The following is a 72,089-nucleotide window of genomic DNA, read 5'->3' on the forward strand; positions in this document are numbered from 1 at the left end:
CGCTCAAAAATGTCAAACATTTGGATCAGTCGGGGTCTAGTGATCAGACCCCCACCGATTGTGAGATTTCTGTGTGTTTTCTTTGTTACTAATGTTCTTGTTTCTCTGGTGGTCTGCTTCCACCAGCATACTGCTCATGCCAGCTGGCACAGTCATCGGGTTACCTTTGCTCCTTGCCGTGTGGTCTACATGGCCCTTCAAAGTCATGTGCACTTGCTCCAGCTGCTGGGTCTGCTCATAGGATATATGCATGCAATCCCATCAGTCATCTTAAAGGGCCAGTAGTCTGCTGTATACCACTGTCTTTGGGCAGGGGCGTAGCTAATGTCTCCTGGGCCCTGGTGCGAGAGGTCAACTTTGGCCCCCCCTCCTTTCACGACCAAGTGATGCTACTGGTAGGTGTATGTGTGTGTATATATATATATATATATATATATATATATATATATATACTCAAAGACAGATATTACCAATAACACCAGCATATAGGAAGAGAAAATATTATCACCATATATATTACCGCCATATTGTTACTGTATACTGAGACCAATATTGCCAATAATACAAGTATACAAGGGGCAAATATTAACGCCACACCACAACCACTACCATCACCACCATATGGTTACTGACCAAATCCTGTATACTAAAACCAATAAAACACAGTACCGGATAACAAGTAACAAATATTACCACCACATACCGACTAACACCGCCACATACCGTCTAACACCGCCACATACTGACTAACACCGCCACATACTGACTAACACCGCCACATACTGACTAACACCACCACTGCTACTGAATCCACTGTACACAGATCACTATCACCTCATACAGTCATATAGAGGTGGACGCAGCTCCACACAGGTTCTATACACCATATAAATTACAGTGCAGATATATCAGGTGACTCACAGGGGACGTCTTCTCTGATCAGAGTTCTTCCCTTTTCATTTTCTTCTCCATCTGTCCTGGACCATCATGAGAACTTCTCCAAGCCACAAATGCACAGAATCTGCCAGAGAAACATATAAGTCTCCTCACACTGACACCATCCTCATCTCTTTACACACTGCACATCTGTATTGGCTCCTTTACACCCTCATTTAGTGTGTAGCCCTGACACTATGTGACCCCCCCTTATAGTATATATAGATGGCCCCCACTGCATGTTGCACCCCCCTTTTAGATGGCCCCCTCTCCCCCCCTCCCCTTATAGATGACCCCCTCTCCCCCCTCCCCTTATAGATGACCCCCTCTCCCATGTCTTATAGATGCCCCCCTCTCCCCCCATTATAGATGCCCCCTCTTCTCCCCCCCCTATAGATGCCCCCCTCTCCCCCATTATAGATGCCGCCCTCTCCCCCCATTATAGATGTCCCCCTCTTCCCCCCCCTTATAGATGCCCCCCTCTCCCCCTCCTTATAGATGCCCCCCTCTCCCCCCATTATAGATGCCCCCCTCCTCTCCCCCCCCTTATAGATGCCCCCCTCTCCCCCCATTAAAGATGCCCCCCTCTTCTCCCCCCTTATAGATGCCCCCCTCTTCTCCCCCCCTTATAAATGCCCCCCTCTTCTCCCCCCCTTATAGATGCCCCCCTCTCCCATCCCTTATAGATGCCCCCCTCTCCCATCCCTTATAGATGCCCCCCTCTCCCATCACTTATAGATGCCCCCCTCTCCCATCCCTTATAGATGCCCCCCCCCCCATTCCTCTATGCTAAGCAGAATAAAAAAAACAAAAAACACACAAACTCACCTGACAACCCGCTCCCCTGGCGATCCTCTCCTTCTTCACGCTCTGTCTGATGCGCGGCTGCCAGGGGGGTCCTGTCCTATCCCCGGAAGCGCTGCGCATCAGTGAGCTCCCTGTACGCCAGGGCTGGGACTTCCGGCACAGGAAGTGTTTCTGACGTGCGCTTCCTGTGCCAGAAGTCAGGGCCCCAGGCGGCACAGGGAGCTCACTGATGCACGGCGCTGCCGGGGATAGGATAGTACACCCCCGGCAGCCGCGCATCAGCCGGGGGCCTGGACGAGCCCGCTCTTGTGACCGCAAGCATTGCTTGCGGTCACAAGAGTAATTTAAGGGGGGAGCAGTGCAGTGGCAACCGCTGCGACCCTGGTAGCTAAGCCACGGTCTTTGGGTATGTGCACACTACGGAATTTGGGCGGAAATTTCAAGCGGAGTCCGCGTGGCAGTCTCCGATTGAAGTTCCACCTGCATAGACTCAATGATACTCTGAAGCTCATTCCGCCATCAAAGAATAGACTGCCGCACTGTGAATTCTTTGGGTGGATGGCAGAATGGGCTTCAGAATATCAATGAGTCTATGGGACAGTCGGAGGTCCACTACCCAAATTTCGTAGTGTGCACATACCCTTACTCTTGCTTGGCCCTGGTCAGTGAACCTGTGATACCTGCCTGGACCACTGACTTTGCAAAATCTCTGCCAGCCCTGGCTTTGGCCTTGTACTCATCTCACACCAGTGTTTCTTGGCCCACAAGGCCAGCTGTCGTGAAACCAGGACCACTCTTATAGATAATAAGTCCATATCCAGGGATAGGGGTTAAAGGGAACCAATCACTCAAAAAATGGCAATAACGCTATGGAAACGTGCTGCTACATCACCCAGCACACTTACGAAACATATTCATGTAGCCTCTGTCCATGCCCAGTATAAGCAGCAAATGTACTTTTTCAAAGTCCAGTGCTCTATGTAAATGAGGCCTAGCTAGTCATCTGGGTGTCTTCCTTTAGCCAAGGAGTCAGGGTCACCAAGACTCTCTGGCCGTGATTCAAATCACTGTATCTTCATGACCTCACCGAGAGGCTGGCCTTCTCGCTCCAATGTCTACCTCAGGGGTCCTCAACTGGCGGACCGTGATCCGCGTTTGGTCCGAGGAGAGCTGTCCAGACCCCTGCTGCAGTTCAGTATACCTGTATACTGGGCTGCACTGCTCCGCTCTGCACAGTAACTCGGAACGAGCGCTCATAATTACCGTGCAGCAGCAGAACTGACAGAGATGGAACCATTGGCTCCCTCCCTGTCAGTCACTCCTGTGGCCGCAGCGGTCACAAGAGGCCGCTCTCTGTCAAGAGGGGACAAGAGGGGAAGAGAAGAGGAGACCCCTGGACCCAGGTGAGTATAAGTGTTTGTTTTTTTGTATATGCTATATGGGAGGGGAAGCACAGGGGGCAATATACTACTGGGGAGTGCACAGGGGGCTATATACTACTGGGGGAGAACACAGGGGGGGGCTATATACTACTGGGGGAGCGCACAGGGGGGCTATATACGACCTGGGGGAGCGCACAGGGGGGCTATATACTACTGGGGGAGCACACAGGGGGACTATATATTACTGGGGGAGCGCACAGGGGAGCTATATACTACTGGAGGAGCACACAGGGGGACTATATACTACTGGGGAGCGCACAAAGAGGGCTATATACTACTGGGGGAGCGCACAGGGGGGCTATATACTACTGATGTTCAGCTCGGACCTTTACCTGACAATAGACCCTGGTAAGTGGACCTTCACTAAAAGTTGTTAAGTACCCCTGGTCTACCTTTTGCCGGACATGTGTAGCACAGTGGGGATAGGACGCCGCTGTACTGCACTTGTCAGTTGTAAGGAAGGCACCAGAGCGTCGCCCACGTCTCAGTGACGCAAAAGCCCACCTCTTCGTGACGTCATGGAGATACAGTGCTTTGAATCACGCCCAAAGGGCTTGCTGACACCTCTGGTAACCATGACTACTTGGCTAAAAGAAGACGCCCAGATGGCTATTTGGGCCTCATTTACATAGAGCATTGGACTTTATAAAAGTATGTTTGCTGGTTATACCGGGCAGGGACGAGGACTACATGAATATATTTCTGAAGCGTGCTTTTCTTTAGCAATATAGGTATTTTTTGAGTGATTGGTTCCCTTTAAAGGTTGAAATCAGGAGGCCAATTAAACAATGGCTTCACACATGGTCAAAGTCAAACTGGTTAGGTGACACAGTAGGTCCACCCAATGGTTGTAAAATGCAAGTAACAGAGCAAGTAAAGCAATGCACAGAGCACAACTAGAATTTTTGCAGCAACAATTTTCCTGGTGAGCTGCAATAATGTTGCACACACACCGATATCACAGTACGAATAGTTATCCATGTTGCAGCAATGAATCATTTGATAACAAACAAGGACTGTCTCAAGGCTCTGTTCACATCAATAGCAACCAATGGACCCTAGTGAAGGTGGTTTCCATCCTTTTCAACGGAAGAATAATGCAACGTCAAATCTAATAGAACTAAAGGGAGGCTCTGAACGATGGTGTCGCCATAGTTTGAAGCGTGCACATAGTACAGAGTATTTTATCAAATTTTAAAACCACCCTAAAAATATGGCCACCTCCTGTTCACCAGTGGAAGGTATACAATGACACAAATCCCCATGACCTACAAGGGCATCTTCCATCAGTAGATAGATTTCTTGTCTATCAGCAATAAATAGAACCATCAAGTTTATAGTAGTCAATGTCCCTACATGAAGAAGGAGAATCCCCAACAGGAGGAGGAGATGAGTATAACAGAGCAGGACGGCAGGGAGGCTATCATACTCCATGTCAGCAGAATCAGCTCATAACTACCGTATATTTTTAAGATTTCATTGTGGACTGTGTTCTCCTTTAAAGCTACTGAGCAAAGACCCAAGCAAGTGACTGGTCATAAATGTCTGAAAAACTTTTTCTTTAAGAAATAAATGGTGGGGATCTAAAGGCACTAAAGGTAACAACCCCATTCATTCTAAGCAAGGTAAGTACATGGAAAATCGTAGCCAAGACTCCTCGGTATGCTCTTAGTATTTTGTGCTGGGATTTAAAAAATTGCAAAGGGGCAAAAGAATTGAAAAAACTTTACTCACCCCAAAAATTGCTGTTGCCCCTGTGTCCCACACTACAAGTGTTTGCAATGATGTTAAAGGGGTTGTCCAGCGAAAATCTTTTTCTTTCAAATCCACTGATTACAGAAAGTTATATAGGTTTGTAATTTACTTCTATTTAATAATCTCCAGTCTTCCCATACTGATGCGACTGGAACTGTCCAGAACAGTAGATGTTTTCTATGGGGATTTGCTACTGCTCTGGACAGTTCCTGACATGAACAGAGGTGGCAGCAGAGAGCCCTGTGTGACACTGGAAAGAAATCCACCACTTTCTGCAGGACATACAGCAGCTGATAAGTACCAGAAGACTTAAGATTTTTAAATAGAAGTAAATTACAAATGTATATAAATTTCTGAAACCAACCTAAGAACCCCTTTAAAATAAAGTGTATGGGTACCTTTAGACATATCCATCCGCTCACCCTGTCTCTCCCGTATCCTGCTATACTGATGTACAATCTACTAACACCTGAAAGAAGATCTACAATTGGTCGGAAACTTGACAAGCAGCATTCTTGGTGTAAGGAACCCTTCTGACACGCTGTATTCTGAGGAGAGCTGAACTTTCCCATTGTCCAGCGTGGCAGATGTCTGAGGAATATGCTCATCTCTATAGTCATTTGTTGGATCTTGTTTGAGGACACCACAATGACAGCGACAAGGTGACACTCTCCAGACTCTTATCACAACATCAGTAAGTACCATGATTTTTAAGGTCCCAGGATGTTAGATACATTAGATACACAGGCGTAGATACTGGCAGATTACACTTGATCTAAGTACATAACAGCAGGGAACATGTCTGGCCCAGCCCATAGCACCTTTATGACTGTGTGTGAATGTTCTTACTAGCTGGCTGTGACAGTGCTGAAGGATTGCCACATAGGTTGTTGTATTACTAGTGTTATTTAACTCAATGACGGACTATAAAAAAATCTCCTGGTACGACGTGTTTCACTGACCTTTACTGGGACATGCTATTCATTTCCAATAGCTTTAGGAATAGGGTTAATAGACTGTGATGTAGTCAAACAGAGCGAACATATTACACTCCATCTAGTGGAAGGAGGATATACAAGGTCACCAACTAAGAGCTGCGACCTGTCACGTAAAACATATCTGTTGTCATTACCAGGGGCGTAACTAGAAATGGCTGGGCCCCATAGCAAACTTTTGATTGCCCCCCCCCCCCCCGACCGACCACTAAACGGTCAAGTGAAGTCATAACTACATAACTGCTAGCTCTGGTCAGGAGTGCTTGCAGTTAAAGGGACATTTGCAAAACCCAGGAGACCAGCAGGGCCACCCGGTGCTGCAAATGATGACGGCTCAGGGGGCCCAGTGTATTGCAGGAGCAGGCCATGGGGCCCCCTGATGCGGCGGGCCCCATAGCAGCCGCTATGGCTGCTATAGTGGTAGTTACGCCCCTGGTCATTACCGAATGGGGCGCCACAGGACCTGAAGGCCTGAAAAATTGGGGCCTGTACCTCGGATGCCAGGATTGTAATCTAAAATTATAGTGAACAAAATGTAGCATCGTTCCCTTGTTCACTGTTTAAGAAATTAATATTTTTAAAGCGGAAACTCTAACAAAACGTATTATCTTTCAAATCAACTGGCATCGGAAAGTTATACAGATTTGTACTTCTACTTCACTTACTTCTATTTAAAAATCTTAAGACTTCCAGTAGTTATCAGGAACTGTCCAGAGCAGGAGAGGTTTTCTATAGGGATTTATTTACTACTGCTCTGGACAGTTCAAGTCATGGACAGAGGTGGCAGCAGAGAGCACTATGTCAGACTGGAAAGAATACACGACTTCCTACAGGACATACAGCAGCTGATAAATACTGGAAGGCTTGATATTTTGAAAAAGTAGTAAGTTAAAAATCTGTATAACTTTCTGAGACAAGTTGATTTGAAAGGAAAAAAAAAATTGTTGGAGTACCCCTTTAAGCAGATACTTGGCATTGCTTTTAGGGCACTATGAATGTATTAATATTTTGGATATATATATATATATATATATATATATATATATATATATATATATATATATATGGCACTATAAAAATATTTTACTATTCAGGCATTATATGAATTAAATATTATTTGGTTTCTGTATAAATAAATTATATTTAAGGCATTATATACATATACTATCATGTAGACACTCTACGGCTTTGTTCACACACCGTCCTTTTTGGCTATTTAAAGCCCTTTTTTGGGGGCTAAATAACAGCCATTATTTGGCCTAAAAAAAACAGCTGTTCTAAAAGACGGCCATCAAATGGCCAAAAAAGACAGTCTCCTCCCTGCCTTGCATTTATGAAGGTCCCGCCCAAGGCGTATGTGAGGGACAAGGTGTAAATTTACTCCGTTTGCCCCACTCGCCCGATGAGTGGGCAGGGGGAACTCAGGGGGTGCTGCAAGGTTGGGAGGAGTTGTGGCCTCGCAGGCGTAAATCATGATCCAAATCTACAGATTTGGCCGTCCGGATTCACTATGAGACATGCGTAAATCCCCTCATAAATCCCCTTATATGAATCCATTGTTATTTAGGCACTATATAATTAATTACACCACTATATAATTGTATTATTATTTAGACACAATGGGGGAGATTTATCAAACTGGTGTAAAGTGAAACCTGCTCAGCTGCCCCTAGCAACCAATCAGATTCCATCTTTCATTCCTCACAGACTCTTTGAAAAATGAAAGGTGGAATCTGATTGGTTGCTAGGGGCAACTGAGCCAGTTTCACTTTACACCATGTTTGATAAATCTCTACATGAATGTATTATTATTTAAGCAATATATTAATGTATTATTATTTAGGCACTGTATGAATGTATTATTATTTAGACACTATATGAGTGTATTATCATTATTTGGTACAGCATTAGGTTCGAAACTGGGCAACATCCAACCTTTGGATAGGCTGTGAATAAAATATATTAAAATATTGCAAAAGCACTGTAAGTCAAGAAAATAGCAAGTACCAGCAGCACAGTCTTAAGAGTTAAAGGGAACAGATCATCAGAAAACGACCTACTGTGATTTTATGTTAAACATATTTTTGGGTAATTTTTTATTTTTCATTTTTCTATTTCTATTTTAAAATAATCCTGACATCTTTCAGTGTTCATTCTCACCACTGGGGCTAAAACTAAGCTGAGACTTCCTGGTCTGTCTACTGTAATAAGTGGAGTCTGCTGTAAAGTGATCTGTACAGCATTGCAGCAACATGTGACACCAGTAGACAGAGGAGACAATAGCAGCTCTCTGTGGAATGACCTCTTTATAGTTCAGAGTGCCTCTTCATTGGTCACAGAGTGCGCTCAGTAATGTTTCACATTCATCTTAATGGGACAGAGTCTGTCTATTGTCATCCCTATGTCCATGAGTCTTGCTGTAAAGCATGTCACTAAATGCTGTTAAAAAAAGGTCAGGAAAACAATGCAGAAAAAAATGAAATTATAGTCAGAAAATAGAAACATATTAGAATAAAAGAACAACTTTAGTATCTAACTTTAATCAGTCAAAAAATGTAGGTGACACCTTCCCTTTAAAGTGAAAGTGGATGCATGCCTCACTGAACCAAACCCAGGTTGGTCAATAATCCAGAAAAAGTATGCAGAGACAGCACGTCCCGATGAATGCGAGTTTAATACACACCAGTGAGACATTTTGACTAAAAGTGAAGCTTTTTTACTGCTTAAAAAATTACAACTTCAGAGTTGTCGTTTCCCAGCAGCCATGGTGGGAGACCAACAATCTTAAATATATAACCCCCATCTATAGTTTATTGTCATTTTTTTTTTAGGTGCAAATGCTCTTTACTGGGTAATAAATTTATTCGACCATAGCCCCACTTACTAATAACATTGATCTTGCAGGCGGATTGTCTGGCACTTGGCTCGGTGCATAATATTATAACTGGCGTTTGTAAGATTAAAACCAGTGACTGGTTCCTCCCAAGACAAACAAGACGTATGAAGGAATCGAAGTTCACGTGTTTGCTCATGTACTAACTCCCTGTTTATCTTAAAGCCTGTGCGGCCAGCTCCATAAAGTAAGAACGATGCAGGATCTTAGTGAAGCGAAACTCCCGGCCCAGAAGACCCAACCAAGGTACTACGACACCTCCTCAGTCTTTATATTACACTTTTATTCATCCAGCACCAGACTATAGGGAATCGCAATATGAGTGGACCCAGGTATACCAGAGAAACTGGCTTTTGGGGTCGGGACATTGCCTATAACCAATGGGTTACACCGCATAGCCTCCTATGGGACTTGCCCTCATACAATATGTTAAAAACATTTTTTTTTAAGTAGAATATAATAGAGATCTGCTTGCTGACAGATTCTGAACAGCCAGTGAGCATGAATAAGGAAATAGCCTAAGGGAAATTCATCAGAAAGATTAACATTTTAAAGCAGCGTCTGATAGAGATAGTCATTCGATAGGCCCTGAAAGCCACTTACACGGTGGATTAATTTGTTTTCAATTATTTGACTATTATTGGATGAAAGAGCCCCTAAGCCATACTAATGTTTGATCTGTTCTAATGGAGTGACAACAAGTCAGCTGTATAGTATCGGTCTATGTAACACATATCAGTTCAAGGTCAATGTGGATATAACATTAATGGTACCTGTAAATATAACTAAAGGTAGACATTAAAGATGAATCCAAACCAGTATAGTGTGCAGTATATGATTACCTGTGGCTGAAGAAGTTGAATGCAGCCCTAAGGCTGTCTGGAAGACATGGATATAGGCCATAGGCAATATCCATGTTTTCCAGGGCTCCCTAGGGCTACATAATCAAATGCTGCACTTTCAGGTTCGGACGGACTCAAGCATGCAGTACACTCATCTCTAGAAACTATATACCTCTGTATATCTCTGGCCAAATGCAGTGATATTGGACATCACGGGTAGCCGCCACCAATCACAAGAAAAGAGGTCAATTGACCCCTAAGTGAATGCAACTCTAGTGCGCTTGTTCCCTATCCTATGAAAAGGGGACAAGTAACTTTAAATCAGAACGTCCCTTGAAGGAAATTCTACATATTTATCTGCTTATGAGCATCACAGAAGATCCAACAAGAGTTTTTTGTCTGGTTTTTTTTTGCCAAGGGTGCATTTATTTCGTATGTTCTACCAAAAGACATGGGGGTAGGAAATATCTATATCCTGACCCATTGTTATAAATATCTTCATATTCACAGTTATCGATCATTTTGTTTTAATCTATAGACAATAACTGATTAGGATAATGTCTATAACTAACATCCACCTCCTTATTTGTCAAAGCACTTTGACAGTCTACATTGTCCACTATTGCTCATTGTTTAGTGATATCAATGGTGGATCTAGTTATGCATGGTCTAATGATTTAGTCCAATATTATGGCCACAGGCATTAGGTTTCTTCTAATACACAGGTATTAGCTGACCTTTGCAATGTAATAATCTTCTTTTACCATTGTTGAAGATCTGACCCCTGCTGTACTGGTAACACCAGTAGCACATAGATGTTTATTGACCATAGCTGTCAAGAGGACATGTTACCATGTATAGAGAGTAGGAAGAGGACACTCCACTGGTCGGTGGAGCACGAGGTGGAGAGATCCAGTAGTATGTATAGTATTACAAGCTGATGAAGGCCGTGTCTGGCCGAAACACGTACTTTATGTAATGTGATGCACATTGCTTGTATTCAACTGGTGAGTGCCGAGTTCCTTCTATATATACTATTTTATCATGTATAGTCACCCCACCTAGCTGATTCTTTATCCACCAGTTATCATCAGGTGTTCTCTGCTTTGGACCATCCATACTTGTTAGAAAACCACTGCCCCTACTGAAATAGTGAGGGATTATCCATCATTTCTGGTGAAACTTTTTAGTAAGTGTTTGATTTCCCTGCAGCGCCACTTCAGGATTTGAAGTATTGCACAACGTACGTTGTAGTGTAACGTAACACTGGAAAGGAGTGAAAGCTACTCTGTAGTCCCTCTCCTAAATAGGGTGTATGAGAATGAGTTTTCTAGACAACCCCAATTAACTACGGTACCTTTGATTGATACTCTGAATATTTTGAATTTCAGCTTTGAAGAGTTTGTCATCATGTCAACGGAGAATGGTTTCCCATCATCGGATCAAAAAGAGACAATGAAGCAGCTCAACGAGAGACTTGCTGACTTCATGAAGCATTGTCATCGCCTGGAACAATCTAATGTGGCGTTACACAAGAAAATCGAAGAGCGGTTAATGAAAAATCAACTGCAAATCCCCATCTGGGATGAGAAGGAAAAAGAGAGCCAAGATCTCCTCCAATCTGTGAGTGTCACAGGAATCCATTCAAAGTCAGTGTCCACAGTGTGATGGGTTGTCCTCCTCGCTTCGGGCAATTTGTTAACATGAGTGAACTCCTTCAACCTTTCTATTAAAGGGGAACTATCAGCAGGTTAGACTAATCTTACCTGTTGATAGCCCTCTAATGCGAACGGGGTGCCAAGGAGGAAGTTATGTCTCTTACCTTCCTCCTCAGCACTGTTCCTGTGCAGTTAGCAGTGTAATCCTTGGTCCAGAGCACCGTTAGGAGCACTACCCCATACCCATTGCACAAAGCTGGCCCGCTCCTTCTAATGGTAATCAATGTGTCATGACGCCCAAAGAAGCATGGAAATATGTACTCCGCACTGAGTTGCAATTAAAGTAGTTTTTATTTGCATAGGTGGTAAAGAAGATATAAAATAATGTTTCGGTCTATACGACCTTCATCAGACTCATCATGAATTGGATATAAACGGTGAGCAGTCCTGGGAAAACAGCTTGTGGAACAGCTTCAGTGCTGGGAGTGGAAGTCTTGGTAAAGGCATAGACTGATAGATCCTGGTATCAGTAAGAGAGCAGTGTCGGCTGTCAGCGTGATGGTGGCAGGAGCAGTGCCTGGACTGGAAGACGCTGTGACACTTTACCAAGACTTTACCAAGACACTGCCAGCACTGAAGCGGTTCCACGAGCTGTTCTACCAGGACTCCTCACCATTTATATCCAATTCATGATGAGTCTGATGAAGGTCGTATAGACAGAAAAATTATTTTATATCTGCTTTACCACCTATGCAAATAAAAACTACTTTAATTGCAACTTAGTGCGGAGTACCTATTTCTAATGATAATCAATGGAGCGGTCGGGCTGGGTCGGTATGATGGGGCGGGGCAGTACTCCTAATGGTGCTCCAGCCGGTGGATTAAACCTATTAACTGCACAGGAATGGCGCAGAGGAGAAAAGTAAGAGATGTACCTTCCTCCTCAGCACCCGTGCATATTAGGAGGATATCAGCAAGTTAGATTAGTCTAACCTGGGTGAACACAGAAGCCACGCATCATCCGTGGAGGAGATATCGGTGCACTAGGGTGCTAGGCCCACTGCCAGGGCACCAGCAGACCTCATTTGCATATTTAGAAAACAAATCATGAGACCCCGGGCAGCAGATTAAAAAATGGACCACACCATTAGAATCTGTGCAGCCATGTGCATTAAGTCATATGAAAAATCTAATATATGGGTTAAAATGGTACATTCGCTCATTAGGGACAGTTCTGCTGTCCCTAATGGGGTTCCAAATCTAAGCTTCAGATTAAATGTCTAACATTTGTCACTGTTAAACTGTATTAAGCCCATTGAGCTCAATGGCCTGGGCAAGCCATGGTTTACCATTCTGCCAGTTAGGGTAATTTTTACAGGAGACATAAATGTCGTTTAACACACCAGTATGTTTCTGGCTTGTGAGAGGTGATCTACCTAAATGGAGGGAGAACAAGCTCCCTTCCAGTGTTGCTCTTGGCCCCATTGAGGTGAACACTGAGCTCATAGGTTGCTCAGTTTGGATTCTCTACAACCAATATGTCACCCATTACCTGAATGCTGCACGTTATCTATAGATCAGAGAACCCATAATAGTGTAAAAAGCCAACAATATTTGACTAATTTCAAGAAGGTACAATGTTCTTCAGCTGGACTTTGATGGTCCCTGATGACACATGTTCTTGAAGCCTGGAAACCCGTCATTGATTCTACACACGTCACACCTTTAAGACAATTTCCCTGCCCTGGCGCCTGTCACTTGACATAATAATTAGTAAGAGATTCACTAATGATTTTTTAGCGATCATTATCTCTGTGCTAAAATAATAAACACCAAAGCTGTCCTGAAGGAACTTGGGGACTATTGCAAAAAGCTGGCACTAGTCGTACATAAATTACCATAGAGTCACCTTAATCCGCAATTACTACGCCGAGGATCTGTGACACAATAGTACCGGAAGGCTGAAGTGTAATTATCTTATAGAAACATGTATAGATTGTAAGACGTTGATGTTATCTATAGCTGCCTACTGTCAGGATAGCTGGGAGCAGGAGTATCCTCCTTCAGTGGAGTTCCCCTTTCCGGGGTCTACAATTGGGGCTCCAAAATTAAAGGAAAAATCCCACAAAATCTACATCACTGTGGTTGACGTCTGCAGCAGTTGTCTTTCCCGTCCTCATCATAATACTGTCTGCAGTGTTGAACCGGCCCACTGCAGAATCGGAGGATCCTCTGGTGGGCCCCCAGCTCAGAACCTGCAGTAACACTGACTGACAGGTTGTTTCTCACTGATTCTTGGTGGGCCCCTGGATCATTTCCTCTGGTGGGCCCCAGGTACCCTGGTCCGGCAGTGACTACCTGCTACTCTCTTCTACTTTCTTCAGCAGCTCAGTGCTTAGTGTAACCCTTTCTTTGCTGTGATGTCTTCCCCATCTGCTCACACAACACCTTGCAAACCTAGTGGATCAGTAACCTCTTCTCCCTCCACATGGCATCTATAGTAATGTACTATGCAAATCACCTCCCAGCAAAGTGCTCGGATAGTGCCAGCCTGTTCAGTTAAGTAAAGGGGTTATCCAGTATTAGAAAAACATAGCTGCTTCTTTTCAGATACAGCACCACCCTCTTCCTCAGTTTATGTGTGGTATTGCCGTTGTTTCACTGAAGCGAATGGAGCAAACTGAGGGCAAAAGTGGTGGCATTTCTTGGGAGGGGGGGGAGCAGCCATGTTTGTCCAATCCTGGATAACCCCTTTAAATCAAGTAAATAAATCAAATGTAAAAAAAGAAAAATCAAACTATCTACTACATTTTATTAACAGATTCATACACTAATCATGGAAAATGCCAACATATCCATGGCAATTGATAACTACAACATGGATCTCACCCATATTAAACAAAGGTATGTCCCCAAATTTTCTTAGAAATTTTAAATTTTTGCAACAGCTAGTAAGTGATGATGAACACTATAATAAAGAGCAGCAGCTATCCTGAGCGTTGTGTAATACAGTGGAACATATGTATGTCATTGCTCTAGATCAGGGATGGAGAAGCTGCAGTCCTCCAAAGCTTTGGTTGTCCAGGCATGATGGGAATTGTAGTTTAAAAAAAAAGATGGAGGGCCACGAGTTCCCCATCCCTGCTCTAAACCTTTCTGTTGCTCAAGGCACCGTATTAAAGAGCCTCTTTTTCACAGACTTCCAGCGATCAGACAACGCAGTGAGTACAAGGGCAGAAAAGGAGAGGGTGGAATGGGATCTATATATTTATAGGCTGCTAGGGTGACCCTGAAACTATAACTACTTAAAAGGAGAACTCCAGTTAAAAAGATTTTGATCAATTCAACGTGTCAGAAAGTTATACGAATTTGTAAATGACTTCTATTCAAAAATCTGAAGCCTTCCAGTACTTAACAGCTGCTGTATGTCCTGCAGGAAGTGGTGGATTCTTTCCAGTTTGAAAAAGTGCTCTCTGCTGCCACCTCTGTCCATGTCAGGAACTGTCCAGAGCAGCAGCAAATCCCCATAGAAAACCTCTCCTGCTCTGGACAGTTCCTAACATAGACAGAGGTGGCAGCAGAGAGCACTGTGTCAGACTGGAAAGAATACACCACTTCCTTCAGGACAAACGGTAGCTGATAATTACTGGAAGACTTTTGATTAGAGATGAGCGAACCTCGAGCATGCTTGAGTCCATCCGAACCCGAGCATTCGGCATAGCGGGGGCTGCTGAAGTTGGATAAAGCTCTAAGGTTGTCTGGAAAACATTAATCCAGAAATATGTTTTCCACATAGCCTTAGGGCTTTATCCAAGTTCAGCAGCCCCCGCTATGCCGAATGATCGGGTTCGGATGGACTCAAGCATGCTCGAGGTTCGCTCATCTCTACTTTTGATTTTTAAATCTAAGTAATTTACAAATTGGTATAACTTTCTAAAACCATTTGATCTGATTTTTTTCCTCCGGAGTACCCCTTTAATTTACTACCTCCAATAGATGGCAACAGAGAGCAAGTGTCCTTCCTTCTGGAGCAGAGCTACTTTGTATATTTTTTCCTCCAGTGGAGCATTGCATGGCCCACATGTAATTTTGCACTCTCCAGAGTAAAACTGGCAGAATTCCGCCAGCCTCCATGTCATACTGGCAGCCTATGGGAGGCTTGCGTGCCTCCTCTCTCCGCGCGGAAGAATTGACATGTCGATTCTTCCGAGCGGAGAGGCGCTGAGAGAAGAGGTGTGCAAACCTACCATGGACTGCCAGTATGACATGGAGGCTGGCGGAATTCCATCAGTTTTACTCCGTGTGAAGAATCACTACCACCTCAGCCCAAAGATGTCTTACAGATGATTATGTCTTTTTTTACAGGATTTCAAGAGAAACTTCTGAGAAGAAAAGGATTTTTGAGAAAAACCAAGTCTTGAGAACAATGACGAATGAATTTGAACAGAGCATCTGTGATCTGAAAATAATTATCATGGATAAAGAACAAGAAATACGGGACTTAAATTCAAATCATCAAGAGGTATGAGAAGGGGCTCCCTCTTGTGTTCAGGCAGAGTTACTGCGACATAAATGAATTGTGAACTCTAGGTCTATGGCAGGGGTAGGGAACCTTGGTTCTCCAGCTGTTGCAAAAGTACAACTCCCATCATGCCTGGACAGCTAAAGATTTAGCTTTTGCTGTTCAGCCATGATGGGAGTTGTACTTTTGCATCAGCTGGAGGGCCAATGTTACCTACCCCTGGTCTATGTGCTAGATTTACTGTATGTGTATTAACGTAAAATGTCAGTTCCTGAACCCTGACATGGGGCTGCTTGAATGGTGGTCAAATATTACTGTATAATACTGCTTAGACTGTGTTCACAGATTTCTATCGGGATTTAGGCCCAAATTCCCTGCCTACATCCTAACAGAATCTAACAGTAATAGGACTATTTTATACCGTAATGACATGTTCCAGAGAAAATGCATGGTGCTACAGGTTTAATAATTTATACCATGTTCCATACAGCTGTGGATTACCCCTTGGGGAGCTGTAACTAAATGAGGTTTAAAGGGGTACTTCAAATTTTTTTTTCTTTCAAATCAACTAGTATCAGAAAGTTTTACAGATTTGTAAATTACTTCTATTTAAAAATCTCAAGTCTTCCAGCTTATCAGCTGCTGTATGTCCTGCAGGAAGTGGTGTATTCTTTTCAATCTGACACAGTGCTCTCTGCTGCCATCTCTGTCTGTGACAGGAACATAGAAAACCTCACCAGCTCTGGACAGTCCCTGACAAGGACAGAGGTGGCAGCAGATAGCACTGTGTGAAACTGGAAAGAAAACACCATCTACTGCAGGGCATATACTGTAGCAGATGATAAGTACTGGAAGACTTGAGATTTTTACATGAAAGTAAAGTACAAATCTGTATAACTTTTTGACACCAGTTGATTTGAAAGAAAAAAAAAATATTTGAAGTACCCCTTTAAAACCCATTTAGTTACAGCTCCCCAACCCCTGCAGGTAAAGTCAACAAAATAGCATTCAGATACTACATTAGCAAATTAGTATACCAGTGACTGAAGAAGTTGGATGCAGCCCTAGGGAATCCTGGAAAACACGGATACAACCGTTGGCCTATGGCTATATCCATGTTTTCCAGGACTCCCTAGGGCTGCATCCAACTTCTTCAGCCACTGGTATTCAAATGCCCATATCTAGTCCCGTGTTACATGGACGGCCATTCATCTAAATGTGTGGCTGATCACAGCTTCTCCAGGGTCCCAGGAGCTGCACCCATGTCGAGAAGACAACTCCTTTAATGATAGGGAACGTAGTAATCTGTAATTGTCCAAGACACATGATAGACTTTGATTCACCTATTATGCTAATAGAGAGTCAGTTATATAAGGAGAAGAAAATTAATATATGTAATAATACCTCTACATTCAGGGAGGTCTCTCAAAACTTGTACAAGTGGCACCCTGGTCAGATTTAAAGGAACACTCCACACTGGGTTTAACATAAGCCTTCCAGTGATCAGACACTTGAACAGCCAATAAGTGTCCATTCGGGGGCATTAGAATCAATTAAGCCTAGATAGTTACATTAGGATACCATGTGAACAGCTCCACCCTGGTAATATACCTCTCTGTACTACCAGTGTCAACACACAATATTCAATGTCCACAAATTCCAGTATTTTCTATGCAGATTTAGGAAGGCTTCTTGCTTAATTGCTTTCCACGTTCCCACAGACAGAAAAGAGATTAAGGAAAAAACTGTTTGCATCCATAATTATACGTTCAGGGAGTATCGAGCGGCATTTCCTTTAGGCAAGGACTCACGTAGAGGCAGGTTGCAGCAGGTGCTCAGCTATCTGCCAGCGGCTTTCTGCTACAAAGGTGTTATCATTACTACAAAACATTACATGGCTGTAATCTCACAGACAAAGCTGTAAAACGTGGAGCTGTGTACACTGTGTAACATCCAGGGAGGTGTCACAGAGTATTGTGAAAAAGTCCCACCATTGTACACACGTTTGTAATATTTATCTACTGTGCATGGTTGGGAGTAGAAGGGGTAAACAGACATCAATTTATCTAGGAACCTTCCAGAGGGTAGGTTCTACTGTGGCTCTACTGTGCCCCATACTCATCCTGTGGCTGCTTGTGCCTTCCGGCGTCTTCTTGCCCCTTCTGCTGCAATGACACCTCTGGCCACTAGGGTGCGCAGGTGGCCAACTGCTCTGGATTTACAGAGGCAGTTTGTCTCCACCTGCTACTCACATCTGCCAATCCTGAGCCACCTGCACCTATTTAAACCAGCTCCATCTCCTCCTTCTTGCCTGAGTGTTGTTGGATTCTTGCATTCCAAGCAAAGGTCTCTGTCTGCTATTCTGCTGAAGCTCTGTGGATTGTGACCTGTGCCTCTTCTTTGGATTACACTTATTGCCTTACCCCTTTCTGTACTGTGTAACTTTCCTGCTGCCTCTGAAGCCGTCTGCCCTGATCATTCTCCTGTCTGACCACAATAGGCTTCTCATCCCTGACTCTCATGCTCTGACTCTCCTGCTGACCTGGTTTGACGACTGTGGCCCAAAGCCAAACACCGAAGGAAGAGGTTGCTCAAAGGCAGCCTCTCTAGTGAGAGGAACAGGAAGTTAGAAACTAGTTTAGTGGACAGTGTGAATGAGAAAGGACTACACTAGCCTCTGTTCCTGTGAGAGTTTCTCAAAAATTTAGGATACGGTAAGTACAGGGCACTTCCAGTTCCGTCTTAAAACAGGGTCTGGTCTTTGACACCACTGGTCCCTCGCCTAACAGCAGATAGAAAGGAAAAGACCAGCCTTTGGGGATAAGCTCCACAAGAGCCCCATAGCATAATAGTAAGGCCTGAGAGGACTTCTGGCCAGGCCTAGTACCACGTGGCTGCTAAGACACAGTAAGTATGAGCTCACGTATGTTAAAGGTCCATTGCATATGCTGGATCCTGGTGTGGAGCGCAGAAACCAATTGTACTCGGACCTACTCAAAAAGAAAAAAGGAAAAATCCAAAGGCTCCAGCTCTGTTGCCATAAAACTTCAAACTTTTGTTGTTCCAAAAGGACATTCACATCGATATTCAAAAGCAAAACCAACGCGTTTCAAAGTATAAAACTCCTTCCATGTCTTGATTAAAGGGGTACTCCAGCAGGGGGGGCACTTTTCTCCTATACCAGCGGCGGGTCCCGCATCGCGGCGCTCCGGTGCTCAGTTCCCGGCCGCTTCCTGGTGTCGGACGTGACGTCTCAGGTCCGCTCAGCCAGTCAGTGAAGGAGGCGGGATCCGTTTCAAGTCCGTTTCAAGGAGTTCCACACTTTGAAACGCGCTGGTGTTGCTTTTATACATCAGTGTGGATGTCCTTTTATCTGTCACTTGTTATAGTAGTGAGGGTCCTAGTGAAGGTCTCTATGGCTGGCTTTAATAGAAAATTGCAGTATAGTATATTGCAATACAATAGTACTACAGTATAAGCAATTAGAATTGCATTGTATTGAACTGTGTTCATACATGGTTATGTTAACGCCCATTCTTTAGATCGGGCATTAAAATAATGTACATGCCTATTATTTCAGTACGCTGTTCAGTGAACAACGTCCGGAAATAATATTGTCCGCGTCCGTACTTTGCATTGAAGTGAATGGTTTGCGCCCACCGTCGGGGGTGCCTGAAAATCAATAGTGAAAGAAAGAATGTTCCTGTAGCCAATACAGAGGTGTCAGCTGCAGTAACGTCCTGAATGCAGTAACGGCCGTTGTTATGAAAGACAGCCGTCATTTTTACATAGAGTAAATAAACCTAGCCTATATATGTTTTTATTTGTAATAAAAACCATATCCATTTGGTCTCACTGTCATCAGGCTAACCAACAAAATAAAACCAGCCATGTTGGCGTCTGAATTCCCAGCCTGACCGATCTATCACGCTGTCAGTTTGGGTCATTGGGTCAGGCCTATATTTGGCTACATAATACAGACGCAGACATATACATGTGTGATATTGGTTGCCAAACTATTAAAATGTTCCACTATTTCTCCTTATATCTGATTCCGGAAAAGTTGGGTATGAACCAGTATGGCCATCACTATAGCTCCTACCCAGCTTTCCTTGCATCCTGATCAGCAAATGTGACTAAATTATACATGGCCGGGTGCCATCCCTTCAGGGGCAGCCGTAGCGGTTGTCACCCAGCTTTCCCAGGAGTAGAAAACAACCCAATGATCTCTATTTGCGGGCGATTTTCCTATTCTAAGTGCATTGTGCAATGTAAGATTTCCATGTGCATCCATTGCAGCTGATAGCGTTCCATTCATTCATCCTTCCCTCCCTCTCTCCCGCTCCTTCTTCCCCCTCTCCCACTGCAGAAAGTCCAGGCTTTGCAGCAGTTAAAACATCCCATCGATGATATTCAGTTTGCTACGGTGGAGGATGGGAGCAGGATGGAACTGTCCCAGCTCCTCAATGAGATCAGAACACACTATGAGGCTCTCATCAGCCGAAGTCACATCGACGACGACCTTCCAGCCAGGAGACAGGTAACTGCATTACACCAGGCAGGCAGCAGGCAGGCAGGCAGGCAGGCAGCCTCCAGGAGAGGGATGCAGAGTCATTGTCAGCCTGACTCAGCCTGGTCCTTCACTGCAGGGGATGCTGGGGAGGGAGTGCCAGGAGCACTGCAGAGAAATCCCAACTATTCCATATATATGTATATATATATATATATATATATATATATATATATATATATACACGCAGTACCCACAATGCTTTGTATTATTTCATGATCACCAGAATTACTCATCAGATTTATGTAAGGCCTTCATATTCGGATGCTGACGTGGAGGGGGGGGGGGGGGGGGGGGGGGCATTTTAAGAATATGATATTGAACTATAGGAGAAGCCATAGACTTACTCAGCTTTATCACGGATATCATATTGGACGTGCTTTGGCTCCTTTTCTATTGGCCCTTTGAGAATTCGGCGTCTATGAATTCTCCACGAATCCTGCTATGCAGATATAGGCTTTCTTAACCCTTTGTGTGACTTTGGGCTGTTTCATAAGTTGTTCCCACAAAAAACTTGCCTTAAAAGTTGACATAAAGGGGTTATCCGTAGATTGAAAGATGTCCCCATTCTCTGGGAACCCAATGGATTATGATGGGAATGGAGGGTACGTGTCCGTGCTATATTGAGGGCAACTTAGCTTGGTAATGATCAGAAGACCCACAGGGAATGCATGCATGCTTCAGCTCTATTCACAGAATTGGGACCCCCTAAGATCAGCTTTGATCTGGGAAGGAACTCAGCAGCAGGTGAGCTATTGCACTGCAGCGCCACCACAGGGGAAATGATGTATTACACATTGTCCATTAAAGCATATAATAAAGGGCATGCTGAGTTGTTGTGGATCTGTCTAATGCATAAGCACAGGTCCTGACAGCCAGGGGGAAAGATCTTTTGTCCTTCAAATTACCATTGCCAATTGAGCTATTCAATTGGTATCAAAAGTTAGAGGTGAGAATACAGTGTCCTCCATTATGTTCCCCCAGGGCTGTTGTGTTCAGGACTATCTGCTTGTGTTGTAGTAGAAACGATGATTGATGCGGCCTCTTTATTAACATCCACTCTCCATAGAATAGACTGTATACAGTCTAGAAGGTTGCACACAGCTCAATGTATTCCTATAGACTGCAGGTGCAGCTTAATCACCATAAAGCCTCAGTGTAGCCCAGGGCTTAAATGTATAGGATTTCTGTACATTACATTGTGTCATCAGTTCTGGAGGATTTGATCCCAGCATGATAAGCTTTAATATCATTCGTGTGAAAATGTTTTCTTTTTATAGAGATTTCCACCATTGTCTTATTGCTATGCAATTAGTCACATGACTTCCACGTCCTTTTTCTTTTGCCTTTACCAAAGTGACATTGTATGATGTCCAACAGAAGTGCTGAAAGCTGGACACGTCACCTGCTAACGTCTATGAGCAAAAGCCCTTGTGTTTTCCAGAATTCAAGCATTGCCATTGTTGGCCTTTACAACAGTGCCCCCCCCCCTCTCAATGTGGTTGACATACTTAAAGGGGTAGTGCGGCGCTCAGAAATTATTCACAGAATAACACACATTACAAAGTTATACAACTTTGTGATGTATGTTATGTCTGTGAATCGCCCCGTTCCTTGTGTCCCACCACCCCCACCCGTGTACCCGGAAGTGTGTGGTGCATTATACATTACCTGATCCGTGTCGAGGGCTGTCCGCCATCTTGTGCCAAACGTCATCTTCGGATGGAAGGCCGAGTCGCTGCCGCCTGTCCCCCCTCCGCCGCGTCACAACTGTGCTCAGCCGTGATTGTCTAAGCACAGTTATGCTCAGCCAATCGCGGCTGAGCATCGGATGACGCTGCAGAGGGCGGCCGGCATTCGGGACAGTCGGGGCTGTTTGCCGTCCGCCCGAAGAAGACGTCACACGCTGAAGATCGGAGACGGGTGCCGGCACTTGACAGGTATGTATAACCGCCGCACTACGCCTTTAAAGGGGGCTGGTTATGTGGCTCAGTTCACTAGCTAAGCCAGTCCTCTGCTTCAGTTCTGATTTAGAGGCAAAGTTTTATAATAAGGCAAGTTTCAGACAAGTTTTCAGAAAATGTTAAAAAGTGAGTCCAGTTGCTTTAAGAATACAAAAAAGAAAAAAAAACATACTCTCTTACCTGATCCCCATTGCTGCCATTCCTGATCCCTGCTTCTTCCTTTGATGTGTCAATTTGAGGGGTGATCTGTCTCATTGTCAGTGACTGAGCAGGCATTTCTTGCCTGGTCACCACATCAAAGGAAGTAGGCAGTAATGACCAGGGCAAGTAAGTTTTTTTTTTATTATTCCTAAAGCACTAGGACTCACTTTTTAAATTGTTTTAGGAATGTGAATTCCCCGGCGGGGAAAAAAAACTACCTCTTCATGTCTATGGATAACCCCATTAAAGGGGTTATCCAGCGCTACAAAAACATGGCCACTTTTACCCCTACTGTCTCCAGGTCAGGTGCGATTTGCAATTAAGCTCCATTTACTTTAATGGAACTGAGTTTCAAAACCCCACCCAAACTGGAGACAACAGTAGGGGGAAAGTGGCCATGTTTTTGTAGCACTAGATAACCCCTTTAAGTATTCCGTAGGGGAAAAAGAAATGAGACACAACAAATATGGCGTCCAGTACAGCTTCTGTATATGTTCTCACTTCGTATTTCCAGACTCCTGAACAGTAAAACTGCCCAGTTATGTAATGGTACAATGATATACCACCTGCTCCTGTTAGGCCCTGTACTGGCACTGGCACATACTGGTAAATGTTACGCTAACATATACTGTGGTGTACCCACAGAATACTCATTGACTTTAATGGACTGAACATAGTTTGTTAGTAACTATATTCGCCATTTGCCATTTAGGCCTCTGCTCATCCTTATGGCTGTTGTATGGCAGCCATATAGGTTGTGATCCAGCTTTTCCAGAAAGTCAATTGGATAACCTAGTATAGAGCTGCAATATAATGAAGATACAGAGCGTTCATGCTGTCTTTCTGCTATAACTCCTGGGCTTGTTAGAGCTGATGTACGTGGACAGATGAAGCATTATAACGCAGTTGTGTCCTTCAGATTATAAGCGTCATCTGTCATTGTCCAATTTTCCCTGTCAGTCTCCAGCGCTTATCATCTGACCTATCGCGCTCACAGATCAGATACATTATGTTCCTGTCACTTCATTTCCATCCAGCTGGAAGAAGAAAAGGCTCGGCAGAAGATGCAGAAAGATGAAGAGGAACTGAGGGCAGCCCGGGCCACTCTTCACGAAGCCAGGAAGCAATGGAAAAACCTACAGGCTGAAATAGAGTCTCTCCAAGCAATGGTAAGAATTCCCATAGAAGAGTCACAAGTGGGGTTAGAGCTCTCCTAGCCCTCACCTTTTTGGTAAGCCAAAGCAAGTGGTATACAGACTTGCCAGAAGTTTCATAGAGGGTGTAAATCCATATACCACCCACTTTAACCAATGGCCTAATCCAGGGATGCTGAACCCGTCAGCCCTCCAACTGTTGAAAAACTACAATTTCCATCATGCCATGATGGGAATTGTAGTTTTTCAACAGCTGGAGGGCCGAAGGTTCCCCATCCCTAGCCTCATCGGACGGAAATATGGGTTGTGGTTTTAAAGGCATCAAAAAGATTTTAAAGACAAGCTCAAATTGGTATTAAAAAAAGTTAGTAAAGTCTAGTGTCAAATGGCATTGTTAAAAGGTAGTAGACTGTGTAGTTAAGGTTTTCACTGTCTAAATGGGCATTCACACATTCCATACATGGAAGATGTTCTACGGACTGGAATCACAGACCTCCTGGCATCATGTATCATTATGATGCCAGGAGCTCCGAAACAGTTTAAATGTTTGCGCTACTGTACTGACACAGCCACTTGGCATCAGAACAGTAGCGCAAACACTTAAACTGCCCTTATGGAAAGAGACATGCCCAATTGTATTGGCGCTAATTTAAATGATATATTATATGGCTCGATCATTATGTGGGAAGGGCTGTGTGAACAATCACTGGATCATTAGTGCAGCCCTATACAACTATCATATGAGGAGATGTGCAGCCGGTAATGATTTTTTTAAACTGCCTAAAGGGGTTATCCAGTGCTACAAAAAACATGGCCACTTTCTTTCAGAGACAACACGACTCTTGTCTCCAGTTCAGGTGCGGTTTGCAATTAAGCTCCATTCACTTCAATGGAACTAAGCAGCAAAAACCTGCCCAAGCTGGAGACAAGAGTGGGGCTGTCTCTGAAAGAAAGTGGCCATGTTTTTGTAGTGCTGGATAACCCCTTTAAGGCTGGTTTCACACAATGTTAAATATTCTGAAAACGCCACAAAAAATGCCATGGTGTTCATCTGAACAAAAACGCCCACGGCCAGTACGTTCATACGTATTTGACTTTTTTTTTTGTGGTGTTTTTCTCTCTTCCCTGTTGTTTTTTTTTCCGGCACTGTGGCAGTTCACCCAAAACGCAGCATGTGACTTTTTTTTTTTCTTCAATCTGGCTTTTCTCTCCCATAGAGTTCAATAGAATTCCTTCTGCTCGTCTAAAACGCCACTACAGAAATTCCAAAAAGAAAAAAAACACCAAAATAATCTGTCAGTTTTTCTGGCCTTTTTTTGGGGAGACCAGAAAAACGCCATAGGGTGAAGCCACCCTAAAAAAACTTTGTGCTTGTCTGTCGAATGATTGCTGGGCAATATTGCCCTGTTCAACTAATAATCCCCCCATCTAGTACTAGACAGCATCTGAGCCATTGTGCGTGAACAAGTCATATTATGTGGCTCCATGTACTGTACCACAATGCACCGTCCGTCCACCAGCCACAATTATAGTGCCAAACAAAAAGAACCTAATAAATAATCACAGCAGGAAATTCTATGTTTCTAGCGAGTTCCTCTATAAATGAATTCTTTATTATCATCTCAAAGGAAAGAAGTCTAAAGTTCACTCTCCGTGAAACGGAGCAGCAGCACCAGAAGCAGCTGGAGGCCCTGTCCGCTGTGATCGCCGACTTACAGCAAGAGCTGCAGGAGGTAAGAGAAGGAGTCCGGACGCAGCTACAGAAGCACAAGATGCTACTCAACACCAACATGAAGCTGGAGCGGGAAATCTCAGCGTATCGCAGCTTGCTGGAAGGCGAAGAGACCAGGTGCACCTACCTACATTAAGTGATACCGATCCCTGAGGCTGTGTTCGCACATTAAGGTTTTTAAGGCTATTAGCCATGATCTGTTTTCCTGGGTTTATATGCAATAATTGCAATTTAAAACCTGACCCTAAATACAGAGATATAACTAGATAATATCGTGTGCTATAGCATCCCCTAAACTCAAGATTAAGGCTATGTTCACACTGCGTAAAATCAAGTTTAATTCGGCAGATATAAGTTTTACGTTCGCCGCCGCATTGAAATCCACGGCCGTTGTTGCAGTATTACCGGACGGAAATAATTGACATGTTAATTTTTCACTGGGCCGTATAAACAACAGCCGTTATCTGAAACGTAGTGTGAATTCAACGGCCGTAGTTATATTGCATTGCAGTCATTATAGGGAACCTCAAAACAACGGCCGTAGTTTTGCAGCGCAGACCACGGCCGTTATTTTACGTAGTGTGAACATAGCCTAAAGGAGTATTCCAGACCTAGGGTAAAAATTTAATTGGGATATAAAAAAAAAAAACATACTTACCTTGCCCTGGTTCCCCATCGTTCCCATTTAACTCATCCAACTGCTCAGTCTTCTCTCTTCTTTGTGCATTGAATACGAGCACTAGGGAGGAGGACCTGACATCTTGTCCAATCACCGGCCACAGTGGTGTCCCCTCCAACCAGATAGCAGGTCCTGCTCCCGAGCGCTGGTCTCCAGAGCGAGAAGAAGAGCAAAGATCGGAGGCAAATGGAAGCTGTGGGGGAGCAGCAGAAAAAGGTTTTTTTTCTGGAATACCCCTTATCGGTCAGTATCCTAATCTCTTGAGCAGAGTGGAGAAAAGCTACAAGGAGTGTCTCTCCTGTATGTCTCTCCTGAGATCCTGTCCTCTGTGATACAGACAACCCACTGTTTTGAATGGTGAATGTGCAATCCTCAATTCTCCCTGTGGTGGCGCTGTAGGGAAACTGAACACTTACCGCCAGGCTTCCACTTAGATTAGCTGATCACTTGGGATAAATTGTGAGTAGTTTATTGTGAATGGATCCTTCCAATAAGTAATGTTTGCCCTATGCAGACAATCCATGTAACCCCATTAATTTTGTACCAATAATATCTGAATGACTTTTAATAAAAAAAGGTAAGTTACTATACAAACTTAATTCTGTTTGTAGGTTATATGGTACTACACCGGAATTCAAGTCGTCTAAAAGCAAGATAGGCTTTACCCTACCTTCAGGTAAGTGTCATTGAAGTGGTCAGCAGCTGCTTCCATATATACCATAGAGTTGTATTGGGGGGGGGGGGGAGCACATGCTGGACTGAAGTCTGATCCTCTGTTCTAATAATCTATTTTAATTATTTTAGATGCTGTACAAAAGAGCTTGAAGCCCTACAGGGAATCCTCGGAACAGAGAGACAAAAACCCAGCAATATTTAATGGTAATATTGCAGAGGAGGGGGCAGAGGCCACAGGCACAGTGCAGTAAGTATTATATTATATAAAGCAGCAAAAACTTTCCAAACTGAGGCAGTACACTGACATAAAAATGTATTTATAAAAAAGTTGAGTTGTAGCCTTGGGTGCCCTTATTTTTATTTTCTTGCCACGTCCCCCTGTTCTGAGTAGGCCTGGATTGGCAATCTGGCATACCGGGCAAATGCCAGGTGGGCTGGCCAGTTTGCCAGTCAGTGGACCACTAGTCCAGGTATAGGCACTTCAGAGGTATAGTGTTTAGTAGAAATTTGGGCAATAGCAGGGAACAGCAGAGCCGTGCTTTCATTAGGCTGTTCCAGGTGCTGTATATATTAACATAGCTTTACTGGATGCCATACTTGATTCTCCCTATCTGTGGCATAGATAGAGCATCTGGTATTGACTGCCATTAAGTGATAGACAGCAGCGGGATAGACAGTGGACAGTGCAGCTATGCTACTGCCCGTAAACAGTTATGGATACAGCATAGCAATGGCTGTTTAGGTTCGCGAGGGAACTGGGCCATGGTTTAAATAAAAGGACCGCTGCATCGGCATCCCCGCGCCAGAGCCAGTCTATTCATGTAAAAGGTAAGGCTATGTACCTGATGGTGCTGTCAGACTCGGTAGGCAGAAATAGTACGAGACAGTGAGCCCTGAAGCTAGACCCACCTTCTGACCCTACCTGCTTGCCGCAACGATCCTAAACGGTCGCGGACAACCACGGTGCCAGTCCCTATACTGATATAAGTGTAAACACGAAACAAAGACAGACATACGAACACAATAGAGAGGAGTCAACAAGCCAAGTCAGTAACACATGGGCAGCGAGGTACAAAATCGAAAGACAAGCGGGAAGTCAGTAACAAGCAGAAGGTCAGAAAACGCAGCAACAACAGAGGAAGGATAGGGCAGGGAAGGCAGAACCAGGATCAGGGGAGCTGGGACTAGAACAATCTAATAGCCAGCACATGAGTCTGATACTGGCTATACTTTATACTGGATCAGGAGTCCAGACCAGCCCCTCATTGGTCCGGCCTCCTGAATCCAAAGTCTGTGCAGCTGAGAGACTGCAGGCTGAATGGCAGAGCGATCTGCCCCTCAGCCTGAGTGTGACCGCACTCAGCTGTGAGAGCTGGGCGGAAGCCGGCCGTTACACGGAGCCGCGGCGTCCCAGGTTGTCAGGGACGCCGTCGGGTCTCCGTGACGTCACGCGGCTCCGGCGGCTGATGCGGCGCTGGGTCCTAGCGCCGTCAGACGGGGCTGAGGCCGAGGAGGACGCCGCTGGATCCACGGCAGGTGAGTTGCTTACAGGTGCGTTTGTTTTAAATTGACAAAATCTTTAAATTGTAAAGAATACATTTGTAAAAAAAAAAATAAAGCAATTTTTTACCAGCAATTTATTGTTATTATTATTTTTTATTTATTTATTTCATTTTAAATCTTCATTCTAGTCTTAGACAGAGTATCACTTTTTTAATGTTTATCTATTGCTGGACAACCCTTTGATATCATTGCCATTGTTACTATTCCTGAAAGTACGGCAGAGATCTTTGGCATCTTTTTTTCGGTATCGTATAACTTACTTGTATTTGTTATCTGCTTGGCAGGAAAGAGAAAGTGGACGAGATAATCAGACAGTGGGAAGGCTCCTTCTTCAAAGACAATCCGAAACTAAGGAAGAAATCGGTGTCTTTACGATTTGACCTCCATCTGGCAGCTGCAGATGAGGCGCGTTCCCTCCCCAAACAGGACAATCCCCCTGACATAGAGGTGCGGTTAATCATGAGACGCTCGTGTAGCATTCCCACCATGAGCCCCTGACCTCACATCCTCACCTACCAATCCAAAGAAGACGGACAGCTAAGATGATACAATGGGGTAATATTTCTAACAATACCAAGACAATGGGTCGTATTGGATCTAGGAGAAATTTTTCATGCAAGTATTGCAGTTTACTATGATTTTTGTGTGTATTTATTTTTGCTGTTCCATCATTATGTGAGCCATCTAGATTTTTCCTTGCATGCTCCAAGCCAGATGAAGGTATAAAAGGTGGTGGTCTACAATAGAGATGTACTAATTATTTGTTGCCAGCCGCTACGATCCACTGCAAACTCTTCCCGATCAGATCTTAGTTTTACACTTTTTCGTCCCAGATATAGGCCCCATGGACTTATCAGATTCGAAACATGCATTTCAAGGATTTGTCCCCTATTTACCTCATTTCAGTCATCTATTGAGGATGTTATGACTTATGTTCGATGTGTAGGAGAGGTCCAAGGCTAAACACTGAACTGCTGACCACTATAGTAGGGATGCTAAATCTATTGATCTACTATAGATTGTCTTTTAGGGTGGGCCATCCATGATAGTATGCAAAGTTTAAGAAAAGTGACCAGTAGAGATGAGTAAACCTCTAGCATGTTTGGGTTTGTCTGATTTTGATTACAGGTGGCTGAAGAAGTCGGATGCCACACTAAGGCTGCCTGGAAAACATGGGTACAGCTAAAGGCCATAGGCCTCCATGTTTTCTCAGGACTCCCTAGGGCTGCAGCAATCTTCACCCATCGCTCAAGGTTCACTCATCTCTAGAGACCAGAGTGGTTGAGGTTTTAAATGGTGACACTGGGATCACCACTAACTATGAAAAAGGATGTCCATTACCCCAGTATTGAATGGAAGAGAAGTAAAAGGGTTTGGGGGATATAAATGCACTTCCTGCATTTCCAGGAAGAAAGGAGGCAGCGTATATCCCGAAAGAGTGTTAGAATTAAAATGCCTTCTGCTCCCAGCACAACCCCTTTAAAGCGACTCTGTACCCACAATCTGACCCCCCCCCCCCCCAAACCACTTGTGCCTTCAGATAGCTGCTTTTAATCCAAGATCTGTCCTGCGGTACGTTCGGCAGGGGATGCAGTTATTGTCATAAAAACAACTTTTAATCATGCAGCCCTGTGCCAAACGCCCGGGGCTTACATTTGTATATGCATTAGGCTGGCACACCCTCTCTGTCCTTCCTCCCCACCCTCCTCATCATTAGGAATGCTCCAGGTAGATTGTTCCTATTCCCCACCTGTGTGTATAATGAACATGGGCTGGATCGTTAATACACCTGTGCAAAGCTCAAACAGCAGTAAATGTTCCTGAATCATTACTAAAGATGAGGAGGGTGGGGAGGAAGGACGAAGAGGTGATGCCAGCCTAATGCATATACAAATGTAAGCCCCGGCCGTTAGACACAGCGCTGCAAGATTAAAAGCTGTTTTTAGGACAATAACTGCATTCCCTGCCGAAAGGACCCCAGGACAGATCTTGGATTAAAAGCAGCTATCCAAAGGTGCAAGTGGTTTGGGGGGGACAGATTGTGGGTACAGAGTCACTTTAAGCATGCAAAGTGCCATTCCCATCACTCTATGGGTCCACAACATTTACAACATTAACTTACACTATGTATGGTGTATTAAAGGAAATGGGTGCGCCCCTGTTAACCGGACATAGACCTCCATCAATGCCCTAAAATATTACGTGAATGTAAATGGGTTTTTTTTGTTGTTGTTTTTTTTACAAAAACTGCTTTGATTCCCAAAAAACTTGAATATGTCATAGCTATGCAAAATAAGCTGAAGAAAATACATTGCAACCTTTAGGCCAGGAGAATGTAGATCTATGTATCATATCTCTCAATAGGGAAACAAGATACATATATCTCCACTATACATTTTTTTTTTAGGGAACTACAGGGCAAAAACAAGGAAATAGTAGAATTAAATTCTAGAGCTATACACATAAAACACACTACAGACAAGTCTTTGGCAATGGCAGTGGAAGTGTTGGCAGTGGTACATATCAATATGGGCCACAGGTGTAGGACTTAAAGTGGTTTGGACTAGCACCTAGCACATCACACAGTTAAAGATTACAGTGAAAGGTTGGCTGCTTGCATTGCAGCTAATTAAAAAGAATGTGGTCGTCTAACAAGGTTAAAGTTGCCATAGAGTACATTGGGTCTGATGTTGTCCAAAATTGCAGACAGTTTGCAAGTCATATTTTACAGTCATGTGCAGGAGGCTTAAAGGGAACCGTGTCGGGGTGACGCCTTCACCAAAAAAAGGATGGATGTGGTCCACGTGGCCAGAGAAGAAACCTATAAAACTTATATAGGATATTCCTGTGGGGCTGTGGACTGATTTGACTGTGATGAGGTTCCGCAGGCTTCTAGCTTGATGTCCACTGTCCTTTAACCTAAGAGTGTGTAAGGAACAGTATAGCAGTGAATTATTAGACCGGATATCCATGTTCCTGTAGAGACCAAAGTAGTCAGTGCACTAGTGGGGTATAGAGTAGTGACATGCCACCAGCATTTCTACCACAAGGTAGAAGATCCAGTTTTGTAGAGAAAGACCACTAGTCTAGAAAAGTTCCTTGTCCTGCTCTTATCATCCTATCCCAGCTATATAGCCCACAGTGTGGCCATGCCATCCATGTAGACACCAGCACATTGGACCTATAACCACTGAATGTATACACTGCAATAAATAAGGCAGCTATATGAAAAAGGCTTATGTATTTTCTATTGTGTTCAGGTATTTATGGCGGACCTAACAGGCCTCTCCACCAGCTCTCCATGCACTGACTTGTTGTGGGGTTGCACATAGCAGAAAGAAAGGCTGCAGTGTAAAGCATAGGGGAGTCACTGATCACAGTCATACCAACAATGGAGAAATGAGTGACTTACTCATAAGTCCACAATATATGACCATAAAATAATAAGGTTATTATCTTGTTTATTGCAGATAAATAATTTGTTCTTAATGAAGCAATTAGCCCAGGCTTTCATTAGAATTATAAGGACTGTATTTAGAGGATATTTACAGCTACTTTTGCTGCCACCTCATCGGATGACGCGCTCGCATTTATTTTATTATTAGCCGTACAGATTAAGTCGGTCTAATTCGGATGCATTCTGTTGCCGCCCTTAAAACCCTTAATATTCATTGAGAATTTATTGCTATAATTTTATGGATTTTTTTTCTGCATCATCTGCAAAATAGCATTCCCTGCGTATAAGGGACGTTATATATACTTATATATACATCATAGTGTATTCCACCTTGTTGCATTGAAATGTGACAACATACAAATGTAAGATTTTTCTATAGGGGATTTAGATGGTTTTAGAGGTCATTAAAGGGATTAATGGGTTAATTAGACAAACAGATCTGCAACTGATCGACAAACTACCAATGTAATGCTACGTTTACACGGAGCGATAATTCGCCCAATCGATCGTTTAACGATTTTGAAGCAACGATTTGGTTTTTATAACGATCAGCGTTTAGACGGAACGATATATCGTTTGAAAAAATCGTTATTGCGATTGTTTTAAGATCGCTTAAGCCTATCTCACATAGGGTGAATCGTTGAAAGACTGTTTACACGAAGGGATCTGCGAATTTTCAGTGAACGACCAGTGATGATTTGAGAACCTGTTGAAAGATCGCGATGAACGATTTATCGTTCGCCGCTTGATCGTTTGCTGTGTTTACCTGAGCCGATTATCGCTCAAATGTGATCGTTATCATGAAACTTCGAACAATAATCGTTCCGTGTAAATGCACCATTAATTTTAGAACTCGTTGAAAGACAATGATTAATACTGCTGTATTACATAGCAGTGTAGTGTAAGCGAGCACCAATCCGCTAGATCGGCGATCGCTTACTGAGCCTATTACACAATGTCCATGCAGCCCTTGTTTTCACATAGAAAATAATAAAGTTTATACTTACCCAGGCTCCCACAGTGTTCTAGTTCCTTTTACAAGTATTAAAGTCAATGGCTACCATCCAGGTGTGGTTAGTCACATGCAAGGGGTTCTTTTCAGCCCCTGGCATACAAGGGCCCTTATGATCCCTTTCTGCACGGTTGCTTTTTCCACCGCTAGAAACAAGATATACTGCACTTGATCTGAGCCTAAAGGCAATAAGTGATAGTAGTGGTGAGTATTATTCACACCAGCAGCAATTCACCCCTGCGAAGAGAATAGCAAACTGCGGTCTACTGCTGTCTTCTAAACTGTCTAGGCACATGCCTATTTTACCCATATAGTTAATAAATTACAGAACTTAAAGTCAGACTCTTTTGGGGAGATTTATCAAACATGGTGTAAAGTGACACTGGCTGAGTTGCCCCTAGCAACCAATCAGATTCCACCTTTCATTTTCCAAAGAGTCTGTGAGGAAAGAAAGGTGGAATCTGATTGGTTGCTAGGGGCAACTGAGCCAGTTTCACTTTACACCATGTTTGATAAATCTACTAGTGGTCTCTTATTTCCAAAATGGTGGCTTGGGGATTCCATGAGGGCAGGTATTCCATGAGTATCAATGTAAGTTGGTGGAACCATTATATTTGGCGCCATAGTCACATCTCCTAAGTCTTCCTATGCATAATAAAGTTCTCATTCAGGTCAGGAGATGAATTAGGCTTTAGGTACGTCACTCCACTTGGCTTTGTTCACCAGCAAAGGGAAGCTATGATAGGCTAGAGTCACATCCTAGACCTCCATCACATCCATAGACTCCCACCTGATGGAGGCCAAAAAAGTGGTTTTCACTGAGGCTGTGTTATTTTTTATGGACATATGTTTCACAGGATCCTTTAAAATAAAAAATGGCAATCCATCATAGTCATACAAAGAGTCCCTCCATACTGAAGGAACACAGTGTGAAAAGAGCCTTAAAGCGCTAAAGGTCTCGGGAGGAGGAAACCTCTGATGGAGAATTCTGGGAAGAGGGAAATCGGGACAATTCAGGGAAAGGTGGAGAGAAGATTAGGCCGAGTCTCCAACCAAAGGTTTTCATACATTGGTCGACACTCTATGCCAACCTCTAGATTGGCATAGAAGGACAGAGACCTGAAAAGATACAATACAACTATTCTTGGTTGAGCGGGATGTTTCTAATATGGTTTCATCCTACGGGAAGACATCAGAGGTCGGAGATCCACCCTGCATGTATTGGTTGTATTATAAGTAAGAAGATTCATTTGTGACATTGGAAATGTCCATTCTGTCATTGGAAATCATAACGCAATAGCTAACCAGTACTGTACTGCTCTATGTATGCAGGCTATATAATGTGCAGCGGGAGACGCTTCTCATCTACTCAAGGGCTGCTTCTTAGCTTCGCCTTTCAGCAATATCCGGCTTCTTGAATGTAAACGCCTTGACGATTGTGTTCTCATGTTAATGTATGGCTTTCCAGGTAGTCGTACTAATAAAATCTAGTTTTTGTGTGTGTATAAGTAATACATGGTGACAATGAGAGGAATAATAGATACATCATTGGATTTATGAAACGCATTGTTTTGGACAATTACCGGTCGGAGGTGATGACACGTGGATGGCTACGACCAATTTTAAATAAACTTGCTGTTTTTTCATCAATTAGCGTCTGAGTTTTTTTGCTTTTTTTCAGGCGCATGCAAGAGATATATGTAGACGTGTGTGGTGGCTAGAGGAAAAAAATGAGGAAAATAAATAGATTTGTAAATTATTGCGATTTAAAAAATCTCAAGCCTTCAAGTACTTATCAGCTGCTGTATGCTGTGCAAAAGTGGTGCATTTTTTTTCCAGTCTGACACTCTTTCTCTGCTCTCTGCTGCCACCTCTGTCCATGACAGGAACTGTCCAAAACAGGAGATTTGCTGCCACTCTGGACAGTTCCTGTCACAGACAGAGGTGGCAGCAGAGAGCACTGTGTCAGACTGGAAAGAATACACCACTTCCTGCAGGACATACAGCAGCTAATAAGTACAGAATCATGTCAACGGAAAGCAAACTACAGTATCTCATGATGTCAACAAAGGCTGACCCTGGCAAAGCTGGTTGTAAAGCCATCATGGTTCTAGAGAAGAGCATCATGAATGGTGAGATGTGTATGGGAATTCATCAGTGTGATGTATGGCCTATATAACCTGACAATAACCTGGTTTTCCACATAGAAGCATACCCAATGAACCTAATGCACCTGGGCCCAGCAGCTTGAGGGGCCCTATACAGTCTCTCTTTCCAGTACCATAAATAAGGCATTATAGTTCCATTATGGCCCACCGGCTTCACGTTATGCTTTTGAGAAGAGATATTTATGAAAGCCGGAATCAGATGCAGTTTTTTGAGCTTAAACTAGAAATGGATCCAAAAGGAAGTCAGAGTATAAAGAACAGACCGGGGCTCAGTGTACATTATTGTTCTAATTTTCCTTAATATAGTCCATCTAAATCAATGAGAGTCAGACCCCCAGCACCCCTGCTGATCAGAGCTGCGCTACCCACATACACATGGAACAGAAGCATAAAAAATTTGCTCCATACATTGTATAGCGGCTCTTCAGTGCTACTGCAGCTCATCTCTTATTCACTTAAAGTGTCACTGTCGTAATAATTTTCATAATCTAAATCAGAAGTAGATGTGACATAAAGCAAGTTTGATATTTCTATTCATTATTTATTTTTTAGTTAGCATAGAAAACACAGCACTTCCTGTTTTCTGACAGTTTTTTTTCTCAAAAAACAGGAAACAGAAAACAGGAAGTCCTGTGTATCCCAGGCCATCTGAGCACTCACAGAGAGAAGGCAGTCATGTGACTGATGGACACATTGAGCCGTGACTCTGTACTGGCCAGAATTCCTGCGTTTAGTCTGTTTTTTTTTTAACCAGCACAAATCAGAAAATCTGCCTTTAAGAGACTGGACCTGGATTTCTGGTAAGTTCAACTTTGTTTTACAGCATGATAACAACAAACATAACAATAAGGGGGGGTGATTTTTTTTCATAACAAAGGCAAATCGCTTGCCGAGCCTATAATACTCGCTTACCCTGTGGGTCAGGCTGTGTAATACTGCCATATTATTACACGGCCATTAAAGGGGTGCTCCTGCGAACACGTGTTTATTTCAAATCAATTGATATCAGAAAGTGCCAGAAATTGTAATTTACTTCTGTTTAAAAATCTCAAGACTTCCAGGATTTATAAGCTGCCGTATACCCTGCAGTAAGTGATGTATTCTTTTAAGTCTGACACAGTGCTGTCTGCTGCAACCACTGTCCATGTCAGGAACTGTCCGGAGCAAGAGCAAATCCCCATAGTAAACTTCTCTTGCTGGCCACACTGGAGAGGATACACCACACCACCGATAAGTACAGGAAGAGATTTTTAAATAGAAGTAAATTACAAATCTCTTGCACTTTTTGGCACCATTTGATTTGAAAGAACATTTTTTTTGCTGGAGTCCCCCTTTAATTTAGTTGAAGTTTGAATGGTTTTTGACAGAAATCTATACAGATTTTGCCCCTGTGAGTGCATTCACTACACCTTTTGTTTGAATCGCACTGTAACGTAATGGGGTCCAATTTCACCTGACAAACTTTATTCTAATGATTTAAGAATTCCATATACTTCTACATAAAGCTTGGTACCAGCAAACAATACAGGACACATGATATGATGATAAACCGGTTACCAATTCAGGTTCTCACCTCCCTCTTCTGGTGGTCACAACCAGTAGTTCTGCTGAATGGGACACTCATAAACTGGTCAGGTCCAAATCTTCTTTACCACTGGGAGCTAACTGGTATTCCCATCTCAGCTTGTTATCCCCCATACTGATACTAATCCCCTCCCCCCCCCCCCTCCCCTCCCCCTTTACCAATCCCAAGGACAGGTACCGGTGGGAGGTCACACACACACATTGAATAGAGCACTCAAACACGCGAATAGCATACACTCCATTTCTTCTCTGTGGGGCTACGAAACACTTCCGAGGTGTGAACTCTGCTTGTGTGGATGATGCCTTATTGATTAGTAAAGTTACCATTGAACTGCACTATTCTACGGACTGGTTCTTTTGTGTCCTGGTCACCTGGTCACATCTCCACTACCTGAACACCAAGGAACTGTATCTGGTGCCCTAAAGGACTAAGGGTATTACACGGAACGATAATCGGCCAAATAGGCCCGATTCAGGCGCTCTGTATAAAAAATACAACGAAGAGCCGATGACAACGATCATCGGCTGATCGTTGATATAGGTTTGTACCTATAATTGTTGGGTGCCGACCATGTAATAGCAATGCGCGCCCCGCAACTGATGATAAACATTACCTGTCCATGCTGCAGGGCTCCTCTTCCTCTGTGCTTCTCCCCGGGTCCACGCGCTCCAGCTTCAGAGCTGCCTGTCTCAGCTGACAGGCCGCTCAGCCAATCACTGGCCGGGACTGCAGAGGCCAGTGATTGGCTGAGCGGCCTGTCAGCTCAGACAGGCTGCTCTAAAGCTGGAGCGCATGGGACCCAGGAAGAAGACCGCAAGAGGCGCCCTGCAGCCTGGTAAGGTAATGTATAAAGTAAAAGCAAGGGCTGCAAGGACATCGGTAGCGATGGCCTTGCAGCACTTGTTAAACGATTATCGGGCCGTGTAATAGGCCCAGTAAAAGAGCGCAGTTTATAGTTATTATCGGGGCTTCATCGGCCCGTGTAATAACACCCTTAGGGTAGCTTCACACGTACTGACTCGCAGCGTTAATAACGCTGCGAGTCGGCTAGGTCCTGGCAGATCACTTTCACTACGTACACACAGCGGTCTGAACAACCGCTGCGTGTATGTAATTCTGCCGGCCGCTTAACCCCTTCAGCTGCCGCCCGGCTCCCGCTCTGTATACATTACCTGTCCTCACTGCACGGGGTCCCGGTGTACTGCTTTCCCGCCCGGCCAATCAGTGACTGCGGCAGGGCAACACACTGATTGGCCGAGTGGGAGAGCAGTACGCCAGGACCCCGTGCAGCGAGGACAGGTAATGTATACAGAGCGGGAGCCGGGCGGCAGCTGAAGGGGTTAAGCAGCCGGCAGAATTACATGCACGCAGCGGTCGTTCAGACTGCCGTGTGTATGTAGTGAAAGTGATCTGCCAGGACCTAGCCGACGGTACGTGTGAAGCTACCCTAAATGACATCTCTACTGTGCAGCCCCCCTTCTTTCCTTTTTGCTGTCACCTCTCAGGGTTGTGCTAAGGACCTTACATCTACTCCTATTACCATGACTAGTCTGGGGAGAGAGTTCCTGTGTGTGAGTTATCTAGTATTACAAAAAAAGTACCACAGTTAGCCATGTCTGGCTAGAACAACCTTAGCGGAGTGAAAGTGATTGGGGGTAACTTTATTTACACAGAAGGGCGATCGAAGGAGTTAAAAGGGGGGGGGGGTTAGTCAAATTTAGCACTATTTAAGCCGAGACTCTGCTGAAAATCACAAGGATTCCTAAAGGGTCACCCCCTGTGGCGCAATCCGTGGCCCTGTTCTTACAAGAGAGAAGGCCATTGACAGACAGAGAAGTGAAAAGCTCATCCCTCCTTTGTTAGGCTGGCTTCACACTGCCTTAAAATCCTGGAAAAATGTCAATAAAACCCCCAGTGGCCAGATGTTAGCTGGAGGTCCATGGAAGTCTATATTACGCCTTACTGTGTAAGAGAGGAGAGAAAAATGCCACCCCCAAAAAACACCATGTGTGTAAGGCATTTTTAAGCCTCTGTGGCAGTTTTGTCAAAAAACACGGAATGCTGCAGGTGTGGCGTTTTTTTTCTGGTAAACTGTGGCGTTTTTTTCTCCCATAGACTTCAATAGGAATGTTCTGGTTATCTTAAAAACGCCATTGCTGTGAGTATGGTGTCTTTTGTCACCTTTGTGGTCCAGCAACTAGGTCACATGGAAACAAGTTAAACGCACTCAAAAACGCCTAAACCACTAAAAAGATCATTCACACATAAAAGTCAAAAATGCCAGAAAAATGCGAATACATGGGGAAAAAAAACGCATTGACAGTTTTTTCTGGTGTTTTTTTGGGGGAGGCCTGAAAAACGCCACACAAAAAGCATGTGTGAGGGTGCCCCTAGAGTCAGTGTTTTACAGCCAGTTCAGAGCGCAGAGGGGCCCCCTATGCGTCATGGGCCCCCGGGCAGCCGCCTACCCTATGGGAAAGATGGCTCTGAGCCCTATTCTAATTAGTAGGGATCATACACGGAACACATCGGGTTTGGGATGTATTCACAGCAACTCGAGCTTCCAGTGTCAGCGGTGACTGCACGCCAGGGTGGGGAGACAAGCATTCCCAGGGGTTGTCTGAAAAAAAAAGTTTTTGTTTTTTTTTCATAACTATGTTCAGAGCGCCTGAAATAAGTTAAAAACTAAGCGAAATAGAGCCGTGCGAAGCGGAATCACTCTAATATAATAATCTAAAAATATAATAAATAAAAAAAAATCTTATCAAAATCACTGTAATTTTTTTTTTTTTTTTTTTTTGCATTCACTCCATTGTATCAAATTTCAATGGGGAAAAAACCTGCACCATTCGTCCTCAGCAACTGCATGTTCGTTGCAGCAGATTCGTCACTTACAGTAAAACACTAAAAATCTTGAATACATATGTTTAAACAAAAATAATGTAAACTAACAATATATGAATAATCTGCGAACCGGTTCCAGGCTAGTCTTGTGTGTATGAGCGCACATATTCTTTTTTTCAATAGAATGCAGGCCGACGACTGTGGTGAATGTGCCGCAGTCCGCGCTATTGTGTGGAAAGTGCGAGAGCGGATGTGAAGGCTCAGCCTCTTCCTGTGAGGGGGACAATAGAGCGGAGCTGGTAGAGGCGGCGAGGTGAGTGCGGGGCTGAGGAGCCGGGCTGGTGGCGGCGGGGTCCGGGGGGGATACAGGGGGCGAGGAGGGGGGCAGAGCACCGAGACCTAGGGGGTATATCCCGGCTGTGAGTGACGGGAGCCGGCCGGGTGCTGCGGCCTAGTAGCTGGGAGGGCCCGTGTATGTGAGAGGCTGTGATACAAAGGGGAGCCATGGTGTCCTGACTGTATCCCATAGTATCATATATATAATGTGTGTATATATATATATATATATATATGTGTGTGTGTGTGTGGCTATATACCTACAATTACAAGCACATCTACACACAATGACCAATTCTGTATAACTACAACTCCCAGCATGCCCCTATTAATGTACAATCAGATCATCACATGAATAATCTTATCCATGTCCATTACCCCAGGAGCATCATTGGGTTACTGATGATTTCCGCCGGTTTTGTATGTGTATTAGCGCCACATATCCCATGTGACCTATAAGGAGGATATAAATAGTTGTACCAAAGATCAAACTGAAGGACAAGTGTCTGTCAGCTGATCACCGTCCCCTTACCATCCTTCCTAGGACACTCATTTGCCTGGTAATGGAAGGGCCTTTAGACCAGTAATCGGGCCGTGTTCATATTACAGATGCGTGAAGGGGGCTGTGGCACGTTTATAGGCTTATGCCCGATAGGGACATTGGTCCTAGCAGATTGGCACAAGGCCATTTAGGCCACGTACAAATCAGGCCGTTCTTGATTTGTTAAATTATACCCCCAATGCATCTGTATTCATCCATAATTTTTACGTATACACAAAAAGAATCTTGTAAAAAAAAAAAAAATGGGGGAGGGCATAAAAAAGACGCTCTCATTGAGTTCTGTTGGTCAATCTAAGGCATCTTTGTATTTTTTTAAGGCATGGCCAAATCACGCATATGAAAAATTACAGACATGTAGAAGTCAGGCCCTATAGAAGTCAGTGGGACTGTGCAGGTGAATACTGGATGCAACAAGCTGCATCATTTGCATCCATTATAAATGGTGGATCACTTGCCCCATTTACCTAAATTCACAAGATGAGGGAAAAGTCCTTACTCTTCCTATAGTAGATTTCATTTTACTGACACTTTTTTCTCTCTCTCTTTTTAGGTTTCAATGTGGGAATTGAAGAAGTAATCCGAAAACATGTCGAGTAAGTGAAAGTGTTATAGCTGTAGTGATATTTTCATTAAATGTTGCTAAGGGTATGTTCCCATACATCTGTATATCTGTACAGTTCCCCCACTCCCAGCATCTAATTACAGATGCTACCCGGGCAGGGGAGAGTCCGTTATAGACATTCCACGTCCGTGTTCTGTACGGAACATGTGAATGTAGCCTAAGTCTGGCTTTACATGCATTTTTTAGTCAGTGTTTTACAAAAAAACAAGAGTTAGTGTAGATTCTTTCCTGTTTAGGGCTAAAAAAAAAAAATACTGGCTGAAACCCTACATGTAAACCCATTCTTATCACACGTGTCTGCTGTATCGGATCAATGCTCTTTACCCTGTGTTTAAGCAGCAATCTCCTCACTAATTCTAGTCAATGGATGAGCAGTCCCAGAAGTCAGTTCTCCTATTACAGTAACTAAATATTATGATATTGTTTTTATCTGCTGCCTATTTATCATCCTTTGTTCTTCCCAACAGAGCGACCGTCATATGCTCCGCCGCCTGCCCCGGCACCCACCACAGTAAGTAAAAACTGTTTCTTAATTCCGGTCTTGCACATATTGTACAGCAGTATGTACTATAGAGCAGCTGCAGCCGGTATATACTGTACCTCTTCAGCCTCACCTAGAACCTGCAGCCTCCTCTATAGTGGACCTGATGTACACTCAACTTTCTGGCCTTATACTTCACTTCTGAGAAACCATCGAGCTGAGCAACAAATTTATAAACTAACGTGAATTCTGAAAACCCAGAAAATGGATGTGCACTAATTTTAATCACATTTCTATGTGAGTTAAAATTAGTTTTTATTTTATTTTATATCTTTATTTTTTATGGGCAAACCTTGTTCCGCCAAATGCTGAGCTTTGTATATAAAGCGAACCCCCATGCCTGCTTTATTCATAGAATTACATGTTGTGTTGTCTGTCGGTCGAGTGCTGTCATCTTGTATGTTTGTGGTTTCTCTGTGCTTTTTGCTGTGTGTGATAGACTGCATTGTCCATGGTTAGATCTCTGACTTGTCTCTCAGTATCTGACCTCTCTCATTGTCACTGTTAGGATACTGAACACAATTTATAGATTGTATTTCTTAATCTCATAGGCACAGAGGAGATCTGTTAGGCCTTGTCCACACAGCCGCATTTTTTAGTCCTTGGATTAAAATCTATGGGCCAGTGCCACGGTCCACAGTCTGCACTGACTTCACAAGTGAATGGTCTAGGATTGCGGGCGGTACATCCACTGGCTGACTGCAATAACAAACGGTGCATTACAGTCTCCCTCACGGCTGTGTGGACAAGGCCTATGCCCACATCCCTGTTTGGTTTTACCCTTTTGCATATAGTCTGGCTTTTAGAATGTGCAGAATAGATCTATTACATGATGACTGTACATTTCAGTACATAACAGTATAATATATATATATGTATATATATTTAACCAACAGGATCGCTATGGTCAGAGCTGCCCTTTACAGGCGGCCCCCTTGTGGGTGGGGAGGTGAGAGATTACCCACAGTCTGTTAGCACCTTTTTTTCTCACTAGACTAGGGAAGGCCATAATTCCTGGAAAGCCAACGATTTCAGAGTGTATTTGAAAAAATTTGTGCTCTTTAAAGTGAGTGTGATGCGCTGCTGCTTTCCCACAAGCTTTTTATGTATTTAATCCAATAATAGATGCGCTCTGCAGCTTCTTATACATGCCATATGCAAATCATTTTCATTTTGTGACTTTTTTATTTTTTATACTTTTTTCTTTTCTTTGTTTGAACTCATTTCTCATTCGTGTTTTTGTCTCATTTGTTTCCATCAGCAAATGCCCAGCACACCAGGGTTTGTGGGATACAATCCATACAGTCATCTTGCCTACAACAACTACAGGCTGGGAGGGAACCCAGGCAGCAACAGCAGGGTAACGGTAGGAGATTGTAACTATGTGTGACCTGAGGCCTTGCAGCACAGTCGGACGTTGGGTTTGTGTTTACGGAGGAGTCCAAGCTCTATCCCAAAGCGGAGTGAACCATGCGGTCTGATGAAGGCACTGGCTGGTTAGGCTGGGTTCACACTGCGTTTTTGCAGTCTGTTTATTATATCTGTTTTAGGTTACTTTTAACAAACACAACTTGGTGAACCATCTTTTTGTGTACACTAAATAAAAGAAACTCATTCTGTTTTGATCCGTGTTTTTTTTTTTTTTTTTTTTTTTTTTTTTTGTATAATGGAAGTCAATAAAAAAAAACTGATGTAAACGGATTGCACGCAATTGCATCTGTTTTGTTTTTTTTCAAATGTATACATTAAACAGAGTGCAAAAACGCAGTGTGAACCCAGCCTTAACTGGTGTGGAACGAGAGCCCTAGTTACAACTGTGCGTAAGTGGAACTCTGGCTGCTAACCCAAAAAACACAGATTGTGTTATTTATCCTCTGCGGTAAGGCTTCTGCTTGTAGAGTACCCCTTTTTTGTAGTAACGTCTTGCATCGGTGACAACTTGCACTAGACTCTTCGACAATAAGGGTTTTCTTATAAAGATAAAGCAGCTCTCCATTTGACCTTTAGGGAGGTGTGGATGTCATAGAGAGGGTGCTGCTGCATAAGCCCCTGGCCATCCATTTATCTCTGCCCAGTGAGTATGCATTAGTGGCTTCCTACAGACCCACAGTGATCAGATGATCCTGAGTTGGATCCCTTTTAATGCTTTCCAGTATCCAGTTTTCATAGTTTAGTGATGATTCGAACATAGTGATCATTGTTGTGACTGTTCATTTTTCTAACAGCACTACAAGCTCTGGGGTCTGAGCTTTTATATACAGGGATACTGTGCTTTGATAAAAACCCTTTAGTATCATGTTCTAGGTGATGATATATTTAAAGTGAATCTGACAGCTGCCATTCAGAGTCAAAACCGCTGTCACTGTTAGATGGCTGATAGGACAATGAGACACATTGGACATTCATAAATGTCTGTGCCTTCATAATGTACAAATATGCTTTTATGTTCCAGTGCAAAGTGTCAGAGAGGTGCAGCAAGCTGGAATGCCTCCTCGCTCCCCCTCCCATACCTGACCCTGCTTGAATGGGTTAGGAGGCAGTACAGCTTTCTGCACTTCAGGAGCTTGGGAAAGCCCCTTCAGCACAGGTGAATGAAAACATTTTTGTACATTCTGGAAGCACAGATGAATATGGGAAGGGTGCAGTCAGTCTCCTTGCTCTAACACTGCCAGCAGTGTGGAGCCTGAATTGAAGCTGACAGGTTCACTGTAAGCAAACCCCTCTCCATTATACCTTTGTTTTTTTAAAGCTATTATCTAGCTAAAGACAGCACATGAGTATTCCTGCAAGATTAAAATAGAATCACGTCACTACCGCTTTTCCTATGAAAAACAGAAATGTGCATGTTTCCCAGTGTCACAGAAGCCATAGTGTTCAGTAGAGGAGAACTTTTTTATTTTTTTATTTTTTTATTTGTACCCATCAGTGTAATTCTAGTCTTAAGTGTTGTTTGTGACAGGCGTGCTATAGTGAGTAACACAAACTCTACAAAGATTGATTTTGTGATCTTCTCTTATAGGCTTCATCTGGGATCACAATCCCAAAGCCCCCGAAGCCTCCAGATAAGCCACTTATGCCATACATGAGGTACAGCAGGAAGGTAAGTGATCGAACTGGGTTCTAGGAGGAGTATCTTATCCATAGCTTCCCCAAATGCCTTATTAATCCCTTTAAAAAAAAACTAGAATGAACGTTGTACCAAGAAAAACCTGTAGACATCTAAGTAATAAAACAAAAATCCTCTCCGCCACCCTTAATGTCTCTGAATAGGTCTGGGACCAAGTGAAGGCTTCCAACCCTGACCTTAAGTTGTGGGAGATTGGCAAGATCATTGGTGGGATGTGGCGTGACCTAACCGATGAGGAGAAGCAAGAGTACTTGAACGAATATGAAGCTGAAAAGGTACGAGGAATTAGTCTTTAGAAAGCTGAAAAATATCCCTCCAAAAAATCTCATTAGAGCCTCAGGCGCCACTGAAGGCTTCAGCTGCTGTTTCTTCTGAGGTGTGAGGGTTGACTCTGCTGTTCACTGGGTCCCAGGCTGGATAACATGAGAAGGGATTGACTGCTTCCAAAATTAGTCCTAGATAGCTTAAAGGGTGTTAAGGATTAGGAAACTATGGCTGCTTTCTTCTAGAAATTGTGTTACACCTGCACATGGGTTGCGTCCATCATTGCAGTTCAGCGCCATTAACTTGGTCAGAACTGAGCTGCCGCCACTAAACACAACCTGTGGACAGTTGTGGCACTTTTTTGGGGGAGAAAAATATTCATTGGTTTCTAGTCCTGGACAACCCCTTTCATTACCCCCAAGTTTGTATTTTCAGAACTGTGATGTATGAGAATTCTTTCCCCTCCCCCCTAAAAATGTGAGAACTAGAATCCCCTGGAGATATGTTGCTTGTTCATGTAGACCTAATGATTTCAGACAGTGAATAGAGTCATCACTGTAAGCTGATTGTTATACATTGTTAGCGGTATCTGTAGGTGTCACATGTCCACCATACATATACGGCTACACTCATATTTGTAACAAAGCTGTCATATATGTACAATGATTGTACTAGTTGGATTAATAGGATTGTGGTACGTGTAAGTGAGGAAAAGGGGGGGGGGGGTGCATAACAAAATAACAACCAAGGCTACTAAATGGCATAAATGCTAAGCACAGGTCCTCAAAAGGATTTCCACCATAAATGTATGGTGTCACATGCCTTTGGGGCCATCTTGCACTGAGAGGCCTTTGGCAGTGTGCATCTCTTCTCGCTCATTCTTCTAATGGTCTTAACATCAGAACAAGCAGACCTGTATCAATAAAATCTTTATGGCTCTCTGTGACATGTCTAAAGTTTTGTTTTTGACATGTTTCAGTGTGTCTCTCCCCGGCTGTCAATTAAATCTGGTTCAGTTGCTTGAATATAAACCAAAAAGCGAACAAATTAAATCTTTAGCCATTCGGGGAGTAGAGTGCACTGCCACGCTCTTCCCGGCTGTACCATAAAATCGCAGCAGGTCTGAAAACAAGTCGAAAGTTATTACAAATGACTGTAAAGCTTTAAGGGTATGTTGACACACAGTATATATGGTTTCATCGACAGATAAAATATGCAGCATGCCAACAAAGCTGCTCTGCATAAAATCTGCACCCACTGCTGTGAATTTCATGCTGGGGATTTCATTGCAGATTTTGTGCTGTGCTCAATGATTGGGATATGAATAAAGAAAATATTTCAAGTTAGATTTTCCAGAAATCTGCAGCGTATACACTACATGTAAACATACCCCAAGTGTGGCAAGTATTCCTAATGTGGACGCTTGTCCCATTCTGAGAATGCTAGCCAGCACTTTACATTTATAGACGCCTTTATTCCGTTTTTGTATCCAGTAGTAAGGTCTGGGATCTTCTTTTGCAGCTTCCATCCTTTACACAGGCAAATACAATACTTTACATTGAGCCATGACTTTCATGAAAGGCCTTTAATGTAAAGTTCACATTATCTGAGGGGGCCAGAAAACTAAATATATTACTAGATATATCTTAAATCAGGTACCAAGGAGCCAGTGCTGTCCATGGATGCAACTTTTTTAGGAAGGGATAGGATAGAGTTGGTAGCTGTGTGCAGATCTCATAATCTGGGTCTCATCATGACGCAAATAATTAAAATACATTAAAGGGTAACTATAATGTTTAGCAGGCGGCAGGATACACTAGCAAAAAACCTGCTGCTGCTTCGCTCCAGCTTCAGTCATGTTCCAGATTCCATCCAGCAGAGCTGTCAGTTGTTCATAGCAATCAACTGCGCTGCTGGAAGGGATCCGTATCTGGTGCATGCCTGCATCGGGAGCGCGGCAGCAGGTTTTTTTGCTAGCGTATCCTGACACTCCCTAAACATTATAGTTACCCTTTAAAGAAAGCGCAAGTCTGTACTGACTTGACACACTGTAGTCTGTTGTTTTGAGTGGCTCTCGTAGTTTTGTGTTTATAATTTTTTTTTGCTGTCCTACAAGTATTATGTGTATGTTGCTATGCTTTGTGCATGACCTTTGTGTCTTGCAGGTTTACCATTTACAGCTACTGTGACAGCTTCACTTACTACCTGTGTGTATTAAACTGGAGTATATTGTTGGACACAGCCAAGTTTAGTTTAGTTTAGTTGTACTTTGCAATGACGCACTTTGTTTCCGTAAAATATGCAGCAAAACTGAAAGAAAATTTGAGCAGTGAGATTTTTTAAAATTGGGGAGTGGGGGTTGTGTTTATGCTGTTTTCCCTATGGTAACTGACATGTTATCTACGATTACAATTATAGGCAATTTATATAACTTCAATTTTATTTTACTGCTTTTAAAAAATTCAAACTAAGAATCTATTTAAAATTTCTGTGTATGACCCTTATGTGTTTTGGCCTATGGGGCTGTTTGAGAGGTAATTTTTTGCACTGTGACTTGTAGTTTTTATTGGTATCTTGTTTGCATATATGCAACATTTTGATCACTTTTTTTTTTTTTTTTTTTTTTACCAAAAATCAGTATTTTTGCACTTTGGCAGGTTTTTGTGCTTATGTTTACCATGTAAAATCAGGAATGTGATTAGTAGTTTGAGCGATTTCCCATGTGGCGATGGCAAATATGTTTATTAAATAGGATGGAGGGAGGGGATTTAAACTTTCATTATGTGAAGGGATCTTTTTTTATTTATAAAAACTTTTTAAATACTAATTTGTAGTACCTTCCTCCCAGGGAACTCCTATAAACAATATTATGGTTGCCTATAGGGATGAATGTAGTACATGTCTACTGCATTGATCTATGTGATCTGGACTTTATTTCTAGAGGCTGCTTAATGAGCGACCCTACGATTAGGGTAAGTGAGCCCCATTCTGCTCACTTACAGAGCCTATTAGCTGGCTTTCACATACATTATTAGTGATGTCCATGCAGCCCTTGCTTTAAAGGTGTAAAATAATAAAAATGTATTTACCTACCAATGCTCCCCCGGTGTCGTCCAGCTGCGTCTGTGGGATTCCCTCCAGCCGCCATTGACACTTTGGAGCCTGTTTTTGCAGTGAAAGGCCGCTCAGCCAATCGCTGCCTGCCATGAGGCAGCGTTAATGTCACCGAAAAGGGGGGTAGGTTTTTTCTTTCCCCTCATACGTATTGTGGCCAATTCAAGATCAAAGTAACTGGTTATGTTAAAGGGATAATCTAATGCAATACAAGACACAAGGAGGAATGTCACTACCCCCGCTTCCCTCCCTTTTTTTCTTCTCTATTTCCATACGGCCCCTAAAACCAACAGAATGAGATGCTACGGATTAGTGGAAATTTTATGATTGTCAGATATATATATATAACACCTGAAGAGAATTGACTGCTAATGTTCTTGTGCGCATAAGGCCGAAGTAGAGTCCTAGAACAGTACACTTAAGTGTCAGTAGAGCAGGCGTGAGTGGTCCTGTACGGCAGAGGTCATTCTCAGAATACATTTGTCGTATTGTTAATGGCTGTCTTGTTGTACATGAGTGTAATTGCGGTCGCCGATGTGCTCTTCCTGCAGATTGAGTACAATGAGTCTATGAAGACGTACCACAACTCTCCTGCTTATCTCGCTTACATCAATGCCAAGAGCAGAGCTGAAGCGGCCCTGGAAGAAGAAAGCCGCCAGCGCCAGTCCCGCCTTGATAAGGGAGAGCCGTACATGAGCATCCAGCCAGCGGAGGATCCTGACGGTAAGTTGGGACTACGAGTCAGTGCATCTGACTGAAGGTGCAGTCTGCTTTAGGGTATGGTATGGTCACACTGGGCAGAAAATGGATTTGGATTTAAAAGAATTCACATTCGTGTGACTGCGGAAACAACCTTATTCTCATGTATGGAAGAAATTTTCGGTCTTTAGAATGTCTGCATATGAACATACTCTTACATCGCCTTTTAGATGGAAATACTAGCAAGATTTCTATTTAAAAAATTGTGTAACATGGGAATAATGGGAAATGTAAGGAGTGGGAGCTATTTTGGTTCCTGTACATCTCACATGGTGAAAGCTTCCATAAATGTAGTAATCACTATAGATTATTTCCTACCAGGTAGTCTAGCTCCCCCTAGTGGTATAGGAGAGCAGCACTGCACCTGTAGGATCACTTGTCATTGATTCATGTCTGCCTATTATTTTTAGTTAAACCACATTAGCCCCCTTCCCTTTCAAAATCAAGATTTTAGGATGCAGTGTAGTGGATACATTAGTCATTAGAGTGTTTGCTAATCAAGTAACATTGAGCTCATATGTTCATATGACAATTCTATCTTATAGACTACGATGACGGTTTTTCCATGAAGCATACCGCAGCAGCCCGTTTCCAGAGGAATCACCGCTTGATTAGTGAGATCTTAAGTGAGAGCGTAGTCCCGGACGTGAGATCTGTGGTGACCACAGCCAGAATGCAGGTCCTGAAAAGACAGGTCCAGTCTCTTATGGTTCATCAGGTCAGTACTGGGGTAAATCTGAGGGAAAGTGACTTATTACTTGTGAAAATTTTGCAGGTCACAAGTACATTAAGGCTTCCATGCAGTATTTATGCTCAGTATTGTGGTCAGTATTTTGCTACCAAAACCAGAAGTGGATTGAAAACACAGGGTGTTTTCACACACTGTTGAAATTGAGTGGATGGATGCCATCTAATGGCAAATAACGGACATTATTTCAAAACAATGGACATTGTTTTAAAATAACGGACATTATTTGCCATTAAATGGCGGCCATCCACTCAATTTCAACAGTGTGTAAACATAGCCTTTCTGTGTTTTCAATCCACTCCTGGGTTTGGTAGCAAAATACTGAACAAAAATACATAGCTTAATTCTGCATTTAGGTTCCCATTGCAAAGCTTTTTGCATGAAGTACACACATAATGGCTGGTATTTACAAGAAAAAGAGACATTAGAAACTATCACTTTTACTCAGGTTTATGAACCTTATCATATCTGTATAATATATGGCAGCATTGTTGTGTTGTCTTCCACAATAATACAGAGGGGAATTTATGAAATCATAGACCATAATAACCCTTTGTCTATGGAGGGGCACAGTCTCTTGTAAAGTTGCTTATATATATTGTTTTTTAGAAAGCTAGTGTACATCTGGGGGGCCAAACATGGGAATTGTAATTGTGCAACAGCTGGATGGCCGCGAGTTACACACCCCTCGTCTACATAGTTACATAGAAGCCTGACAAATTAAAGCATACTTGTCATCAATAAAAACTTTTGACATGTTACAGAGAAGTATCAAAACTTTTGATCAATCTGGGTCCAAGTGTTCAGACCGATAAAGAGAAATCTCCATGCAGAGTGTTCTGTCTCTCCGCTCTGTTTATATCCATCGTGGAAGACCCAATAGACTTACCGTTCAGGTCACCCGACATACAGTGGGGAGAGAACTCTTTGCCCCTGCCTCGTTCTCCTGATTGGTTGTGATCTAAACACTTAGACCCCAAATGTCTATAATGACTGGTACTTTTTAGGTCCATCCAACTTAGGTTGGGGAACAGTGAGTGGGGCTGAGCTGCAGAACCAGACTTGGCTGCAAGATTCTATAAAACCTCTTACGTCTTATTGTGGTGCTGTGCTGAAGGAACGAAGATTATTAAAATGTTAAAAGCTTCTGCTCAAAACCTTACTCTTTTTGTTGGGTAATGGCTTCCGTTCTGTCTTAAAATTATATCCCTCTCTGAATGGAAGCGTGAAGAAACACGCTAAGAATGGATAGAAACTAACCTCACCCCAGTCTGCAGGTGTGGTGAACGGGTGTGTCCCCTAATGCCTGATTTACCACTGATGGGACCATAGCTCTGACATCAGCGGAAGGCCATTACACATTCCTTCTCAGTTTTACTGATTTAAATCATCACTTTCCTTTTTGTTATAAGCTTAGAGGGATTCCTCCTAAATGGCTTTAGTCGATGACTATAATCTTGCATTTTCCTCAAGAGCCCCCTTCTATCATCTAGAGCAGAGTGCTTCTTTTTAAAAAGAAATGTGATGTAGTTTGGCTTCTTTGTATATTGCAGGGGAATTACGTGATCCCCTGCAAAGACTGCTCATCACTAGGGCTCATTATGTTCCCAGTCGGTGGTATTCCTTTGTAAAGGTACAAGTGTGAAAAGCCTTCTGGGTCTGAGAGGCTTATGTCTAGTGGGTTTTGTATCATAGGAGAGATTAGGGGTGCCTATGGTTTCCTTACAATGTTTGTTTTTTCCATTAGCGCAAACTGGAGGCCGAGCTGTTACAGATTGAAGATCGTCATCAGGAGAAGAAGAGGAAGTTCTTAGAAAGTACTGAAGCCTTCAACAACGAGCTTAAGCGGGTAAGTTTTCCTGGGGTGTTCAGGTGGCTGACTACTTACTGGGATACTCCTCAAACCCTTCTAGCATCGTTTTTTTGGGCAACAACTGAAACTTGGGCCAATGCAGGGCTCGATCAAATTTAGTAGCTTTGCTTTGAATGGAAGAGGCTTCTGTTACCTGACTTTGGTCTTAACTGTTTTTCTCTTTTCACAGCTGTGCAGCCTGAAGGTGGAGGTCGACATGGATAAAATTGCAGCAGAAATAGCTCAAGCAGAAGAACAGGCTCGCAAACGGCAGGAAGAACGAGAGAAGGAAGCGGCAGAACAAGCTGAACGCAACCAAAACGCAGCAGCCGCTGCTGCTGCCGCCGCTGCAGCCGCAGCTGAGGAGGAGCAGGAAGCAGTAAAGACCGAAGAAAAGAATGGTGAGGAGGAGGTGCCAATGGAGACAGGTATGTGCATTTATGTACCTGATTCACTTCTCAGGGTGGCCTACGGATGCCGCATTACTGATCACATTTCCAATATGCTACATAAGTGACATGCTGCTGGATCAATTCTCAGGGTGGGGGTTTGTCCGATTGCTAGGACTTCCGTAATCTCCAGAATGGGACCCTCAGTTTTTTTATGAATGGAGCAGTGGGTCTTGCGTGCCACTGCATTTGTAACAATGAGCCAGGGGGTGCCTTTCTGGGTATAGTGGGGGTCTGACGATACCCTGCGATCTGACATTTGTCCCCTATCTTAACTCTGAATACCCCCCTAAAAGTGATAGTCACACACCCTTTTCCTCCCTTTTGCACCATCCACCAGCTAACATGCTACACGTTCCATATATATACCTTTATAAAACTTGTCTGTCTGCTTTCTGATCTAAATTGGATCTAAAGATCTTAACTGGACAGCGTCATCTAGGCGGGGCTTCACGGCATCTATCTTAGGAGAAGCCCCACCTAGATAACTGTCCACCGATTTAAAATGAAGCAATTTTAGCAGGTATATACCAAATGTGCAGCATCTAAGCTTGGGGATCGTGCGGAGAACCGTACATAAAGTAAATGGGGGGGGGGGGAATAATGTCACTTTTATGTCTTTTGGTGGCTTCCACCAGGTGCTTTCACCAGCAACATGGTTAGGGGTTCCTATAGTTGGACCACTCCTCAACTGGTAAAGCACATATCCACTGGATATACCTCATCTTAGGTCAGAATAACCTTGTCCAATGTCTGCCAATGTGGAAATAGATTTAAGGACCTTTCATTCTGGCAGTGGGCAAAAGGGTCCCTTAGGTCAGACCCCCACAATCATTTTAACCTTGACATGCACTGTTTACGTGTGCCAAGTCTTATCTAATATAATATATATATAATATATATGGAATAGAAAAACTTGCTAATAGTTAGTTGCCGTCTTGCCGTCTTCACTTTAGTCTCGAATCACATGTGAAGCTTTTGCGGCAGAGTTTTTTCCTATTGTTTTTTATGTAAAGCCAGAAGTTGAACCAATATAAAAAAAGATCTTGTTCCTCCTTCTTGCTTTCGCTCTAGAAACCACATTAAATGCTACATGTATAACTCCAGCCTTAGGTTCTGTTCACATGTGCGTTGTGGCTTTTAACCGTCATCCAGATCGGCTGCACTGTGGATGCTAACTTCATTCAATGGCCTCAGATAGGCACCCCAACAGGCCACATTATGAGCCAGTCATCTTGACAGCTGTAAAAAGCCATTTATGCTGCACTAAACATGCAATAAAATGTGACAGATCTGCTAACTGAGCCTCTGCCAGCAGTGTGGACATAGCCTGATAGACAGCTTTATAGTAATTTTGGCAGGTATCGCATATTCTTCTGGCGTCACAGTAGAAGTGAGCTGCTGCCAGGGAAAACATTCTCATCTATTCTAGCCCTCTGGTATCACAGGGCAAGGATTTATTGCACCACCCACCCTGGGCGTCCAGTCCTTGTCACATGGGAAAAGGACAAAATTTGATTTTAATATAGCAGTCAAGCTGGCACCTGTCAGTTTCCTATATGAGTAATATACATGTGCCACTTTCTTTTACAGAGGACACCCCTTCTTTGCCACCCCCAGAAGAAACCAGTGAGAGCCAGCAGAACGGAGAGGAGGGAACTTCTACCCCTGAGGACAAGGAGAGTGGGCAAGAAGCAGTGGATAGTACCCTGGATGAAGGAACAAGTGACAGCAACACTGGGTCCGAGAGCAACAGTGGAACAGTGGAGGAACCCACTACAGATCAAGTAACAGAGGAAGCCGACCAGAAGGATTGATCTCAATGTGCTAGAGATGCTCGTGTTTTATTTTATTGTTACCCATGGGTTAGTCAGGGAAGACGGCTCAAATCATTCCTAAATTATAATCCCACTGTATTGTTGCCTCTTGACATCTATCTCTGTGGAGAACTTGTCCGCACCACCGTATCTGCTCTGGTTTTACCAGCACAGTGGCGGATGGACATCTGCCCCACAAAAATTATGTCAAGTAACATTTTATCAGGACACAAGACTGTCCCTGGTGTAGTTTGACTAGCTTCAGTGCTAGTAATACAGTGACGATTAAGTCCTGTTTTTTAATTCTTTACCCTAAATTCAGTTTTTAAGTCCCCTCCACCATGCTGCTACTTTGTAGCTAATGCGGCCTAAACACTCTTGGTACAGTTGTGTTAAAAAGAAAAAAACCCTAGTGTATGAATTGATATTTTTTATTACTTTTTTTTATCAAATGAAATAAAGCTGAATTAAATACTTTGTATGCCTGCTTTTCTTCTTTTATACTGTGACACCATTCCCCGCAGCCCTTCAGAATTTACTATATTCTTGACGGTTTGCCAAATGTGTTACGCTGGGAGCTTAGTTTTATGAGATGATAAACTTCATATAGAATAAAGGATATGACGAATTATCTGGCTGCTGATAAAGGAGAATTTATGACTAGGTTACGTTAATAACAACATAGACTCTACAGGTTATTGACATGTTTATGCTCACTGTATTACCCTGTAATTTTCTGTATGAGATGTTTGTGTTTTTTGTTCTCTCTTGCTTGCATGGTTTATTCAGGTTGGCTTAAGGGTGCCTTCACACCTACCGTATCGCAGCAGAAAATCCGCGGATCCGCAGCGGATTTGACAGTGCGTATTTAATGCTGTGTTCATTCATTCAGTTAAATCTGCTGCGGATTTTCTGCTGTGGATCTGCAGCGGATTTTCTGCTGCGATACGGTAGGTGTGAAGGCACTCTAAAGGAGAGCTAACAAAGCAACTAAACTTGTAGCTTCAGACTATGAGAAACTCTTCAACACAAGAAAAATTTTGTGATCACTCATTGCTCAATCATTGAGAGCATTGCAAGACTCCTCCCTTACTGCTAAGTATTGATCTGTCTGACCAGGGGGAGCTAGAAATCATAGATCATTGTTTTTTGTTTGTTTCTTCCTGTCGTGAAGAGAAAATGATTTTTCACATGATGACCTTTTCTTAGTGGATCATGTTCCTAAGACTATTTAGCAGGCACTGTAAGTTAAAGGGTTTCTCTATCTTTTTGAAGACAAAATTGAAATATAAAGTAACAGAGAGGCTGGAGCAGGTGCCCCCCTGAAGCTAATCCGTGTCCTTGACATTTACATTCTGTACTCCTGGCATCATGGCTCCCATCGCTGAGCAGTGATGCCAGTGGTATCAGAGTACTTGCTGAAGATTTAGTACTGGATTGGCGAGGTAAATAGAGGTTTTTATGGTAGCTGTACCTGGCACTAGAGAAGACAGGGGGAACCCGTGATCCTCTGGCTGCTGGAAAACTACATGTCCCATCATGCCTGAATAACCAAAGCCATAGCTGGAGGGTCACAGATTCCCCATGCCTGCATTAGAGGGTGGCGAAGTCTGGAGTAGAGGGAGATGGCATACAACTTCAATACATAGGGATGCCGAAGCAGGGACATGTACTGGTTTGGTTAGGGTCCTTTAAAACAGAATGATCTTCAGCCATCGGTGGCTGCAAACGAGTCACAATCAGCGAGACACAATCGAGCAGCCAGGCCGCATGAACAATCTATCATTTGTGCGGCCATTTAAATACATTGCTATCGGCTGCACCTCATTGATTTATAAGGATGCACAAAAGATGTGATTAGCCGTCAGGTGGGCATTTCCTCAGGAATGAGCCTTTCTAGCAATGCACCTTGCCCATAATCTGCCCGTGTAAAATGGCCCTCAGAGAACAGTGCTATCTATACATGGCTGTCCTGATAGTAAATAGATGACGGGACATGTAGACAGGATTAAGTTACAGGAGGTTTTATCACCCGGGTTGGCAGGTTTATGAGTTCTAACTACAATCATGACTGTATTTGCTGCTGATGAGACTTTTTTATGGCTAATACACTGGAACAAATGTGTAGGATAGGAATGTGTGTTATAACTGGGAACAACTGCTCCCAATAAAGCAGAACAAACAGCGATTACCCCAGAGATGTCCCCGAATACGTCATTGGCGGATCTCGCCGTACTGTCTGCGCATCTGAAGAATTCTGAGAATTATTAGGAGAAATTACTCTGTACTGGGGATCCTCTGTGGCATGTAACCATGGGGGAATTGAGGGTATGTTCACACACTGCAGATCTGCCCTAACTGATCAGCAAATCTGCAGCATGTGAACTTACTAGAGATGAGCGAATCCATGAGCATGCTCGAGTCGATCCGAACCCGAACTTTCGGCATTTGATTAGCGGTGGCTGCTGAAGTTGGATAAAGTCCTAAGGCTATGTGGAAATCATGGATATAGTCATTGGCTGTATCCATGTTTTCCAGACAACCTTAGAGCTTTATCCAAGTTCTGCAGCCCCAGCTAATCAAATACTGAACGTTCGGATTCGGATGGACTCGAACCCGGTTCGCTCATCTCTAATGAGGAACCTTTGGCTCTCCAGCTGTTGCAAAACTACAATTCCCATCATGCCTGGACAGCCAAAGCTTTAGCGTCCAAGCATGATGGGAATTTTCAGAATGTATCAGTATTATTACTGCTGTTATATATTGAGTCACCTGCAATGCACCATTTCTTCTCCATCTAGTAAAGGTTACAATTGCAGCAATCGACCTTTGCACAAAGGAGACCCTCTGTAATCCATGTTCATTCTCTTTATAGCGTCTGTCTAGGTCAGTGCCTATGTGTGCCATGTGTATTAGGGGAGTAACCTTCCCTTCCTTCCTAGTATGGTTCCATATTTCACTTCTGTTTCAGACTTTGCTACCTCCATTCAGTATATTGTGATCTGCTACAGAGCATCATCGCCACCTAGTGGAAGAAAACTATGTGTAACAGCTATGTGTAATGGCCTGGAATCTATGTTCCACTAATGGGTTCTCTCTTTAGTCCAGTCTTTTTCTACTTTCTCCAGCACATTGAAAGCAATCCAATGAATCTGTACTGCTTACGTATTTTTGTTATTAGATTTTTTGTGAATTAATAAAATGTTTTCAGTAAAAAATAGATTTTTTTCATTTGTCTAAGCAGGATATCCCAAGTATTACCAAGACAACTGGCCATCACAATGATGCGCAAACCCCTTACGCTAAACTTGTATTAAGCTGTACTGTCACTTTAAGAAATGTTTCCAGTAAAGCATTCAATTATCCTGGGCTCTGTGGTTCCTCTGCACTGCATCATACACTATAGGGACTACACCCACTAACTTTTAATAGGTGTGTGTCGGTATATCCTGGGGTGGGCACATAAAGACCCAAATATAGAAACTTGTCTTTCGGATCCCTGCTGATGACGTTGTTGACACAAATGGCGGCCGGGGTGGACAGCGAACACGTAAGTATAATGCACCAACACTTCCGGGGTGGGGGGAACACGGGGAAGGGGGCCATTCACTTAAATAACACACATTACAAAGTTGTATAACTTTGTAATATGTGTTATTTAGTGAATAAAAGTTAAACGCCGCACTACCCCTTTAAGCAGTCTCTCCATGTTCTCTGTTGGGTCCATAGAAAAAAAGTTACTGCATTAGTTACTAAGGACAGGTGTTCTGCTCCTTTGAGAAGAAAGTAGCTATGGTTTTCTAATCCTTAAAAAGCCCCTTTAAAGGGTTACTCCGAAGGGGAAAAAATATTTTTAAATCAACTGGTGTCAGAAAGTTATATAGAAGTGAAAATCACCACTCTTCCAGTGAATATCAGCTGCTGTATGGGGATTTGCTAATGCCCTGGACAGTTCCTGACATGGACAGAGGTGGCAGCAGAGAGCACTGGAAAGAATTCATCCCTTCCTGCAGGACATACAGCATCTATCTATCTATCTATCTATCTATCTATCTATCTATCTATCTATCTATCTATCTATCTATCTATCTATCTCCTATCTATCTATCTCCTATCTATCTATCTATCTCCTATCTATCTATCTATCTCCTATCTATCTATCTATCTATCTCCTATCTATCTATCTATCTCCTATCTATCTATCTATCTATCTCCTATCTATCTATTATCTATCTATCTCCTATCTATCTATTTATTATCTATCTAATTATCTATCATCTATCTCCTATCTATCTATTATATATCTAATTATCTATCTATCTCCTATGTATCTATCTAATGGTGCGTTTACACAGGCAGATTTATCTGACAGATTTTGGAAGCCAAAACCAGGAATGGATTTGAAAAAAGGATAAATCTGTCTTTCCTTATGACCTGTTTATGGTCTGTTCCTGGCTTTGGCTTCAAAAATCTGTCAGATAAATCTGCCTGTGTAAACACACCATATCTATCTCCTATCTATCTATCTATCTATCTATCTATCTATCTATCTATCTATCTATCTATCTATCTATCTCCTATCTATCTATCTATCTATCTCCATATGTAAATTACACCTAGCAATGATCTGGTATCTGATTGGCTGTCTGGTTTCCCAGCACAGTGTAAGCCTTGATGACATCACAGAGTGACATCAGCAACACGTTATGACATACATGTATGATAAGGCGCTGCAGATCTCGGAACTCCTCAGAGTTGGAGTAGGAGTTGTAGGTATAAGTATGTCTGTGTTCTCCTCCATATTTCTCCTTATTGTCCCCACCTTCTATCTCCCCCTCCCTATATAAGCCCTCTGCGCCCCCCAAGCTTGGTCTCCCCCAAATGTCATACAACAAGAGAACTTACATTGGGGAGTGATCTGCTAAATCCATAGAAAATCCAAGAAGCTGCACTAAAATATTTCTTGTCTCTTCCTCAGGATATTGTGATTTATTTAGGAGATCGCTATGTTTTCTATGAAGGTAAGGGCCTGTTCACACTGTAACATTGTATTTGAGATTGGAGAGATTTATCATGCTGCCCATAGCAACCAATCACAGCTCCCATAGCAACCAATCACAACTCAGCTTTCATTTTACCAGAGCAATGGGAGAAGTGAAAGCTGAGCTGTGATTGGCTACTATGGACAACAAGGAGAATCTAACTATAAGATATAGCCATAAGTGTCCATCAAGGTACCTGCTGTGTGTTTCTGGTGCTGCCCCCTGCTGGTCTCCCTCTGTTTTTACTTCGCTGCATGTTGTTTGTAGAGTACCTCTAATATATACATATATATATATATATATATATATATATATATATATATATATATATATGTACTAGGGTATGGAGGAGATGATATCTCTATGTGTACATCTATCTGTATTGTTGTATACAATGGTGTCTCTATACAATACAATGTAACCTCTGAAACCTTCCTATGACAATAACTCACTTTACCCTGTTTTATCTTTGCAGAAATGGTCTACAGAGTGCGACTTGCGCTGTAAGTATCACCATCGTATCCCCACTCCCCGCCATTCTTCACCCCCCCGATACCCCAACTACTCTATCATCCTACAACCCCCACCCCCTGCCATTCACCATCCTCTGCTCCCCGCCATTACCCCCACTGCCCTATCCTCTTCCACTCCCCTGCCATCTATCCACCCCACCATTCACCAATCCCTGCCACCCTCCAACCCCCCCACCATCCTATCCATCCCCCCCATGCTCCCCATTTGTCCGCCAATAGGATTCTACAACCAATATCGGAGAGGGATTGGGTGTTTTTACTTATATTGAATATCTCAGTAAATCTCATTTCTATTTTTTTTATAGCTGAAGATACAAAACCCTGGTAAGTAAATATTTATTCAAATTTTACAATCCTCATAGTTCTTCTGTGCAGGGAGTTACGACACAACTCCATTCCAGTGGCTGGCTGCACTACAATGCCCAGCACAGCCAGGGGTAGGAAGCATGGCGGACATGGCCCCTGACCCTATACATGCTATAAGAGATTACCAATTCTCATTCTCTTCTTTCTTCTATTACAGGATTAACGAATCCTCGGTTGATGAGGGCAAGGGACCTGACGAAATGTGAGTATCAACAAACCCCCTACCCCCACACACACACACACATCAAATACCCTGCCTCATGTGGCCGGGGCTTTTAGGTGTCCAGGCTCCGGTACAGTAAACAGTAATGCTTACTCTTTATACCCCATGGCCACTTTTACCCTAATACCCAAAGGCAACTTATCTATAGCCACTTATGTCCCTATCCCCCATGGCCATTTATACCCTTATATCCCATGGCCCTTTATGTCCTTATACCCTATGGCACTTAAATCTTTATACTCCATGGCCACTTATATCCTTATACCCCATGGCCCTTTATGTCCTTATACCCTATGGCCCTTTATGTCCTTATACCCTATGGCACTTAAATCTTTATACTCCATGGCCACTTATATCCTTATACCTCATGGACACTTATATCCTTATACCCCTATAGCCACTTATCTCCTTACACCCCATGGCCACTTATCTCCTTACACCCCATGGCCACTTACATCCTTACACCCCATGGCCACTTATATCCTTATACCCCATGGCCACTTATATCCTTATACCCCATGGACACTTATATCCTTATACCCCATGGCCACTTATATCCTTCTACCCCATGGCCACTTATATCCTTATACCCCATGGCCACTTATATCCTTATACCCCATGGACACTTATCTTCTTATACCCCATGGACACTTATATCCTTATACCCCATGGACACTTATATCCTTATACCCCATGGACACTTATATCCTTATACCCCTTGGCCACTTATATCCTTATACCCCATGGCCACTTATCTTCTTATACCCCTTGGCCACTTATATCTATATACCCCATAGACACTTATATCCTTATACCCCTATAGCCACTTATCTCCTTCTACCCCATGGACACTTATATCCTTATACCCCATGGACACTTATATCATTATACCCCATGGACACTTATCTTCTTATACCCCTTGGCCACTTATATCCTTATACCCCATGGCCACTTATCTTCTTATACCCCTTGGCCACTTATATCTATATACCCCATAGACACTTATATCCTTATACCCCTATAGCCACTTATCTCCTTCTACCCCATGGCCACTTACATCCTTATACCCCATGGCCACTTATATCCTTCTACCCCATGGCCACTTATATCCTTATGCCCCATGGACACTTATATCCTTACACCCTTTGGCCACTTACATCCTTCTACCCCATGGCCACTTATATCCTTCTACCCCATGGCCACTTATATCCTTATGCTCCATGGCCACTTATATCCTTATACCCCATGGCCACTTATATCCTTACACCCCATGGACGCTTATCTTCTTATACTTCATGGACACTTATATCCTTATGCCCCATGGTCACTTATATCCTTATACCCCATGGACACTTATATCCTTATACCCCATGGACACTTATATCCTTATACCCCATGGACACTTATATCCTTATACCCCATGGACACTTATATCCTTATACCCCATGGACACTTATATCCTTATAGCCCATGGACACTTATATCCTTATACCCCATGGCCACTTATATCATTATACCCCTTGGCCACTTATATCCTTATACCCCTATAGCCACTTATCTCCTTACACCCCATGGCCACTTACATCCTTATACCCCATGGCCACTTATATCCTTCTACCCCATGGCCACTTATATCCTTATACCCCATGGCCACTTATATCCTTATACCCCATGGACACTTATATCCTTATACCCCATGGACACTTATATCCTTATACCCCATGGCCACTTATATCATTATACCCCATGGCCACTTATCTTCTTATACCCCATGGCCACTTATATCATTATACCCCATGGCCACTTATCTTCTTATACCCCTTGGCCACTTATATCTATATACCCCATAGACACTTATATCCTTATACCCCTATAGCCACTTATCTCCTTATACCCCATGGCCACTTACATCCTTATACCCAATGGCCACTTATATCCTTCTACCCCATGGCCACTTATATCCTTATGCCCCATGGACACTTATATCCTTACACCCTATGGCCACTTACATCCTTCTACCCCATGGCCACTTATATCCTTCTACCCCATGGCCACTTATATCCTTATGCTCCATGGCCACTTATATCCTTATACCCCATGGCCACTTATATCCTTACACCCCATGGACGCTTATCTTCTTATACTTCATGGACACTTATATCCTTATGCCCCATGGTCACTTATATCCTTATACCCCATGGACACTTATATCCTTATACCCCATGGACACTTATATCCTTATACCCCATGGACACTTATATCCTTATACCCCATGGACACTTATATCCTTATACCCCATGGACACTTATATCCTTATACCCCATGGACACTTATATCCAGGGCCGGCGTTAGGGGGGGGCAAAGTAGGCACTTGCCCAGGGCCCCCATCCCCCAGGGGCCCCCTAGCTCCTTCCTTCATTAGTGGAGCAGGAAGCAGAGCAGCACAAGCAGCTCCCCTGCTCCACTAATGAACGAAGGAGCTGAGCTGTGAGGACGGAGCGCCCCTCCTGCAGAGCTGCCTGTGCCCTACAGAAGAGGAGGAACGGCAAGCCCAGGTAAAGAAATAGAGGGGGAGGGGAGGGGAGGGGAGGGGGGGGGGGGGTTAGAGGGTCACGGAGACTGGGGGCGGGACTTGCGGCCAGGGGGCGGTGCTTACGGCCGCGGGTGGGCGGAGCCTCGGGTGTCTTTATAAAACAGTAACCCCCTCCCCATATACTAGCCTAGCGAACAGTATACAGGAAGGGGGCAGGGGATCTTGTATGATGCAGTCCCCCCTTCCACCATATACTGTTCAGGGCCCTCCTCCCTCTGTATCTATGGCCACCAGGCCCTGAGCAGTACATGATGGAGGTGGGTGCTGAATCACACAGTATCCTGTATGATAAAGTACCCCCATATCTCTCCTCTGCTCTACTACTACCCCCAGTAGTGCTCTACTACTACCCCCAATACTATTCCTAATACTGCCCTACTACTACCCCCAATACTGCCCTACTACTACCCCCAATACTATTCCTAATACTGCCCTACTACTACCCCCAATAGTGCCCTACTACTACCACCATCAATACTACTCCTAATACTGCTCTACTACTACCCCCAATAGTGCCTTACTACTACCCCAATACTACTCCTAATACTGCCCTACTACTACCCCCAATACTACTCCTAATACTGCTCTACTACTACCCCCAATAGTGCCCTACTACTACCACCATCAATACTACTCCTAATACTGCTCCACTACTACCCCCAATAGTGCCTTACTACTACCCCAATACTACTCCTAATACTGCCCTACTACTACCCCCAGTAGTGCCCTACTACTACCCCCAATACTACTCCTAATATTGCTCTACTACTACCCCCAATAGTGCCCTACTATTACCCCCAATACTACTCCTAATACTGCCCTACTATTACCCCCAATAGTGCCCTACTACTACCCCAATACTACTCCTAATACTGCCCTACTACTACCCCCAATACTACTCCTAATACTGCTCTACTACTACCCCCAATAGTGCCCTACTACTACCCCCAATACTACTCCTAATATTGCTCTACTACTACCCCCAATAGTGCCCTACTATTACCCCCAATACTACTCCTAATACTGCCCTACTATTACCCCCAATAGTGCCCTACTACTACCCCAATACTACTCCTAATACTGCCCTACTACTACCCCCAATACTACTCCTAATACTGCCCTACTACTACCCCCAATACTACTCCTAATACTGCTCTACTACTACCCCCAATAGTGCCCTACTACTACCACCATCAATACTACTCCTAATACTGCTCTACTACTACCCCCAATAGTGCCTTACTACTACCCCAATACTACTCCTAATATTGCTCTACTACTACCCCCAGTAGTGCCCTACTACTACCCCCAATACTACTCCTAATACTGCTCTACTACTACCCCCAATAGTGCCCTACTACTACCACCATCAATACTACTCCTAATACTGCTCTACTACTACCCCCAATAGTGCCTTACTACTACCCCAATACTACTCCTAATACTGCCCTACTACTACCCCCAGTAGTGCCCTACTACTACCCCCAATACTACTCCTAATATTGCTCTACTACTACCCCCAATAGTGCCCTACTATTACCCCCAATACTACTCCTAATACTGCTCTACTACTACCCTCAATACTACTCCTAATACTGCCCTACTACTACCCCCAATAGTGCCCTACTATTACCCCCAATACTACTCCAAATACTGCTCTACTACCCCCAATACTGCCCTACTACTACCCCCAATACTACTCCTAATACTGCTCTACTACTACCACAAATACTGCCCTACTACTACCCCAATACTACTCCTAATACTGCTCTACTACTACTCCCAATACTGCCCTACTACTACTCCTAATACTGCTCTACTACTACCCCCAATACTGCTCTACTACTACCCCCATACTGCCCTACTACTACCCCCAATACTACTCCTAATACTGCTCTACTACTACCCCCAATACTGCTCTACTACTACCCCCAATACTGCTATACTACTACCCCCATACTGCCCTACTACTACCCCCAATACTACTCCTAATACTGCTCTACTACTACCCCAATACTGCTCTACTACTACCCCCAATACTGCTCTACTACTACTACTCCCAATACTACTCTACTACTACCCCTAATACTGCTCTACTACTACCCCCAATACTGCTCTACTACCATTGCTATTATTACCTCCACTCCTGATACTACTACTACTCCCAAAACTGCTACTCCCCTTATCTACTACTACACCCCTCATCTTATATGCTTCTACTATTGCTACACCCCTTATCCACTATGCCTATACTACTACACCCATCAAAAAATAAATAAAAAAAATCGAGAAAAGAAAAAACGAGATTTTATTTTTTGCCCACATCACCCCAGCCCTAGGAGATGCTATGTGCTGGGGGCGGGGGGGCATTTAACTATCAGTGGAGATGCTATCTGCTGAGGGGGTAACTATCAGTGGAGATGCTATCTGCTGAGGGGGCAACTATCAGTGGAGATGCTATGTGCTGGGGGGGGGGGGGGGGAACAGGGGAGATGCTATGTGCTGGGGGGGGGTAACTATCAGGGGAGCTGCTATCTGCTGAGGGGGCAACTATCAGGGGGCTAGCTAACAGGTGTAAAACCTACAGTGAGATGCCTCCTATATTGGTGGATACTACATACTGGGTGGTGGAGGTAACTACCAGAAGAATTACCTACAGAGGGATACCGACTATATGTACTATGGAGGCACAGAGGGACCTATCTACTATATAGGGCACAGAGGGGTCTTATTTAAGGTCACAGAAGATCACTCCACCTCGAGCAGCGCGCCAACCGCTGACAAAAAAGTATCGGGACCTTAAATTGCTGCTACAATGTTTTAGCATTTGGGGCCCCACCTTCAACTTTGCCCAGGGCCACATTTTGTCTAAAACCGGCCCTGCTTATATCCTTATACCCCATGGACACTTATATCATTATACCCCATGGACACTTATCTTCTTATACCCCTTGGCCACTTATATCCTTATACCCCATGGCCACTTATATCCTTATACCCCATAGACACTTATATCCTTATACCCCTTGGCCACGTATATCCTTATACCCCATGGACACTTATATCCTTATACCCCATGGCCACTTGCTAAAACAAATATGGGAAGTTCTGCGCATCATTAGTTGTGAAATACTTGTCAATATGTTTCTTCTTCTGGTTTCTCCTGCAGATGGCTCTTGGTCGTGCCTCCCTACCCTCAGGGTCTCAGGTATGGTGTAGTCTTCCTTGTGAAAGGGAAAAAATTCCAAACATCTGAATAGTTTCTATAGATAACCCTATATAGCTGCTGTAAGAGATTACCAATCCTTATTCTCTCCTTTCCTCTATAACAGGACTGATGATACCAATAATGAAGAGGACGACGAAACGTGAGTATCAACCCCTCCCCCTCCCTGCACCATGGCCACTTAGCTCCTTATAGTCCATGCCCACTTGTTTCCTTATACCCCATGCCCACTTATCTCCTCATACCCCATGGCCACTTATATTCTTATGCCCCATGCCCACTTATCTCCCTATACCCCATGCCCACTTATCTCCTAATACCCCATGGGTATGGGTAGTTCTGTGCATCATTAGTAGTGGTAGACTTGTCAATATGTTTCTTCTTCTGACTTTTCCTGCAGATGGCTGTCCATGGTGCGTTCAGCCCCATATGCATTCAGGTATGGTAAAGTCTTCCCTGTAGAAGGAAAAAGATCCAAACTGAATATTTTTTTGTAGATTTTATTTATGTTATGTTATTCTAACCAGTTCTGTTCTCTAACAGTGGAACTTTTGAAAAGAACATCTTTTGCCCCAGTCTTGAGTCTATCAGGTAAGACCCCATACTTTTCTATTTGTCATCACACTGTGCGATCCTCTTACATTGGTGCTAGGGACCAGGATAATGTCTTTATATTGTTACATATAACATGATATATGTTTCGTGTACAATAGGGAGGAGACTGAGAAAGATCTGAAAAGAGAGGCGAAGAAAGAGCGTCGGGCTCTGAAGAGGAAGAGGAGACTGGCCACGTAAGTAAAGAGATGCAATACACTAACATACAGACACATTATAGATCACACACCACCATATAGACATCTTGCTCCCCCAATAGGAGACACTATTATGAAACCTGTCTGCACACACTATATATCTGCACACATGGGCGCCATCTAGTGGTGCCAGTCATGGGGCATATCCTGCCACCAGTTGTGAAACGCTCTCTGGAGATTCGGTCAGTGCGCTCCTCTCCCTGGGGTCTCTGAAGCTTCTTCAAGTCAGCGTTCTTCTTGTTTTTCCTTAGGTTAAGATCTTTCTTCTGTTTCGGACGTCCAAACATCGTGGACTAAGTGAGTATACAAGATCCTTTCTGTAGTCATTGTACACACATGTTAAACATAGTGATAGATTTTACCACAAAAGATGTGATCAGCCGCTGAGCAGGTGTTTTCCCGCTCCTTGGCTGATAGCAAAAACCTTTACTTAACATCATTGTTTGGTGTCTCTCTGCTCTATACAGGTCTGAACGGAGCAAAAACTTGGACATTGACACCATCTGGCATTACCATCAACCACAGTATTAACATCTGGCATTTACCACCTGGCACATGAGCAACAACTGGCATTACCACCCACAGTCTTAACATCTATCATTACCATCATTCAGCTTAACCATCTGGCATTACCAACTAGCATTACCACCTGGCATTACCAACTAGCATTACCATCTAGCATTACCATCTAGCATTACCACCTGGCATTACCAACTAGCATTACCAACTAGCATTACCATCTAGCATTACCATCTAGCATTACCAACTAGCATTACCATCTAGCATTACCAACTAGCATTACCATCTAGCATTACCATCTGGCATTACCATCTTTACCATCTGGCATTACCATTTTGGGGCCCTATGGTCTTGCCTGGACTGGTAATCTGCCGGTGTTAATACTGTGCTAAAGATTTATTGGGACCGATAACCTGGATCTAAGCGATATACTCTTCTGACTATGGAGGCGGAATACAACTCAGTAATATGGATTGAGGACTGATACAAGGACTGAGATATTCAGCTTTTCCTCTGATTTACTGTGTTATGATTGTAAATAAAAAAGTTATTTACAAAAAAAAGTGTAGAAGTCTTTTTATAATGGTAAGGGCCAGGGCCGGAATGGAATATATTACCACTACAGAGCAAATCTCGGCCTCTGAAAGCCCATGAATTGTCAACTTGCCCGATTAGTTAAAATTTTACTTTTATTAGAAAATTTATTTTAAAAACCAAACAAACTATAACAAAACTATACCCCTATTTGTGTGATAAAGTGTATAGTGACCTTGCCTTAGATGTGATGTCAACTCCGAAGAAGTCCTGCCAAATACGTCTTACAGTGCAACATATGAATCAAGGAACAACAAAAGAGATTGCACAAATGGAATAGAAAAATATAACAAAAATCTTTATTAGAAATTATGAATTGATAAAATTACACAGAGTATAGTATGGGATAAAACACAGAAGTCAAAACCAGGCGGGGAGGAAGATATCAGCGCGGTATGTGTCCGTGAAAACCCAATTAAATTTAGTGGGTGAGGTAATTGTTATTGCAACAGCACCATCTAGTGGTCACTAATGGTATGGAAGCTTCAAGCCAAATACACAAACCCAGGGAGGTGACTAGAAGAAATCCTTGGCTACAAAGAAAATCACATTGAAGAAGAGGGGGGCTGTATGCAACCCCTCCACAGGTTAATCCCAGTGAAAGTATTGGTAAAAAAACCAAACAGTGAAATCAGTACATTATATCCATAATCCAAATAACTTAGTGAACACAGAAAAAGACCACACTGAGATCTTACCACCCGCCTGGCACAAAAGCCCGACGTACGTTTCGCTCACTTCGTCAGGAGATAATGCTAATGTCAGAGCCATAGGCTGTATCCCAGTTTTCCAGGCGGTCCTCCCACTTTATCCACCCTCTCCACAGAGGTTTAAGACAGCGGGAATCATTGCCGAGAGTCGCAGTTCGGACCATCCCTAATTGTTACCTTTGAGAAGGGGTGGTGATCAATAAATGAGGTCTACAAAATAGGCAGTAGAATTGGGTAATATTCACCGGGCAAAATAAAAAATGCACATTAATGAAGTAATCAAAATAGCAGCTAATTAAATTACATAGGGGCCCTAATAATTACATAAAGGCCATAATGATGGACTAAAAGATAAAAATCCACATCAATGCAATTACCAAAAATAACTAAAATTATATATAAATTATATACAAATCAACCAGAGGATAGCTCATGACAAGATATAGGGGTATGCTCAGTATAAGAAGAATATGAAGTACACACATGCTGCAATGTGGCTCATGGCATATAGAAATGCTAAATATCGGATGAAATTATATACACAAAATAACTAGGGATGAGCGAACCATCAGACTTTTGGTCCGACGGCATCTTCGCTCAATTACTATGCCTGCGATCCCGGGATCATAGTTGCGATCTCGGGAATCTGCGGCTGGGATCTTCCAGGGAATTCAAGATACATTCCCTGGATTTCCGCTCATCTTTGAAAATAACACATATTGCAATATGGCTAACCCAATGCATTATAAGAATAAAGCAAAAGATAATGCCTCATTGAGGCCTGAGTGTGCCACTGCTTTTAGACGATAAATCCATTGTGCCTCCTTTTGTAATAATTTCTTATCCATATCGCAGTCCCCCCCCCCAGTGATTTACGCTCACCCTCTATAACTTGAAAGTCAATGGCTTGGGGCTTGGGGGTTGGCAGGGCTGGAATGGGACTGAAAATCAGCCCTGGCACTCAAACCCCACCAGCCCACACCCCATGTCATTCCCTTCCACAGACACCTCCACTTTGGAGAATTTTCTCCATTCTGTGAAACCATGAGTTGTTTTGTAATCTCAAAGGGAAATATGCAAAAGACTGGTTTCTACTTTATCGCTTTCCTTATGATATTCCACTTGCTCATATAATATATACACAGCTACATAATTACATAGTGGGTTGTAAAAATCCATTGTTTTCTACCTTTTTATATGTATAAACCCCCAGATATTCCAGAGGAAAGGAAAAACTACCACAGACGCCACTCAACACCTTCCCTTGAAGATCCATCTGGCAACTCCTGGTCATCGCATATGTTTTTCTGATCCTGCATAACCCCTTTAAAATTTGCCACACTGAATTGCCCCAACCACACCCTTTTAATTTTCCATAAAGCAAACATTTTTGAATTGTTAATCTCTTCAGTGTCACTTATGACAACCACAGCAAACGTGCATCAGACAACGGACCTCTGCACCAATGGCTGGTGACCATGGTTGTCACCCTATTTTAACAACAGAATTGTCGTATTTATCCTAAAAAATGCAACCTGGCAAATTTCATGAAGTAAACTGACATTTTGAATTTGGCAATTCAGAGATAATGGCCGCCAGGGATTTCCCCTATTAGATGAGGTGTCTTATTTCTTATTACAGAGAAGACTATTGCTCACACTTTATCACAATACGCCTCTGACTTCTAATACGAGTCAAAGCCAACACCAACAAATAGCTGTAATACAGTCTGTTCTATCAGCGCAGATTAACCACATCAGATAGAAACTGAGGATTTCATAGAAATAAAACTGATTGACTTTCTTCATGTCAGTCAACGTCATCATCTAATACATCGCCATCAGCTTTTCTTGGAGGCAGCTACTCATTTCAGACCGTCACAAAATTTCCTACAACTAATTTTAAGGTGGGAGGAGTAATCTCGATATCAAGACACTGTGTATGTTGCCAGGCGTGTTGGTTGGGTGGCAGTTGTTTGTGCCTTGCCATGTATGTGATTTCGGGAGCCACATTGGGTCGATCATGATCTACTCTTAGGGTAGCTTCACACACAGCATAACGCAGTGGATTTTCTACTGCGGATCCGCAGCTGATTACATTTAAATAACTAAACGCAGCATCAAATGTGCACCATCAAATCTGCTGCGGATCTGGTGTGTTTGATTTCACCCTCTCAAGTTTGCAAGGAAATCCACTTCGGATCGTGTAGTGTGAAGCTGAATGGGTCCCATACACGCAGGGGATCCGCTGCCTGTATGGGACCCGGCCCCTTTAACCCCCCCGCCGCCGCCGTATTGCCACTCACCCAACGCAGCGTTTCGCTGTATGAGCTTTATCAAGGGTAGTGGTAGTCAGACCGCTTCTTTGCTTTTAAATCCCCAGACACCAATCACACACACACTGTGGGCAGCTGTCCGATAACTCCTTAATCATGCCACAACCAATCACACATCTCTCCATAAATTTAATGTCCTCCCCCTTCCAAGTGTACCTTATTCCCCATAGTAAGCAGCCCCATTCGGTGTCAGGTTCTTGAAATGCCGGTCGGTCACGTGACTGTCATCACATGGCTCGGCTGTCTACATGATTTCCGGGCATGACTAAAGAAATTCACTTCACTAGAATATGCCCAGGAAGATGAAGAAACCATAGCAACGTGTATACGATCTCGGTCACATGACCGAGACCGTATCACACAACATAGGGCCCGCGCATGCGCAATAGGACAAAAACGGAACATAGACATATAACACATAAGTGAAGATGATGGAAAGTGAGAGAGAGGATAAATGATAGATGCAGTATAAAGAATGATAAAATGTGAAGAAAACATCAGTGCAAGTGCCAAAATTGTGCAAATAGTGCAAAGTAAAGTGCAAAAGTGAATAAATAAATAAATACCCACCCAATGACTTACCACAACACAAATCAAAAGAAACAAAATCTAAATACAAAATCTAAATGCAAATTAGGTAATTGCTCAGTGTGCAACCAGTGTGTAGAGGTGAATGCTGATCGAATGCTGACCCTTGATAAAGCTTATACAGCGAAACGCTGCGTCGGTTTTCTACAGATTTTTTGCCTAAAGGATGGATTTCAGGACTCGTGATCAGTCTTGGACAATACGCATTAATAATCTATTTGGGAGCGAAAACATACAGATACCGGATACAGTATTAAAGAACACTGGTAAAAACAATTTGAAAGGTCTACTTCATAAACGAATGAAGACATGGTGGAACAAAACATCATTAGAAAACTATATTCAGAAGGGTCTCATTCCACGTGGCCTGAGGGTTCAAGTCTTTCCATCTTTTGTAATTGAAGATGATGAATTCAAACAGAAATGGGAAGAGGCATGTACGATTTGCTCTAAACAATTCCTTACTCTACTGGTGGGCCTCAATGCAAAATCTTTGGAAAATATGGAGAAATAAATTGAACATGTCCAGAGTGAGTTTTACAAGGATATGACCCAGGCGGAATTAGACTCACTTAAAACGGAAATGGGACAATGGTTCGACGATTGGGAAAAATCAATCCAATCAACTAAAGCCAAGAAATTTCAACGGGATATGACTGACTTCAATAATAAGAAGGTATACCGTTGGAGGCAACCACGTGTGAACCTAACCCGCACAGCTTCTGTGACATCTTTATCATCAATTGGGGCTGAGTCAAGTATATCATCAGCAAGTACCCAAAATCAGAGACGTGAATATCGTAGAGTGGATAGTAATAGAAGGCATGAGTATTCAAGGAAGTCATCTAGACGTTACGAAGATGAGGAGCACCGTGGTGGGATGTCTAAGCGGCCAAATTCAAC

At 43.3% G+C, this 72,089-nt stretch overlaps 2 protein-coding genes across 3 annotated transcripts; both read left to right on the plus strand.

Moving 5' to 3' along the window:
* Nucleotides 1–7,956: 7,956 nt before the first annotated feature.
* On the plus strand, nt 7,957–29,816 carry KRT222 (keratin 222). The gene is made up of 11 exons (XM_069951858.1): nt 7,957–8,023; nt 8,840–9,074; nt 11,062–11,293; nt 14,150–14,232; nt 15,694–15,850; nt 20,220–20,390; nt 23,623–23,754; nt 25,368–25,588; nt 26,762–26,826; nt 26,955–27,072; nt 28,673–29,816. Exons 2-11 carry the CDS (start codon nt 9,025–9,027, stop codon nt 28,884–28,886), a joined length of 1,443 nt encoding a protein of 480 aa, XP_069807959.1. The 5' UTR covers nt 7,957–8,023; nt 8,840–9,024; the 3' UTR covers nt 28,887–29,816.
* A 9,864-nt stretch (nt 29,817–39,680) lies between these two features.
* Nucleotides 39,681–54,124, plus strand: SMARCE1 (SWI/SNF related BAF chromatin remodeling complex subunit E1). Of its 2 annotated transcripts, none has more exons than XM_069952053.1 (11): nt 39,681–39,767; nt 40,903–40,945; nt 41,442–41,485; nt 42,777–42,881; nt 44,535–44,615; nt 44,786–44,917; nt 48,572–48,743; nt 49,325–49,497; nt 51,275–51,376; nt 51,570–51,807; nt 53,422–54,124. In XM_069952053.1, exons 2-11 carry the CDS (start codon nt 40,939–40,941, stop codon nt 53,643–53,645), a joined length of 1,278 nt encoding a protein of 425 aa, XP_069808154.1. In that variant the 5' UTR covers nt 39,681–39,767; nt 40,903–40,938; the 3' UTR covers nt 53,646–54,124. The 2 variants fall into 2 exon arrangements, with proteins under 2 accessions (XP_069808154.1, XP_069808155.1); XM_069952054.1 differs by having other exon boundaries at nt 42,777–42,875.
* The last annotated feature ends 17,965 nt before the right edge of the window (nt 54,125–72,089 follow it).

This window comes from Dendropsophus ebraccatus, chromosome 14 (assembly GCF_027789765.1).
Source record: "Dendropsophus ebraccatus isolate aDenEbr1 chromosome 14, aDenEbr1.pat, whole genome shotgun sequence".
Lineage (NCBI taxonomy): Eukaryota > Metazoa > Chordata > Amphibia > Anura > Hylidae > Dendropsophus > Dendropsophus ebraccatus.

Coding starts and splice junctions, on each gene's coding strand:
- KRT222 (XM_069951858.1), top strand. CDS start 9,025: ATGCAGGATCTTAGTGAAGCGAAACTCCCGGCCCAGAAGACCCAACCA. Junction 25,589..26,761: donor CTGGAAGGCGAAGAGACCAG/GTGCACCTACCT, acceptor TTCTGTTTGTAG/GTTATATGGTACTACACCGG. Junction 26,827..26,954: donor AGGCTTTACCCTACCTTCAG/GTAAGTGTCATT, acceptor TAATTATTTTAG/ATGCTGTACAAAAGAGCTTG.
- SMARCE1 (XM_069952053.1), top strand. Junction 44,918..48,571: donor ACGAATATGAAGCTGAAAAG/GTACGAGGAATT, acceptor CTCTTCCTGCAG/ATTGAGTACAATGAGTCTAT. Junction 51,808..53,421: donor GGAGGTGCCAATGGAGACAG/GTATGTGCATTT, acceptor TTTCTTTTACAG/AGGACACCCCTTCTTTGCCA.